The sequence below is a fragment of the Orbicella franksi genome, chromosome 2, assembly GCF_964199315.1.
Source record: "Orbicella franksi chromosome 2, jaOrbFran1.1, whole genome shotgun sequence".
NCBI lineage: Eukaryota > Metazoa > Cnidaria > Anthozoa > Scleractinia > Merulinidae > Orbicella > Orbicella franksi.
Window position 1 is genome coordinate 25,573,153 of NC_138146.1, and position 62,438 is coordinate 25,635,590.

The window sequence follows — 62,438 nt, forward strand, 5'->3', positions numbered from 1 at the left end:
TGCATTTCGCAAAAAACGAAGCTAAAACGGTGGGCCCCAAATAGTTATGTCACACCTTAATAATATTTTTACGCCTGTTTCCTAGACGCATTACCGAGCGGTTTGTATACGCAAATCCGTAGGTGTCGTTTTTTGCGAAATGCAGAATTGTATCTAGGTATATATACAGGTATACTTGATTGTATTGTTAAACTCCCTGAAGAAGTGTGCGCTAGTCACACGAAACGCGTAGGGGAAAATAAAAAAGTTTTACAACTCAAGTAGTTCGCAGACGTGCTGCTCACTGGTTTTACTTTAAAAAATTTAAAAACAATTTCCGTTGGAGTAAAAGTGACGATGACAAGAATTAATTTTCAAGCATTCGTTGGAACAAACGTACTGGACCATTTTAAAGTAAATACACTCTTAATGTTTTCGCAAAAGTGAGCCTTAGTTTTACATATTTTGCAATGCACTAGGGACACCTGTACACGGTATGAAAGAAAACGATGTATTAACAACATTTATTCCGAAAATTATAACTGGAGTAATTAAAGGATTTCACTTTTAGTTTATTAGTTTTAACCAGTTCTATCTATTATTGCTACTTTTAGCAGTTGACCCAAGATCCAAGAACTGCGCGTTACATTATTTGCTTTCTGTGAAATTTGGTGCGTGACGAAAGGAAAGATGAATACGACTCTAATCAAAAGCCATTATTTTCAACATCGACAAAAACATTTAACACGACTAAATTATCGATGTTTATTATTACCAAAGAAAAATTAACTTCATCTTGGCCATAGCTACGTTTCCCAATAAAACCCCCCAGAAAAATAATTGGGAAAAATTAACACTCGTGGAAATTTGGCGCCAAACAATTTGGCCGCGGCTTGTTAGGATTTATTTTCTCGACTGTTTGGTGATTCACTCACTTCACCCTGACACTTTCACTCCGCTATAAAATAAGCATGTGTAAAATTGAAGTTTGAGTTTCTCTGTATGCCTGTCGTCGGGCTTCATACGTTCATCGCCAGTTCAACTTTAACGAGGCTCGGTGAGGCGAAAATGGCGAAGCCCACGAAGATTTGATTGACGGCAGCGAAAAACGCAAAACGGTCGGTCGAGAATTGAATTTTTGAGTTCGCGTAAAGTGCGAAGTGCAGTCAAGTCGGGCTACTTCTTGTAACGGTTCACCTCGATACCAAATTTATTTACTCAGTCGTAGTCTGATATACTGAAAATAACAAGCTCGTGAATGAAAATGGTGCGTATCGTTCCTGCTACGCAATGCTAACACGATTTTAGTTTGCAATTACTGCCAGAGGTATTAAACAAAACTGTATTATAAAACTGAGTCAAACGTACGTCAGGATCTATGGTAAAGCGGATGACTGATGGCCCAAGGGGTTGGCAATCATTTCGGTGGATAAAGCGAAAACCGAATACAGATGCCAAGGTGATAGCATGCAGATCTTTTGTTCAAAACATCCGATCTCCTGTCAGCGCTCAGTGAAAAATAATGAAATAACAAATTGTCGTAGAAACTGAATTATTTTACCTTTCAATGTAGCATCTTCCCTCAGATTCTTGGAATTTCCATGAAAAAATAAAATAAAAACAGCAACACAGACACTGCTTGTTTCTGTCAATCTGAGTGCGGTAAAAAGCATTGTCAAAATGAAACTTGTGAAAAGACTTTTGCACTTCGGTACCACGGCTGCAGACAGAATTTCCTGTAAACAATAGGCTAAGTGCTAAACAACACAAGTTACCGATGAGTTGCGTTCATTGCTTAAAACGTTGTCACCTTGTGCTCTTCTGGCTCTTGTCAAAATGTACTCCTTAGTTCCTGTTTTCTCTACTTTCTTGGCTTCTCCTATGGTGTCTGATAATTGATAACAGCGCTCACGTCAAAGCAAACTTCCAAGTAAAAAAGGTACCTAGGGAGGCGGGGATTTAATAACGTTCACTAATTGTCATTAGATAAGCTACTTTTGACGCATAAATAACGTTTGCACAGCCCTGATTATATTGCTTTCAAAGTTCAAAATGCGAATCTACTTTAAACTACGTCCTACTTTACAGGTTAATTTCAAGAAAAAGAAAAAAAAAATAGATAGAGTAAAAACTTGGATTTAGTTTGGCTAAAACTGGTGATAAAACGTCGCGATTTTCTCTTCAACACAAAAAGTAACGAGGTCAATCAACATTGTCATGGTATACTTTGGTTTCGTGGCTGATCATGAGCTTCTAAACCTACTGTGCATGATTACATTCATCGCCTTTCTACCTTGAGTTTACTTTCTTATGCAAGATGGCAAAGACATTTAAACATGAATGGGCGTAATATTCATGGTGCTATTCGCTTTTCGTTACCATGGATGCCCTTGGAAGTCAGTCACTTAGACAGATATAAAGCAGCAATAAGTCCGACAATTTCTAACTCGATTGAAACATTGTCTTTTGATACAAACTAAAAGATCTGGATAAATCTATTACTCTAAATCCCGTAAACGTTCACAACTAGTTAGGTGTGCTTCCAAAATCTACAGTGAAAGAAAGTAAGCAAGATCTGAAGCCAGAATTACTTTATTTCACTTGAATTTCAAACATGCTGGATTCAAATATTTTGTACATTCAATTCTTGACTTGCAGTGCACGGAATAAGACGAATCTGGAGCGAGTCTTGAAGTCGCTTGTCTCCGTCATCAAACAACACGTGGTACACAGCTTTCTCATGGCAGTTATTGTTGACAGAAATCCTCTTGTGTGTCACCACACCAGGGTAATACCTGGTTCTTCCAGGCCAGAAACCAATTACACGTTGACCAGCGTGGACCTCACTGTAACATGCAGGGTGATCGAGTATTACTGCTGTCGGGTCAATCCTGTGTAAAGTGATGGTGTCTCCATCATCATAACTGATGAACACGGTCGTGGAGGTGGCACTTGTAACGAATCCGCGATAGTATAGACCGTTTTTCCAGCGGGCAAACACTCTGGCACCCACTGGAAGTGTAAAAATGGGATATTAGTTGATGCTGGTCGCTGCAAATGGCAAGCAAACTTTTTCAGGTCGCGTTTGACTGGCACTTAAAAAAGGCAAATTTTGGGAAAAAGATTTTGTAAAGGAAATGAAAATATTTATCGCTGAATTTGCTTTGGACGAGCTTAGAATGCTAAATGGCTAAACTGAATATTTATGGATGCAGTGTTAGCAGATACCCTTGTGTTATCGTAGGTATGAATGGTTCCTGTGAATCATGGACAAGGGTCTGTACTGACCTTCATGAGATGACCAGTGCTCAGGAAAAATCCTTAGCTGACTGACAGCGTAATAGTCCTCGTCGTTGTCATCAAAAGTGACTTTGAAACGGTTACCAGAATCTTTTTCAGACACGTAACCAATGAAATACGTGTTGCCTCCTTTCCATGTTGCTACCACGTGGTGTCCAATGTCTACGTCATGAGGCACCTTATCGGGAATTACCGCTGAAATGTCCGAGACTCTGTGAATAATCGTGTCATTGTCGTCAAACGAAATATTCACCAGGCCATTTCCAATTGATAACACTTTCCCAGGGTAATAAAGGTTGTTCGTCCAACGGGCAATAATCCGATCATCAACTGTAAAGTAAAGAACGATACCAACTATAACACAGCTAGCAAGTTAAAACGCCACTTTATAAGGAGTAGCTGACAGACCTCGACTAGTACCTCGCTTTTACCCAGCAAAGATCCAGCTCAAAGCAAGGAAGACAGAAAGATTTCGCCATTTGGATCAATATTTAGTACCCACAGTTTTACGCCAGCGTTGGAAAATTCACTTAAGCAGTTATGTCATTCGTCCTCATAGAAACTAGAAATCTCTCCATGAAACCTTAGATACGTTCGATGAACTCGAGCAGTGAGGTCGATTTGTTTGATCAGCATACCTTCGAAGTTCGCATAACCACAATTTGTCATATACTTCCTCCAAAGGAAATACCAAAGTCGCCAGCCTAAGAAGCATCCTGGTTTTATATACAGTCAACTTTACAAGACGGACACGTGGTTCTGGTCCCTGCCGCTTTTCCGTCATTTTACTGTGACTGAATTCCCTATAAGACGGACATCTCTCTAAGACGGACAACGGACACTTTGAAACCGTCAAAGAACATTCTAGAAGTGCTTTTCCCCGTGAAAAATTCTTCAGTACGGAAACGTATAAACTCAGTGTTACAGCAAATTACAATTTGAGGAGCCAAAATGCTTTTCCTAAGACAAAAAGATGACAAACATGTGTGCGCTATCAAATTTTCATTTAGTTATCTTTTCCCATTTATACGATTTGGTGATGACAATACAAATTATACTAAAAAAAGCTGCATGCATCAAGCAAATGCCTAAAATAAAAAATAAACCCACTTACCATTAAACGCATTCGAAAGTGCAGAAACGCTTAAAGCAAAGTAAAGGACCAACAGAACCTGCTTCATGGTTGTGAATGTTGCCTGTGTAAAGGAGCAAGGAGCCAGAGTGCGTCAGAGCATAATCCATACAGGAAACTGTAAAACTAAATAGTGGAATTGTGCCAAACATGTCATATGCGACCGACAAGTTAGGAGATTTCATTTCACATTAACGGATGCAAAACAAAAGAACCGTTAAGTAGATTGTGAAACATATCAGATGTAAATTGATCCACAACACTTCAACAGCGGGGCAAGGGTGACCTCAATTTTAGAAAGCGAAAAGTGGAAAGGAAAAATATAAACACCACAAGGCCAGTGTGAGCTAGCTCCCAAGTTCTTAATATTCCTTTTAGGAATGTGGGGTATTTTTCGCTAGTATTTTGGTACGCGCTAGCTTTTAGAATGCACAGGTCGTATTCGACGTATTCATATGCCAAATTTCTGTTACTCAAACCACAAGTTATATTATGTTACCTCTCTAAATAGCCTGTTAGTCATTTCCTGTACGGTAAAAAAGCATCCTTCGATGAATAAAGAACTCCTGTTTCACTTAGCTTGTTAGCATGTAGGAATCTTGGCACGGGAAATTGTGGTTAAGCCCCGGGCAGGGGGCGGGGGTGAAGGGGGCGCTGCCATATATGGGCTATATAGGTATGTGCCGCTGTGAAGGGTATGGTTTTCAAGCAGTTTACTCTAGGATAGGGTATATAAGTCAGAGCATTTGGGTCTAGAATAGGGTATCATTTTCCACAAAACTGACTGGTTGGTTGAAGATTTTATCTAGAGTAAGGAAACCAGGGATTGCCACTCAAAAATATAAAAAATTAAATCGGCAAGTTTAAATTTACGCAAATCAGCCTCAACAGTGTGATAGATGGGATGCTTTTGGGAGTTTACTCTAGTATAGGTTAGCAAAATTCAGCTGAGCTAGCTCTGGTATAGGCTAAGGGTTCCAGGGTCCCAGCGGCACATCCCCACCCAGAAATTCCCAAAGTACCCCCCCCCCCGGAAGGTTAAGCCCAATGCATGTTTATGCTTTGGTTCACAGGATACTGAGGATATGACATAGTGTTAGCGCATCAAGAAATTGCCAGTAGCAAGCTAGTTTAAGTCAGTTACACACAAGCCTTCGCACCAGCAGTTGTTCTGAAGCAAGCAATTTTCAAGTCAAGTCTTAGTTGACCTCAAGTCCTTGTTACTTTCACCCTTTTTTGCTTTACGTAGTAAATTTGTTTGTTATCAAATTGCATTTTGTCTGTAGTTTACATAACAACACCGAATCTAACCTGGTCACACCAGCTTACACCAATTTTCAACAGAGAGCGAAACAAAATATAACGGTAACAAACACAGTAATGAAAACCGGCTTCCTTTATAAAAACAGACTGCAAAAGAATTGGACATAAAAATCATAGCGCACGTTTAAGTCAATTTAGTGAACAGAAAACAAAGTGAACATAAAGTATACGTACATACAAAAAGTAAATCACTGCCTTCCTAATGCCTTCGTCGATTCTGGCCATTTTTGCTCCATACAGTGCAGCTTCTTCCTTTAGTCGGTGTTGCTCTTCTGGCCGTAGTGTGCAAACACAGACTCAAATCAAAACAGCTTCGCGAGAAATGGTCACTGAAGTCAAAGACCCACAGTACTGGCTTATTGATTGATTAGTTTAGTCACTAATTTTATTTTATGGTCTGTTTTCATAAGTCATTCGTCTTGAATTCTTAAAAGACTGACAAGTGAAATGTCAAAAAATGATTAATAACTAGGACTAATTTGCGATGCGGTCATGTTTTTAGTAGGACAGAGAAAAAATGTTTTTGCCTGGTTATCAGCAAGTAACTAGTACTCATTTGCAACACTCCACAGACATATAAGAAAGCACGAGGACTCTATCAAAAGGTGCCTTTGCCTTCTTAACACGGTATGTACTTAAAATTCCTTATTGTTCTTCATGCATTTGCCTTGCCTCTGTAATTGCTTTGGTTATCAGTTTCAAATTGTCCTTTGTCATTTCTCTAAGCACATCTAAGTCTTCCTTTATCTTCTTTACCAGGTTAGCGCATGCGAGCGTTTGTCTGTACCTTTCCCTATCTACCTTACGCAGGACGTCTTCGCCTTCTTTTTCAACATCTAAACCTGCCAGCTTTGTGAATTCTGTTTGAGTATCATTAAACAAATCTTCAAATTCCCTAAAATTGGCTAGGATATTATCTCTCAGTCTTCGAAATTGCACTGTTGAGTCTTTTAGATCACGGTTGATGACCGCCATCTTGCCATCGCTTGCTGCAGCGTATGACTGCTTGCTCTTAGCGTTACTCGATACGACGTCCATCTGACCAAGAATCTCCACCCCTTCACTGCCAGCTGAAGTCATCTAATAAAATAACGGGAAAATGGAACGCAACATTGTGAGTGTTTTTGTAACTGCTTCAAATGAGTCTCTTGTCTAGGTTTCGCAAGACTTTTTGCCTCTGTATGAACTGTTTTCTACAAAATAATGCGATAGGATGTCGAGTGCACATGATCACTTCAATAGCCAACCCTCCTAAGAAAGATAGAAACCCGGTAAATTGGACAAAATGGTTTCGTAAATTTAGATTAAGCTGAGAAAAGGTGGTCCCTAAAAGCTTCTTTTCAAAGAATAAACAACCAATGCAGAAAGCAAGCAAGGAACTCCTGACCCGGTTGGCTAGCATTCGAAAAACATTTCTAGTTGATTCTATTGTAGCTTCATTTTGAATTCTCCTGATTCTTTTTGGTGTGAACCAAGTGACCAACGCTGTCATTATTTTTGGTATCTTGTGTTAAAATGTAAAGTACATAAGAGGGTTTATTAGGCATCACAAACTCGCTTCAGCCTGGTTATCGACAAATCTCTACTGACAAGCAATTCCACGGACTCGTTATAAATACGCCTTGAGAAGTCTACTGTGAGAAGGGTCATTCGCGTATTTTTCAGCGAATACACATCACATTTTACCCTGAAATCCTTACCTTGGCTAACACTTGAACTCCGTGTTGACCCATCCCTACGTAAGGGTAAAGTTGTTTTGTTGTTTTGTCACACTCTATCAGCAACTCTTTATCTGTCACCTGGTCTCCATTCAAGCAAAATACAACTGGTACCTTGCCGTTAGATTCCATTTCGAACTTAAGAATGCAACCAATCAGATCACCTCGATTCACCACAGGAACTAAAGGAAGAGAACAGAGAGCAAGAAACTCTCAACAACGACAACAATGGACAAGTAACCAAATTATCATCTTTACTGGTGTTATATTTTTATGCCCCATTTATTGATCACTGATTTGTAGTATGCTATTTTAGATTTTCCACTAGATTGACCCATGGATACATAATAAATGGAACCAACTAAATGTGATATAACCGAATACCTATGGTTGGCTGGGCTCATTGACAATCTCAGATATTGATTGACACAATTTAGTGGACTACGTTTGATTGTTGGCGCAACGAAAATGCTAACGAGTGAAGCTGTATATAGGTACTTAACAGAAGATGGATGGATTCCTCTATTTCGCTACGTGGAAAATTTTACCGTACCTTCAATTAATCTGCGTGTTGTTAAGTCTTCATTTCCGCCATCGACAATATTTCCATCCGCGTGATAGGCCACGCTACCAGTATAGCATCCAGGTCTCAAATGAAAATCGTATCCCTTTCGCACCACGCCGACTTCGAGAAACCTGTTTCTACCAGTTTCTAGGACTAGAACCTAAGGTGGTAAGGAAGCCACAAGACACAAGCCAAGTTAAACGAGAGTACTCAGTGAGAAAATCAAACAAACACCGAACAAAACACACAAAAAGTATTTTCATTCCTACCTCAAAGTGTGGGAAGTCCTTGGAGAACGGAAAAACGTATCTGGCACCATGATGCAATAGTGATGCTGTTGATTGTGGAGAAGTCTCACAAACCTCACAACTTTTGACTCCCTCGTACAGGAGAAGGCAGTCCCTCACCTTTACACCCATGCTATGCCACGCCTGTAATGATGTAAACAAAAAAAAGTTACCAAACAGGAAAAACATGTTTCTAGTACAATGCAGTCTGCTTTGACATTAAGCAAAACCCGATGCTACCTTTTGGCCTGTCGCTAGAATATCTTGGCGAGCCAGGAATGCTCTCTGCGCAGTTTGATTGGCAATTCGACGATTACCCTCAGCTTCCAAAAACAACTGGTCCATCTTCCCTTCCTCTATAAAAAACAAACAAAAGAGAAAACTTTCTGTGGCTAGATATAATTCATTTCACACAACGCAGTTCATTTTATTTAGGTATATTTGAAAAGACGAGAGGACATTTGTAATTGTTTAAAGCAGATGTCGGTTTTGTCACGTTCTTCTGCTTATATTTCTTCTGTAAAATTTAATTGACACTATGTCTTTGGGCCACTACATTAAGGACCACATTAACAAAAAATGAAAAAAGAGCTGTCCAACACAGATAAAACTCCATCCACATCTAAAATATAATCGTCATTAACAGCAAAAACTAGGTGTTATCTCCTCGTTGTACCTACCTGTTTGAGGAAACGAAAAGCCATAAGCTGCAAAATAACTAGTTTGAAGCTTTTCAATAACTTCATCCAGCTCTTTAGTCTGGAAGAAATGAGAAAAGCGACAATAGTAGGTCTCTAACACGCATCCCTCTTCTTCGTCGATAAGAACTACGGTAAGAAATTACCCTAAAAGCACATTGGTAAAGACGACCTAGACCTAGAATTCTACGTTTCAAGAAATTGACACGATCAATTTACTTTCTGTAAAAAAAGAACAGAAAAGCATCAAGAAAAAAGACCCTTGCAGAATACGCAGATAAATGGTCAGAGCAGCTTATATTTTAAGAGATAGAAATGCTGTGATCATTTCAATCTATAAGATATACAAGTCAGAATCGCCGGGCACGCTAAAAACTTACGTGCCGTACAGCAGAAGTCGGGATGTCTGGATGTCCTTTGCAGCACCTTCTACATTTCTTCCACAACCACCAAACCCCCATAACAAGACTGGACACAAGGTTTAGTGGCACAGGTATTGGATCATACGAGCTGTACGTCTGGATTGTGATGGCTTTCTTGAACTTCCATTCCATTAAAGAATTGTCCTTAAAATAGCCAGCAAGTACTATAGTGTAAGCTCAAGACAGTTGACAAACTTCGATATTTTCACAGATCACTGTTTTTTCAAATAAATCTTACAAACTCAGTAAATGAAATACATTAAAAAATCTAAAATAAATCACATTTCATCTGACTGAATTGAACAAGAAAGAACCAAACAACAATACAACTGCTTTAAACCAAATTGGAAACCTGAATAACGTTCGACTCAGTGTCATGTCCAGGGACTTTGAGTTCCGTAATTTTTAAGAGCTGTATTCGAAGTCTGCCGCTATTGGTGACCTGAACTACCTTTAAGAGTACTTTCAGACACTAATTGGCCCTCTGTTATCTTGATATAGTTAACTGGAATCAATCATGTTAATCACTAGTTTAGACCTGCGAGCAGGCTATTTATAGGCACGCCACTAACACTGACGAAACGAATGCAACAAACAAACATAACATGGCTATAAATCTGAAGGAACACCAGCTGGTTATTTACAAAGCGTCATCAAGGAGTTGATCCCGGTGGAGGTCTTGTAAGCGCTACAAATCACTGTCCCATGCTAACTCCACAATAAGCATTGAAGCAAAGCAGGAACTGAAAGTTTCTTACTTCCACACGCTGGTAAGTGTTGGATAAAAGAGCTATCATCATGTTAACAAGAAGAATGACACCCACGACCAGGAAAATACCATACAACAAGTGAGCAAGCGTCACCGTCGCACTGTCAACTGATTCAAGCGTCTCCAGTTCCGCTATTCCAAGCAACGACCAGCAGAGGTGTTTTACCACGGTCCACCAGCTGAGAGGAGACACCAAAAGACAGAAGGTGAACTCACTTTTGTGACTATAATCAGTGTAAAAAAGTGGAGGTAAACGAGGATAGAAGAGCAATTATTGCCTGACTTACCAAGTTTTTAAAAAAAACAACAACAAAAAAACAACACATTCATTTAATCATAGCAACACTTACATGACTCAAACTTATATTATATGTCATTACTTACAATTTTCTTAGGTCTGAATTTATAAAGATGTTAAAGGCAAAAGTGTCTTTTTTTTTTAGCATTTTTCAAAAAAAAAAAATTCATTTTAAATACGAAAACTTCCAATTTCAGTCGGAGCCCTGTAAGACCCGACTTCACTCCACTGTGACCACCTCACACCTCTCCCTGACTTACCAGGTTGGTCCAGACGTACTGCACACCCTAAAAAAAAGGAAGTACTTGAATCAGTAAATCACAAATTCATGTTCTCTGTTATAGCTAGTCAATTTGCCAGGCAGTGATAAAATATATCGCTTTTGTTCTTAAGTCGCTTCTAACATTTTCAGGGCTCTTTCACCTACCCGCCTGTCAGTTGCTTTTACCTATACGGTTGCTTTCCAACTTTGCCTCAGCACCACGTGACAAGGAAAAGCTTCATATAATTGAACAGCTAAAACCTGTAAGAAGTCAGGTTCTAAACTTCTTACAAGTCTTAGCTGTTTTAACTTGAACTCAGGTCAAAACCCGACTTCTTACAATAGAAGTAAATGCTAATTGATGTTAAGCCGTAGAAATGTAAAATGTCAGTAGTCTACACAGTTAACACTTTGAGTGCCATTTACCAATTTTTAACCAATCTTTTGCATTCGCTTGCTATTACCTGCCAGTCTTGCTTCTGGTATGACGTTAAAGAAATGATCTCCTTTAACATACCTAACATAAAAAAATACACTTACGGGATACCATCATATTTTTCTGTGATAAACGACTTCTCCGACATGTACACTTTCGTGATTGCGAACGAGAAGGCGATGACAATCGCGACAAACTGCCAAAATATCGTTGCAATGTCTCTGATGATACTGAACAAGGCGATTTGAATGGTTCCAAGCCCTTTTACTGTCTCCATCAGCTGACCAAATACTCTGAAAGTGAGGATCATAGTATTGAGGCCATACAAGTAGCCAGCTATGACAAGGGATCGATTGTTTACCACGAATTTGGATGAAGACCACGTGACCATTCTCAGCAGAAACGTGCAGGTGTAGACGAACATAGTGATAAGGTCCAAACAGTTCCAGGTATCTCTGATGTGAGAAGGTGAGAAAGATTTAGTAGATGCAATATGTCAAGTCTAACTGCAGAGTTAACCGAAAAGACCCTACTACACATAGTTACAAACGATTATTCCGTTAGTGTTAATTAATTAAGGTAATTATTATCGGAAATACATTCAAAACTAAATCATGAGGAAAATTATGGTTTATAACCCCCTAAGCCCAGACATCTATTGGCTTTTCATCATTCTTTTTTCTGAAAACCAAATACAAACGGAGCTTATTTAACCTTGCTTGCTTCTTATTACAACTGGCTCTCATCGGGGGTGTTTTGTATTGGGCCAAATAATTAGGTCAGTGAATGGCTTTTAGAAAACGTATCACAATAATATAGAACATTTAGATGTAATCAACTTACTTTGTGTTAATTTGTTAGCAGCATTTGACTTAAACATAGGGCTATCGGAAACTGTTCTACCTCTCGCAGTTATTCAAAGTGAATACCATTTACCTGGTGAACTTCTTCAATTTCTTTAAAGCAATAATCGCTACGTTTTTACAAGGAGAAGCACACTTCTTTACACGCTTGACTTCAACTTTGTTATCCTTTTGCTTCTCACTTTGATGATGGAGTTCATCTAGCTCTGTGAGCAAGTCGTCAATCTCTTCCTGGTTGGCGTCTTTCAAGTCAAAGATTTTAATTTTATCTTTATTTCCTTGTCCCACTTGCACCTTTATTACGCAGAATTGCTTAATTTCCATCACCATTCGGCCCACGAAGAAGATCAGGATAGCCCACTCTTGTTCGCTGAATTCAACGCTTGTTGGACTGAGACAAATGGACAAATGGAGTCCAAGTAAGGCCAGATAACTCAACGTGTCACGGATAAATAGGAAGTAAGGTGTAGTGAAATATTCTCGATACGTCTCTGTGGAAATAAAATACGAACACACACAAAAAGGCGCGACTGAATTCTTATTACAACGCCCAAGGCCTTATGAGTCCTATGAAGCCAAGGACGGATGGATAACCATAAAGCACCATGAATCAGCGATAATTCCGCTACAAACGATATCTATTTGGTCAACCACCTTTTCAAACTAAGCTTAGTCGTTGACTGGCGCAGCGGAAAATCTTCTTTGGCATAGGATAGTGTTAGGTAGCTATGTTCACAAATGTCAAGATGCTGACAAAAGAAATCTGTCTGAAGTTCAAACGTGACAGACTTTATCTAGGTGTCTTTTATGTTATAAATGTACGCAATAAGTTTTTTAACATGGCAATTTTACTATAAATTGTGATCGAAACGACTCTCAAAGCCGTTTTAACTTTGGGTAAAAATAAGAAATAGAAACTTACCATAAAGGTCGATTTTACATCGTTCTGCGATGAAAAACAAAAATTCTTTAAGTTTGTCTAGCCACACGACCAGTATCGCAGGAATGCCTAACAACAGCTTGGTTTGCTACAAAATAACCCCATGTTTTCCAACTCGCGGCTCTTACTTGCTGCAGAGGACCCAGCTGACGCAAAGCAATAGAGAATAAAAGGACAAAAAAACGAGGAAAACAATGAAAACAATAGGTTTGTGAGGCGCAATCTATTGTGACGTGTTCTTTGTCTTCTACATCAAGAAGGAGCCCAACTCATTGCCAGTCTTGGGTGTCAAGGTTTGCCTCAAAGGCTAGCACTTATGGCCGAACAAGAATGAGTTCAAAGAAAGCGATATCTCCTCTAGCCATCTTCGCTCGTCAAGAATACATGCACAAGAAACCATGGTTTTGCTGCAGATTTGGCGTCATCAACGCATTCTCTTTCAAATGATATCTCAGTTCTTCGACATTATTCTCAGAAGCAATTTCCTGAAACATTCTCTACTTATGTACAAATGTATTGAAAAAAAAAAAAATCTAATGTAAAACAAACTCCAACCTGAATAAGCCTTGTTTATTTACTATGGAGAGTGTTATTGAGAGACCAAAGAAAAAGTAAGACAACTGGTTGTTCCTGTTTACCATTAACAACGTTTATTGATTGTTTTAAAGTAGTTTGAAATCTGGAGTTCAAAAATTACCTGTACTGTTACTCCACTTTGCCCTCCCAAGGTGGATAAGGTAAAGGACAATGAAAACAATTGGAAATAGCACCAAATCAAACAAACACCATAAGTCAAGAAACATCCATTTCCACCGTCCAATGCTGAGATAAGATGGCGTCCACATTTCACCAAGTTCACCATACCACTTGTCATTGTTAAGATTATCAATTACTGGATGGGTGAAAAACTGGAAAGTAACAATAAATAGAAAATGTTTAGTAACTGGAAGAATGCTGCGCGCGTTCGGCTTCCCGTCCAGGGTCACATGCATAAAATGTTTGATTTTTGCAGATTGTAGGTTGCAGAGTGCATCTACAGTACTGTAGATGCATCTCTGAGATGCATAAACAGATGCATCTACAGCACTACGAGTGAGCAAGACTGTTTTGGAGCCAAATATTAAGAAATTATATTTTAAAGAAAGCTTAGTTTTGGCAAGCCAAGGTTAATTAACAAGAGTGGAACTCTCAATTCTTGAATGAACGCCTCTTTCGTTTTCCTTGGAAACGTTTCTTTCTAGAATCTTTCTTCGGACGCTCACGTGTGTACATGTCTGTGTCGTTCTTGCGACCTTAGCTTATACTTCCCCTAGATAGATCCACGGTTAGCTGTCGCTAAAGATTATAATATTTTTTCTAGTTGGTTAATCTCGGCTTGAATTATCAAGTCAGCTGCGTTCGTTTAGGATTTACATCTGAATACTTTGTTTTGTGCCACCTGATTTACCTTTGGCTTGAGTCCCGGGCGTAACTAGAGTTAGCATAAAAGTGAGTTCATTGGAAAGTTGTATTAAGCAGAGGAAGTAAGCATAGTGGAAGACGTAGAAGTCCCGAAGAATAAAGATTAAGTCTCAGAGTCTCGATACCTCTCGTTGGTCAGTCGTTAGTCTCCTACAAAACTATTGTCATAAGATGCCAGTCGCAAGTCAATTCAATTCCCCTCCAGTCTTTCAAGCATGGGTTCCCCTTGGGCACACTTACCCATACGTGTCCAACGGGTGAAGAGGGACATTAAGAGTCAAGCGTATTGCCCCAGCAGACTACTTTTGGATTGTTATAACGAATCAATAGGTTCCACGCATAGCTCACTTTCTAAGGTAACAAAAAGACGATTTGTAATCACCGACCTTCTTTTGCCCAAGCTCAATAGCAGTTTCCATGACTTCATCAAAGCACTGCTTGAACTGTAAACGGCACTTTATGTCAGATTTTAAGGGGTTCATCAGACAGTTAGTGAATTCCTCCACAGAGGACGCTAATTTTTCCTCATCTTCAAAGTTTGGTAACCTCCTGTCCGCCAAAGAGCGAAGTTCGTAACTCACCTTGGTGTTAAAAACAATAACAAATGAAAAATCTTTAATTTTTGTAGAGAAACACTTACTTACCCAACTGAAGTGCTATTATTACCGTCGAGCTTCTAAAAATAAAGTTAACCTTTGTGTTACTCTTAAATAACTGACAGAACATACTGTCTTTTTTCGATTAGCTTCGATTAAAGCTCATGCGTTGGGGTTAAGGTAACACTTTTATTTATTTATTTATTTACTTATTGATCGATTCATTTATTTACAACACTTTCGAATCACAATTATCGCCTGCCTGACAATCAGCAAGATGAAATCTTTATTCACTAACACTTTCACCATCACTGCTTTTCAAATTCAGTAGGTAATAAAACAAAAAGGCACAGACACGGTTGGGATTAAGATAGTTTTGTGGAGTTGAAATGAAGCGTAAAGTTACCGCAGATTACATGCAGCATGATTGAACTAAAATCATCCCAGTAACTATACTAGCCTAATTGTATGAGCTTTGATAGGAGCTTTCAGAATTGTTTAGACTTGAGCTTCGTAGTTTATTGGTTGTTTGGATAGTCATCGAGTGAGTCTTGTGATTCAAATACCCGCAAGCCGCACATATAGTTTTTTCCTCCAAGTTATTTGCCTTCGCGCGTTAATAATTCTTTACCCTAGAACAACTGCTTGCATTGGTGGTCATGTTTGCGTTGTCTAATGTCTTTTTCCTGTTTAGGCGTTGATTCTCGAAGGGTGAACATTTTATTAGTAAGTCCTATTCATTTGCGGGAGTCGCATGAAAGTGTCTGGGTTAGTGTCCTGTAAAGATGTTGAATCCACCAAAGTCAGTCGTCCGATATAACCAAACATGCCTACTTCAAAGAGGGTATGCATTTGCTAGTCAATCCGAAAGATTATTGTGCAAGTCAGAAGACGTAATCCAGCAAATAAAACTAGATTCTTGTTTCCTCTCGTAACTTACATCGAGCGCTCAAAAAGTTATACAAAAGTCTTACCAATGATGTCTTGATTTTGGTATGAGATAATGCACTGGTTTTCAGTTCTGGATCAAAGAGGAGTTGTGAGAATATGATGGACTCACCAGCATTGACATCTGCATAGCGTTCTTCTCGCATTTTGTAAATGCCTTTGGTGTGATTTTCTCACTGATTTCAAGGAAGTTGCCTTTCCTTATGGTCTTTATCAGCGACTCCTCGAAAGCTGGGTAGACATCAGTCAAATGTAAGAGGTTATAAATGAATACTGATATATTTGATACATAAGGTTTTCAGAAGTTATTTCTACCATGGTTTGGAGGATAATTCCTATCTCAAGCCTCGCGTACACATTTAGGAACAAACATAGTGTTAAAAGAAGAAAAAAAGTAAGGTACATGTTGTTGAAGAGGTCTTATTAAGTAATTGGACCTTTTGAACCGAAATACCAACTTTGCCGGATTGGTAATAATGCATCACCAAGAAAAGAAAATTAGCAATGTTAAAAGCGCTGCTCTGCTACTACCTCTCTTTTTTGGCCTTTCACTTTCACTTTCGCTGCACGTTGTATCGCCGTCTTGTCCATTGCCGGCGAGACTCTCACATTCTACCTCAATGTCTGAAGCAGTCATCACTGAGTTTCAGGGACCTTCAATAGCCATCTAGAGAAATGTTCCAACGTATCACAACATTCGTCTCCAATTGCTGAACTGCGAGGTGGGACAAAATTTCCTTTCATCAGCTTTACCTGAAAGGAAAACGACGTATTCATAAGAACTTTAGAACTTTAGTAAGGAAGGAAGCAACAAGTACAAGAAGCATCTTTTGGTTGGGTGCCATGTAACTGCACGGAATCAGTAATGCCTTTCACGTCCTACGGTACTGCGCGTGCTCTGGTACATCTCGATAAGAGCGCTGCTTTCTTGACAATACAAATCACACCTTGATATAACGGTTATATATCGACCTGAAGAGGGCTAAGCCCAAAACGTCATCTACTTAAATATTTGACATTTCAGTTTCACCAAATATTTTTCAAATTTTTACTTCTAACTGGTTTTTTCCTCTAAAACGCAGTGAAGAGAATGGCGACGAATGAAAGAGGGAATACTTTAAGACCCTTTTGATAAAATGTATACATTACAATTAAGTTATTTGCAAATTTCACTATAATAAGAGAAACAATCCAATTAATTACGCCAGGCCTCAGTACCGCTTAAGTCTTCTTTACACTTATGATATAGGTGGTCACTTCTTGCAGATTTCTCGGCACACAAAATTGAAAAAAAAAAAAAAAAGATGGTCCCAGAACGTGGTAGTTCAACTGTCTAATATAGGAACGGCTTTCAACCCGCGCTGCCATACAGTGTTTTGTAATTGCTATTTTATTAAATCTCATGTTTTTCCCAAATTATTGCAATAACCATTTACTGCAAACGCACATGACGGTTGTAAAGGCCACTTACGTGACAAATATTGTGAAAATTAACGTGACCTAACCACTTTAAGCAGCTCATAACCTCTTCACGTGGTTATGACCGTGACTTTTGGTTACTTTACATGCAACTCATCACGATTCCGTTCATTCTAAAAAGTCATTAAGGAGTATGTCAACCCTTCAAATCACCACAGTCCCAGACAAACATAGCATTTTATGAAAGCATAGCTCAGTGTCTAAAGACAAGCAAAAACAATTAGAACTATATTAATTAATGTGTTCCAGTTGAGTCTCTTTAAGTTACAAGGTAAAAACTAAAGCAATTCAAATTGCTTATAATTATGTATGTCACGCAAGGCGAAGCTGCCAGCGTATGCAAGCTTATGCACAGCAAACAGTGTAAGATGATCGACCACGATGGGCATTCTTCCTACCACAATTTGGCAATCAAAGCCTATAAGTTAATCTGTACTGATTCCACTGAACAAATCTGATTCCAACTGAAAGACAGTGAAATTCTTCCGTGCTGGACAATATTCTTAGGTTACTCCTCGCTTAATTAAAAGCCTGACCGTTCTCGTAGAGAAATCATCCAACACAGTACTATGCTGTGCAGGGTAGTTGTCCTCGAAATCAGTTTTGAAGATGTCTTTTAAACTTCGCGGATAAGATGAATTTTTTGCACACGATTTATCAGAGAGCTGAACTTTATTTTAAAACATGTCAACCAACTTAACAGTTTTAAAAGAACGTGACTGGTACATGCGCAATACTAATTGTGTGTTGTGATGTAGTTTCAGGCGAGCGTGCATGTAATGCTGTTGTAAAATCTGGTAACGTTCTATGTACATTTGAATTTTAAGAAATAACATAAAACACGCTGGAAAAACTCGTTATGTTTCTTCACTCGTGAAATTTGCATTGTCTGTGTGCATTGCCCTCAAAAGTACATCTGCATTTGTGATATTCGACATGAGTTGTGAGTACAAAGTTTGAACACAATCAGCTTTTCTGATTATTTACCTGGGGAAAAATCCCTGCATGAGGAGATCGCTAACATTACCTCAGGTATAAAAAGCATAACAAAACCGAATACTTAAGGCTAAGTAAAATTAATGGCATAAAATTCGGAACCGAGGCAAACTTTTTAATGAAGGCGATGTTGACACAGCTCCCATGGGAGAGAATTGAAAATGCAAATGTGCCTTTCTATTTACGTAGCACTGGTTCGTGTAATAGCATTAGCATTACCTTGGAGGTAAAATTGTCCCTTGTACAAATGTGAACGTGATGCTGGCTCGCTCTAGAGCCTTCCAGTTAACAAGCACATCAAAATCAAGCACGTCAAGGAATATTTGCATGTTAATCTACGTTTTAACCCGTGACCCAAGCCATAGTTAGTGGAGGGGTCCCCTCCACTAACTATGCCCAAGCCAAGTCACGCCGAAAGTTAGCGAAACGACAGTGTAACGCAAGAAAACGTAACGGCTTGTTATCTCGTGATCTGAAATCCACGTTGCTTTAAAAGCAGTTAGTAGGAATCTAAACAGTTAGTAGGAATCTTATCAACGGATATGTCAAAGGCCTTCGATTCCATGCACCAGCTGTGTTGCTGAGTAAACTAGCATACGGTTTTGAAGAGAATTTCATCAATTTGTTGCGCTCCTATTTATGCAAATGACTACAACAGAGTGAAGCTGGCATCTCAAAAAAGGTTCTTGGAAATGAGTTCACCAAGGCTGCCCCCAGGGATTAGCGTTGGGACCGTTATTGTGAAATATTTTTCAAAAAGTCAACAGAATCTAAGCAAAGGCTGATGACCAGCAGCTTTTCTAAATTAGCGATAACGTTGTGACGATTAATGACAACCTAAATGCGAGCGCAACGATAGCCTCTTTATGGTACGAGTCGAACTTACTTAAGGGGAGCCTCTCCAAATACCATACCATGTTAATCAACAATAAACAGAGGGACAGGAGAGACGAGATTCGCGTAAATGTATAAGGAACTGACATTGAATCTCTGAACAGTATTAAGTTATTAGGTGCCACTATTGACAACAAGCTTAATTTCAGTGAGCACATAAATATCACGAGCAAGAAAGCGAACCAGAGGATAGGTGTATTAACGAGACTCAAGAACTTAGTGCCCACCGTTGCGAAACTACACCTTTTTAAGGCTGCGATTCTTCCGTACCTCACCTATTGCCATCTTACCTGGCATTTCCGCCGAGCAAGTGACAAGAGAAAACTCGAACGCACCCAGGAGAGGAGTTTGCGTGCAGTCTTCAGAGATAGTAAATCTACATATGAGCAACTACTGCAGAAAGCTAACTTAAAAACTCTTTATGAAAGAAGGCTACAGGACTTAGCTTGTATGGTGTTCAAAGTCAGGCATGATCTGTGCCCCCCGTCCCCTTCCTCCCGAGCGTCAAAAATTTGTTCTCATTGAAAAGTTCTACTTACAACCTTAGAGGCGCAGATTTCCACATTCCCAGATTTAATACTATCACCGATGGGAAAAACTCCCTCAGATATATCGGACCTATGCTGATCATGAGAGTAACTGGACAGCCATCGACTCCTGGCCCCAGTTGCAAACAAGCTAACTTCTCATTAGTGAAAAAAATCGACTCTCAACTAACTTAAAAAAACTTACCGTCCCTGCAATCTTTCAAAAGACAGATCTGCTTAACTAACTTTTCGTCCAAGATAAAACACGAGTGCGAGAACTCTGTCTTAAGTAGTACATGACCACCAAGCTTGTTTCGTGAATTATTGTAAATATATAAGGTAGTTAAATTTTAGTTTTTGTACATGGTCAAATTTTAGGTGTTTAAATTTTAATAGCTTATTTTTTTTATTTTAAGTGTCCCCTAATAGTAGAGGTTTTTTTTTTTACCCTCGGCTAGACTTCCTTGAAATAAAGTTTTTCATTCATTTCATTCATTCATTCAAGGGGAGGGGAGCGCTACCATCGAAGGGGTACCGCATGTTTTCTGGATACAGAACCAAATTAAAAAAATACTGGCTGTAGAAGTAAGAAGTAGAAATATAATTATGAAATCCAGGATCAGGAAACAAACTTTGGTTCAAATGAGGAGTCCATTATAAAGTTTTTCCCAAGAGGTTTCTTAGTTTGGTGAGCAAGTGTTGTTTTGGACCATTTTTGGCTCACTTGTAGACGAAGGCGGGCAAGCCAAACATGTAATGACACGCGTGATACGTTTTCAACGAGGAGATCCCCAGTTTTTTTTTGTATGACTTGTTTTATTGGCCCATTTTTTGCACAAAACTGACTCGACCAAGAAGTAAGAATAAACCAGTTCCTTTGTTTCCTTTATTTTCTTAAAAACAACATTTCTAAATAGTCGAAAACAACTTTCTCTACTGAAAGGTCTTACAAACGCTTCCTTTATTTTCTTGAATTAATCCACATTTCCAACATAGCTAAAATCAGTATTCTCTAGTCAAAGTTTCTATACTACATGTGTATTGATCTCAAAATTTTTATCAGGCTTCCGGGTTACAACAAAGGTGAAACACAAAACTTGCTCTAGTACACACCGGAATCTGAACACTACGGACAACTTAATTGATACATAAGGTAAGCTTATTTAGAGCATTCACTCTCATTCCACGTGTATCTGTCCTGATTTGGCAAAACTCTGCTGTGACGTTTTTGGTTTTTGTGTGAAGATTTGAAAGGGGGATTGGAAGGGGAAGGGTTGGGTTAAAGTGTGGCACTGTTCGTCGCTACCCTGTGGTTATTAGATTTAAGGCTGTTGTAAACTGAATTCTGACTGCCCTCATTGGAAGCGGTTAGCCAAGTTGCCATCCGAAACTTTTAGCTCTTTAAAACAACTTTTCCTGGAATTGAGAGCCTAAACAGGGCGCATCAGCACGAGCACGGCCACTCTCGTTGTCAGGGTTGGAGAAAGCCGGGAACTAAAGGGACGGGAGACCGGGAGCTCTTAGAATATGAAGCATTCTTATAGTTGTCTGTAGCTAAGGTTTGGCAAATCAGGTTGAACTTATATTTCAGTAATCGTCATCCAGAGTTTCATCGACAGTTGGCTTGGTTTATTCGTCTGTCCCAACAGTTGAAGGGTCCATGTCTGGGGTTGTCTTGATAGAACCCTCAGCGGCATTGACTGGGTTGGTTACCACAGCTGCAGTGGTAACTGCTTTGGAATCAAACAGATTGAAAAAACTTGTGATTTATGCACATAAAAGGTGCACAATTACAAATTGTTGCAATAATGAAGTCTCGGTCTCGATATTAAAGAAAAGAAAGAAGTATCTTGCATATTATAATTCGCTGTGTACATACCTGGGGTTGGCGGATGTGTGACTGGTGATGCACAAAGAGCTGAATAAAAAAAAAAAGGAAGCATAATTACAACGGTGTTGAAGGTAAAAATACAACAATGTCTTCTGTATATATCATTACTTCAATAAACCCCCGACAACCAGCAAAAGGACTACAAATAAACAACAAGGAATATAAGCAACAAAACACAAACAAAGAGTAAAACAAAATCATCTAATTATCACCTGCCGAAGATTTGCAGACTTGAGCTTGGTTTTTCGGCTCCACGCATGTTTCGCAGTTTTCATCACAGACATTGTAGCCAATATGGTCTTTGGACCACAATCTCAGGGCAAAATTTTCCTTGCATTTGGTGCAAGACCCACTGATTAAACAGTCCACGCACTTGCTCGATGCCTCACATTCTGTAAGGAATTCGAACAGAAAAACAAACTCATTCCACTGTCAACGAACTGTTTTGGCTTGGATTTTACTAGTAGTCAAAGTATAAGGACAAATATAGGTTCACCTGCACGGCAGCAGAAGACTAAAACACATTAAACCAGGTACAAGAAAATAATGAGAAGTGAACTGACTCGTTCTCATCTGACCCTAACTAGTGATCACCGCGGTATAAGTCGATCTGAACAGTTCATAAGCAATGAAAAAGATATGAACTGCGAATGATTGTAAGCTGAAGAAATCATTCTCGGAGTAGTGTTTGCAATTTAAGGAACGTTAAAAATGCTATGTTTGTGTTTATTTTTTCTGTTTCTTCTCATATCTCCATTCTAAGGTTAATAGTTAGGGTGAACTAACACGTTGTATCGATGCAGGCCTGCCTATAGACCTACCAATATCCCACGTGACTGAGAAACATTACAAAGAAACTAAGTTAACATTAGCCACATCACCCATACTTATTTGCAGCTCAAAGATAATCAACTTAAGAGTGGATGTCGTTGATCTCAATACCTCCTCTCTGATCACAGATGTGCGTCCCTAAGACTGGGTCCCAAACCACGCCATTTTTTTCTCCTCCCCAGCATTCACTAGCACGCACACATAAACGGCGCACGTAAATTTTTGTCAGTGCGTAGCCATCGTCGCACTTGTGACATTTATTGTTTCTACAGTCCTGACAATTGTTACAATCTGAAAGCAAAGCAATCATCAGTTTATATATAAAGAAGAAATTAAATCATTTGAATTGTGTTATTCTTACGCATACGCCCTAGCAGTAGAGGTTACTGAAAACTACTGATACACTGTGTGACTGACGCTGGAGCCTGTGGAAAGTTTCACTTATCAAACTGGCATCTGTAGTTTTGACGTAATAAACAAATCCTTTAAAGTAATACCTGCTGTTAAAAGTATCAATCGTGATGTTTATATATATATATATCCAGATTATGGCAGAAAGAGGTCTGGGTGTTGAAACTTGGAACTATACAATTGCATGCGCTACACAACTGAGAAATTTTGGAGCGAGCGGAGCGGATAAAGGCAATTTGTGAACTTGTGTTTCTCGGTCCTTGCAACAATGTAGCCAAGGGTTCACTGAAACAGCAATAATCTGATGCGACTCGCACCGTGATTTCGCACTCCTGCCACTTATCAATGGTTTAACTGAGCCACTTGCATTACTACTCACAAACAACGGAATTCGAGCGATGAGTAGAATTTTTCCCCTAGGCCAAGAACACCGGCTGGTTTACAAACAAATATTATTTATGAGGTTTCCTGTGCAGACGTTCCGTCGAACTATATGGGAGAAACTGGAAGGTGTTCACAAACCAGAAGAAACGGACATTTTAGAAACACAACAACCGTGAGAAGGTTCAAACATTGCCACTCACGCATTGTTGAACAATCACTCTAGTGACTTTAACAACGCCCACGGAATCAACAAGGGAAATTTTCGCGCGAGGAAACATTGGAATATTGGTATACTGCAATCACAAGTGAATCAGTAACTCGAAGCTATTACCCAGGCAATATTAATTCGGTTATGAACTCCACATTAGCATTTTATTTGGGCGCAGGTAATTTATTGTTTTTGTTTTTGTTTTTGTTGTAGTATTTTCTACTTCACAATTTTTACCGTACATATTTCTGCGTTCGCGCTTTTTACTCACATTTGTTAGAGATTACAGACTGACAATCGAAAGCTCCAGTAATTTCAAACTATTTTAACCAGAGAACGTTTTGTAAATTTTAATTGTGTCTTATCTTGGTTAGTTGTCCATTTTTAAACATTATATTGTACACCGAGTGGTCATACCCCTTAATCTTCAACAAAGGCACACAGTGGAATATCTGAGTGAGAGATGCTCTCGTCTGACCTTATTACTGATTAAGGAAAGTGAGGGAAAATAACAGAGCCACTTAACGGTACCTAATATTTTTATAGAGCAAAGTCAGTATAACTCAGCTGTTCATTTACCCTTCTGCCCTCGGTCTTTTCAGTTTTAATCAGTGGACATTCCGACATTTCAGTAGGAGTGCCACGGAGGGTCGCTATCTGAGACACACCTCGCGTTTGAACTGTTGCAATAATGAAGTCTCGGTCTCGATATTGAAACTAAATAAAGAAAGAAGCATCCTGCATTTTATAATGCGCTGTACACATACCTGGGTTCGGCGGATGCGTGGCTGGTGGTGCACAAAGAGCTGAATAAAACAGAAAAGAAAAAAAAGCAAGCATAATTAAAACGGTGTTGAGGCTAAAAATACAACAATGTCTTTTGTATACATCATTACATCAATATACCCCCGAAAACCAGCAAAAGGACTGCAGATAAGCAACAAACAACAAGGAATATACATGTAAGCACCCAAACACAAAAGAAGAGTTAAAAAATCATTTAATTATATATCACCTGCCGAAGACTTGCAGACTTGAGCTTGGCTTTTCGGTTCCACGCATTTTTCGCAGTTTTTGTCACAGACATTGTAGCCAATATGGCCTTTGGACCACAATCTCAGGGCAAAATTTTGCTTGCATTTGGTGCAAGACCCACTGACCAAACACTCGACGCACTTGCTCGATGCTCCACATTCTGTAAGGAATGCGAACAGAAAAAGAAATTCATTCCACTGTCAACAAACTGTTTTGGAATAGATTTTACTAGCAAGACACGTAGCACCATAAGAACAAACATAGGTTCACCTGCAAGGCAGCAAAAGACTGAAACACACTAAAATAGGTACAAGAGAATAACGAGAAGTGAACTGACTCGTTCTCATCTGAACCTAACTAGTGATCGCTGCGATACAAGTCGATCTGAACAGTTGTCTTCCATAAGTAATGAAAAACATATAAACCGCAAATGGTTGTATTAAAACTGAAGAAATCATTCTCGGAGTAGTTTTTGCAATTTAAGAAGCGTTAACAATGCCGTGTTTGTGTTTAATTTTTCTGGTTCTTCTCATATCTCCATTCTAAGGTTAATAGTTAGGGTGAACTTACGCGTTGTATTGATGCAGGTCTGCCTATAGACCTACCAATACCCCAGGTGACTGAGAAACATTACATAGAAACCAAGTTAACATCGGCCACTTCACCCATACTTATTTACAGCTCAAAGATAATCAACTTATGAGTGGATGTCGTTGATCTCAATACCTCCTCTCTGGTCACAGATGTGCGTCCCTAAGACTGGGTCCCAAACCACGCCAGTTTTTTCTCCTCCCCAGCATTCACTAGCACGCACACATAAACGGCGCACGTAAATTTTTGTCAGTGCGTAGCCTTCGTTGCACTTGTGACATTTATTGTTTCTACAGTCCCGACAATTGTCGCAATCTGAAAACAAAAGCAATCATCAGTTTATAGATAAAAAAGAAATCATTCGAATTTTGTTATTCTTACGCATACGCCCTAGCAATAAAGGTTACTGAACACTACTGTTACGCCGTTTGACCTACGTTGAAGCCTGTGGTAAGTTTCAGTTTTCAGACTGGCATCTGTAGTTTTGACGTAATAAACAAATAACTTTCAGCAGTACCTGCTGTTAAAAATATCATTTCTAATGTACATCCAGATTATATGGCAGAAAGAGGTCTGGGTGTTGAGAAAGGTCACCGAGTCTTGGAACTACAGAACTTCGAAATTTTGGAGCGAGCTGAACGGATAACGGGAATTCGTCGTTTCTTTTCAACAGGCTGTCGCGCTTGCGTTTTTCCCTGTAATAATTTAGCTAAGGGTTCACTGAACAGCCACAGTCTGATGCGACTCACTCCGTGATTTCGCAGTCCTGTCATGTATCAAATGTTTAACGGAGCCACTTACAAGGTTACTCAGAAACAATGACATTCCAGCCACGAGTAGACCTCTCAAAACCCTACGACAATAATTTTTTCCCCTACGCCAAGAACAGTTGCGGACAAACAAGTGTTGCTCATGAGGTGTCTCCGTCGAACTATAGAGAAACTGGAAGGTATTTTCAAACCAGAAAGAACGAACATATTAGAAACACAAAAAGTTATGGAAAAGGTTCAAACATTGCCACTCATGCATTACTGAACAATGCTGAACAACCACTCTATTGATTTTAACGACGCCCATGGAATCGACAAAGGAAATTTTCGCGTGAGGAAAACATTGGAATACTGGCAAACTGCAATCACAAGCGAATCAGTAACTCGAACCTATTACCCAGGTATTATTAATTGTGTTATGAACTCCACATTAGCATTTTATTTCCGTGCAAGTAATTTATTGTTCTTGTTGTTATTTTTTTCTACTTCACACGTTTTCACCGTACATATTTCCGCGTTCGCGCTTTTTACACACATTTGCCAAAGATTACAGTCTGACAATCGAAAGTTCTAGTAATTTCAAACTGTTTTAACCAGAGAACGTCTTGAAAATTTTAAGTGTGTGTTATCCCGGTTTCCTGTCCATTTTTAAACATTATATTGCTGACCGAGTTGTCATACCCCTCAATCTTGAACAGAGGCACTCGGTGGAATATTCGACTAAGAGTTCCTCTCGTCTGACCTTATTACTGATTAAGGAATGTGAGGGAAAATAACGGAGCCTCTTAACGGCACTTAATATTTCAATAGAGTAAAGCACAACTCGGCTGTTCATTTACTCTGCTGCGTTGGTCTTTACAGTTTTAATCAGTAGACATTTCGACCCCCGGGGGGGGAGGGGTACTGCCATATATGGGCTATATAAGTATGTGCCGCTGTCAAGGGTATGGTTTCAAAGCAGTTTACTCTAGGATAGGGTATATAAATCAGAGCGTTTGGGTCTAGAATAGGGTATCATTTTTCACAAAACTGACTAGTTGGTTGAAGAATTTATTTAGACTAAGGAAACCAGCAATTGCCACTCAAAGATATAAAAAAATCAAATCGGCAAGTTTAAATTTACGCAAATTAGTCTCAACAGTGTCGATAGATGGGGGGATTTTGGGAGTTTACTCTAGTATAGGGTAGCAAAATTCAGCTGAACTAGCTCTGGTATAGGCTAAGGGTTCCAGGGTCCCAGCGGCTCACCCCCACCCAGAAATTCCCAAAGTACTCCGGCCCCCCCCCCCCCGGGATTTCGACATTTTAGTTCGAGCCCCACGGGGGGCGCGATCTCGGACATACGTCGCGTTTGAATTTTGCCAGTGCAAGAGAAAGAAATTTTTGTGGTAGCCACAATGTCTTGTCTTATCTTGTCTTGTAAGGCAAATGCATTTCACAACGATTAAAATCGGACTTCATAAACATAATGATAGTCGGGTCAGGGATTTGTTCCGTAAAAATCACACAGCGCCATGATCAGTGCTTCAAGTGGTACACATCACTTACAAATCGCCACGATAAAACGTGCTTGAGAAAAACGGTTCAATTAAGATTACAAATCAAGAGACAAGAAAAAAAAAGAAACACTTATAGGAAATAGAGTTCTGTTCAAGGGTGTAGCGAACTACTTCTAGCTTTCAGGAAACTTTCGGAGATAACAGATTAAGCCTTTCAAATTGGTACGAAAATAGTCTGCCAACGTGACCTCACAAATTACACTAAACAAATTACAAACTGTCTCTACAGATAAGAGAAATGAGATAAAACTTACCGTTGAATGGATACGAAAGTGCAGGGACAAGAAAGACTAAACTGAGAAGAAACACAACGGTCTTCATAGCTGGGTCGTCGCCAATGAGAAAGCAGGACTTATTGCGTGCAAAGGAAACAAACACCAGTCAATTGATCTGAGCATAAGTCTGCGCGTGAAACCAGTTAAAAAGGATCAAATACCGGATGTTTCTTTAAAAAGATACGTTTGATTTTAGATCTAATTTCTTGTCACTGCGCCAAAGCCAAGATATCCTGGAGTATATTCTAGCCTCGTATATTGAGGGTGGCAAAGGTGGGGTACCAATCACGCATCACGCTGAATTTTTTTTTATTAAATTACGCATCACGGAGAATTTTTTTCCACAAATCACGCGACACGTAAAAAGAAGAAAGCAAATCGACAATTTTACTTTCTTGACCCTAAAAGTGTCGTTAAAAGAAGAACTTTGCCGTTTCAACCACAAAAATGCCTCGGCAAATATGTGACCTCTCACGCGAAAACGTTCCTTACGGCATCCGTTGGAACGGCTGAACGCACGGCAAGTGAACTAGCCCGCGAACAGGCTCCCAGCGAGGGCGGAAAAAATCCGGCGGGGGCGTAAAAAAAAATCCGGCGAGCAAAGCGAGCCGTTAAGCGCGAAATAGAAGAATTTCGCGAATTGTGCTCCCCCTGGTCACCATTCCGCTCTCGGCTCTCCACGCTCGCCCTAGACCACACCTGGCTAGTTGGCACTAAACTGGGAGCCTGTTCCCAGGCCACAAGTGAACAGATAACTGGAATAGCGATAGTCAATTTACTTGTTCCAAGCAAGAGAAAATGTTCTCTTGTTCCAAAATATCTTAACACCACTTGGTTCGACATGAGTTGATAACCACTGAATATGAGTAATGACTTTAGAGACGATTTAATGAAATGCAAACCGTGAAGGTAAATGTTAGAGACTCATGAAATGTGGGCTGTGTAGGTATATGTTGGAAATTAATAGGATGAAAGCTGTGTAGGTATATGTGGGAGATTAATGAGATGTATTGCTGTGTAGGCATATGTTCGGAATTCGGAATGAATACTATGAAAGACGTGTAGGTATATGTGGGGGATAAATGAGATGTAGGCTGTGTAGTACATGTAGGGGATTAATGAGATGTATTGCCGTGTGGGGATATGTTGGGAATTAATACGATGAAAGCTGTGTAGGTATATGTGGGGGATTAATGAGATGTATTGCTGTGTAGGTATATGTGGGGCATTAATGAGATGTAAGCTGTGCTGGTAAATGTGGGGGATTAATGAGATGTAGGCTGTGTAGGTATATGTGGGGAATTAATAAAATACAGACTGTGTAGGTATGTGGGGGATTAATGAAATATATTGCTGTGTAGGTATATGTGGGGGACTAATAAGATGTATGCTGTGTAGGTAAACGTGGGGGATTAATGAGATGTAATGCTGTGTAGGTATATGCCGGGAGATTAAGGAGTTGTGTAGGTTTATGTGGCGGATCAATAAAATGTAGACTGTGCAGGTATATGTGGGGGATTAGTGAGGTGTAGGCTGTGTAGGTATATGTGGGGGATTAATGAGATGTTGGCTGTGCAGGTATATGAAGGAGATTGATGAGATGTAGGCTGTGAAGGTAAATGAAGGGGATTAATGAGATGCAGGTAGTGTAGGTATATGTGGGGTATTAATGAGAAGTGGGCTGTGTAGGTATATGTAGGGGATTAATGAAATGCAGGCTGTGAGGGGATATTGGGGGATATTTAGGGGGATGTTTGAGCAGGAATACTTGATTATATATTCAGGAGGTATTGCTTTAAGAGATTAACAGAGATGTGTATATTGCGGTGGGATTAACTGGCCGCCCAACCATCCGGGTGGTGTCGCACTTATAAAGCGAAAGAACAAAAGGCTGGGCTGTGAGCCAATGAGAAAGCACTGGCGTCATAGTCAAACTGGACGAACGAGTTTCGGACACCGGCTGGATTTGATTATTCAAAATGGCGGATATACCTTACTTTAAGGTTATAATATGCTAATTTGCCATTCTTTATATGCACGCTTGTGTTCTGTAACGGCTTTGTAATTTATGCTGTACATACAGTTATACATTAAAATACACGTTCACCTTGTGTATCTTGAGTTACAGTAGCCAGATTAAGCCTTCATTGACAACGTTCGTTTAAGGTTCTCTCTACCATTTAATATTACAGGTTGCAGCGACAGGGTAGTTGAAATTCCACCGTCTACGAATGCCTACGAGCGAAAACAACTTCCGGTGCCTCGCCGCCTAAAGCATCACAATTTTCAATTCCATCAGATATCATTGTCTCCGCATCATTTAGATTTGAGGCCAATTAAGTAGCGAAACCCCCGAGAACTGAAAGCTATGGAAAGAGAAATAATGTACTAATTACTTGGTTTGGAGTGGGAAAGCCCCGAGTAACAACTCGTTATGTTCAAGGGCGTTATCGATGACATGGCCTTTAAGTGTTCAAAGCCTTGGGCTATACTGAAGAAGATGCAAGCGATTGCCTTGTAGTAATGGGGAAGATGAAAAGGTGTTGCATCGGCGAAGTAACGTAAACGAGACTTTTTCAGCAGGAGGGAAGAACTTCTTACCTAAACGCTTGACAACTTAATCGCTGAATTAAAAAAGAACCTTGACAAAGAGCTGCAATTTATGTGATTTTTTACGGTTTTTACATGATGCTGTCATCTGCGTTCGACTGGTCTTGGGATAAAACATGAGCAAAGCACAAAGCAGCCACTTAGGATGACAGACCCCAATCGTTAAACAAGTGTATCGACCTTCCAGCATTGGAGATGCAAATATAGGGATCTTAACAATGACGACGGCGACGCCGAGGGCAACACCTTGTAAAATTGAATTTGTCCAGGATGCCTATGGCTCTAAAACCTCGCTCAGGCTAAATATGTAAATGAAAATACGAAAAATTAGCAGTTCGACTCATCGTTCGCGTTCGCGGTCATTTTGCGTTGCTGTTTTGTAGAGAACGGCTATGAAATGTACAAAGGTTTACTGAACACACTTGCACAGCCTTTGTTTTGCTCATTAAACCTTTTGATTGGTGGTGCTCATTGACGTCGTGGTTTGCTCCAGACTCCGTCCACACTATGCCGGAGGAATTTAAAAACGCATGGAGCTTTATTTCTACGGTTAGGCCTACGGTCCAAAGTAATCCGTCACGAAAACGGAGCTTTTCGAAAACGCTCTTCAAACCGGAGGAATTTGAAAACGCCGGCTTTGAGTTTTCGTGTGGACGGAAAACATTTTAAAACGGACCTTTCCGAACACGATAGGATCAGGAGAACCACTTGATTCCCCTGGCCGAGATTTGCTTAAACAACAATATCAAACGACCGCTGATTGTTGCGTTTTTAAATTCCTCCGGTGTAGTAGACGACCGGGCCTAAGCTTCCAGGGCTCCTAATGAAGTCAATAATCAGACGGCGTTCTTCAATGAGTCTAAAGAGAAAAAATTCGGAGGTCCCGCCCAAAGGATAAATGCACCATATATAAACACCGTAAACAAAATAAATATTTAGGAGTGGAACTCTTAAGGACCTCGGTAAAGTTTAATGTTCCTTATATGTTACTAGCATTATCACGAGGGCTGACCCGCTGGCTAACCTACTTTTACTGTCGGATTTATCAGAAGGAACCTGAAACACATTTTAGAAAAACTCTTGTTATCGAATACCAGGGTATGCCACTCGTTTTTGTTAAACATTTTTATCATTCCCCTATAACACAATCAGGAGCCTGTTCACAGGCTAAGTTGGCAAAGATTTTGTGTACAAATTGAGAAGAAGTCTACGCCACCTTTGCCATGCTCCAATATACAGGCAATATTTTCGTCAAACAAAAACAGCGCTTGTCGAATGCTCGATGTCAATAATATTTCTGCGAGTGCGTGATATAAGGCTATAATGCCTGCACCCTGACTCCAAAATTGCCGTTAACACCATCCAGACAGACATCAAATACATTCGAAAACAGAAATGTCACACGATATTATTTAAGAATATTCAAAGAATATTTTCAGCTTAAAATCGGCAGAAAAATAAATTGGAGAGTTTGTTGATTCCTTGTCAAACACTTTCTCAGCAAACAGACCAAGCCCAAACAATAGCGTTTATTGTTATGGTATATAATTTGAAGAGGTGCAGCATAAACAATATTCTTATTAAAAATGAGGGTAGTGCTGACAGGGCTACCTTGTTAAATAAAGTTGACTTTACTTTACTTTACTTTAAGACTGTTCGAGGATGTACAAGTAACATAATCAAGTTGAATTCGGTAAAACGGGCCGGACTTAAAAAGGATATTCTCGGTATATTTTGTGTCAGACATCCTGGAATACCTCGAAAATATTTCCTTTAGGACAGTGCATACGACGTTTCGTCCGTTCAGGCATCGGATGTTAGAGGAATAGATTTATCGATTAATATTTCCCAAGAGTTTTGGAATAGTAACTATTCATTTTATGTTTCCCTACGCATACTGAAAAAACATGAAGGACCTCAAAGACAGACAAATTTTACCACACACTGCTATTTCTCTAGGACAGTGCATGCGACGTTTCGTCCGTTCAGGCATCGCCGGGATGTTCAAGAAATGGATTTATCGATTAATAATTCCCAAGAGTTCTGGAATAGTAGCCATTCAATTTATGTTTTCGTAGGCATACTGAAAAACATGAAGGACCACAAACACAGACAGATTTTACCACGCACTGCTATTTCTTTAGGACGAGTGCAGGCGACGCTCTATCCGTTCAGACATCGCATGATCAAGAAATGGATTTATGGATCAAAAAATTCCCAAGAGTACTTTCGAAGTACTTGAAGAGAAACCATTCAATTTCTGGTTTCGTAGCCATACTAACAAAATAATGGTCCCTAAAGAGATACACCTATTACCACAAGCACTGCTATTACTTTACCAGGGGTGCATGCGACGTTTTGTCCGTTTAGACATCGCATGATCATAAAATGGATTTCTGGATTAAAAACTTCCCAAGAGTACTAGAAGAGTACCCATTCATTCACTGCTATTCCTTCAGGAAAGTGTATGCGACGTTTCTCCCGTTCAGGCATCGGATGCTCAAGAAATGGATTTATCGATTAATTATTCCCAAGAGTTTTAGAATAACAGCCATTCAATTTATGTTGTCGTAGGCATACTGAAAAACATGAAGGACCCAAAAGACAGACAAATTTTACCAAACACTGCTATTTCTTTAGGACGAGTGCATGCGACGTTCTATCCGTTCAGACATCGCATGATCAAGAAATGGATTCATGGATTAAAAAATTCCGAAGAGTACTAGAAGAGTAGCCATTCAATTTCTGGTTTCGTAGGCATGCTAAGAAAATGATGGCCCCTAAAAATAGACACCTTTTACCACAAGCACTGCTATTCCTTTACGGGGGTGCATACGACGTTTCGTCCGTTCAGACATCGCATGATCAAAAAATGGATTTATCGATTAAAAGCTTCCCAAGAGTACTAGAAGAGTAGCCATTCAATTTGTTGTTTGGTAGCCATACTCGGAAACACGAAGGCCCCATAAAGAGGTACGACTTTGACCACAAACATTGTTATTTCTTTAGGACAGTGCATGCGACGTTTCGTCCGCTCAGGCATCAGATGTTTAAGAAATGGATTTATTGATTAATTATTCCCAAGAGCTTTAGAATGTCAGCCATTCAATTTATGTTGTCGTAGGCATAATGAAAAACATGAAGGACCCAAAAGAAGAGTTTTAGAATAGTAGCCATTCAATTTATGTTCTCGTAGGCATACTAAAAAACATGAAGGACCACAAACACAGACAAATTTTACCACGCACTGCTATTTCTTTAGGACGAGTGCAGGCGACGCTCTATCCGTTCAGACATCGCATGATCAAGAAATGGATTTATGGATTAACAAATTCTGAAGAGCACTAGAAGAGTAGCCATTCAATTTCCTGTTTCGTAGGCATACTAACAAAATGATGGCCCCTAGAGATATACACCTTTTACCACAAGCACTGCTATTCCTTTACGAGGGGTGCATGCGACGTTTTGTCCGTTAAGCCATCGCATGATCAAAAAATAAATTTATGGATAAAAAAAAAACCCAAGAGTACAAGAAGAGTAGCTATTCAATTTGCTGTTTCGAAGCCATACTCAGAAACATGAAGGACCCCTAAAGATGTACGACTTTGCCCACAAACACTGCTATTCCTTTAAGACAGTGCATGCGACGTTTCGTCCGTTCAGGCATCGGATGTTCAAGAAATGGTTTTATCGATTAATTATTCCCAAGAGTTTTAGAATAATAGCCATTCAATTTATGTTTTCGTAGGCACACTGAAAAACATGAAGGACCCAAAAGACAGACAAATTTTACCACACTGCTATTTTTTTAGGACGAGTGCAGGCGACGTTCTATCCGTTCAGACATCGGATGATCAAGAAATGGATTCATGGATTAAAAAATTCCGCAGAGTACTAGAAGAGTAGCCACTCAATTTTTCGTTTCGTAGGCATACTAACAAAATGATGGCCCCGAAAAATATACACCTTTTACCACAAGCACTGCTATTCCTTTACCAGGGGTGCATGCGACGTTTTGTCCGTTTAGACATCGCATGATCATAAAATGGATTTATGGATTAAAAACTTCCCAAGAGTACTAGAAGAGTACCCATTCAATTTGTTGTTTGGTAGCCATACTCAGAAACATGCAGGCGCCTAAAGATGTACGACTTTGACCACAAACACTGCCATTCCTTCAGGAAAGTGTATGCGACGTTTCTCCCGTTCAGGCATCGGATGCTCAAGAAATGGATTTATCGATTAATTATTCCCAAGAGTTTTAGAATAACAGCCATTCAATTTATGTTGTCGTAGGCATACTGAAAAACATGAAGGACCCAAAAGACAGACAAATTTTACCACACACTGCTATTTCTTTAGGACGAGTGCATGCGACGTTCTATCCGTTCAGACATCGGATGATCAAAAAATGGATTCATGGATTAAAAAATTCCGAAGAGCACTAGAAGAGTAGCCATTCAATTTCTGGTTTCGTAGGCATACTAAGAAAATGATGGCCCCTAAAAATGTACACCTTTTACCACACACAGTAAATTTCAGCGAGTTAAATTAACCCCCATTGTGGGGTTAATTTAACTCTTCAAGCTGGAGTTAATTTTTTGGGAGTTATTTTAACCCCAAAAAGGAGTTAAATTTTACTCCATGTAGGAGTTGAATTCCAGCCATCAGGAGGCCGGAGTTATTTTAACTCGCCAAGTAGAGTTAGTATAACTCAGTTTCGGAGTTCCTTGGAAGGAGTTACATTTACTCTGTGAGAAGAGTTAGTTTCACTCTATCTGAATGAGTTAGTTTCACTCTACCAGAGAGTGAATTTTATTCACTTTCAGTTGGAAGCCACTTTGGAGGAGTTACTTCAACTCTTATAGAAGAGTTAAAATAACTTACTTTGGGGAAGAGAGTTATTTTTTTTCTTACTGCATGGGAGGTATTTATTTATATTAATTAATCTACGTGATTAATGCATCAAAGCCACTGGATTCGTAGAGTGATCATGTCATCACTACAATGTGGTTTTTGGTCACTCATTTGTTGGACGATCTCCTTGCACTCTGACAGTAATTATGAGTTACTTAAACTATATCAAGAGGTAAATGTTACCATGTTCACTCTAGATTCCTACTGCACAATATAGAAATCACGAGCTCATAATCTAACTGCAATATAGAAAATAATGGAGAACCCATCACAATGCCAGATTTTCAATATTTGAACACTAATGGAAATGCTGCAATCTGATTGGCCGAGTGCTTCGACTCTTCAACTACCACATCATAGAAATCTTGAGCACATAATCTATGGTTAATTTTATCTAGCTCATTATTCAAGCTTATGACAAAATATTTCTAGACTATGGTGGAGAGAAAAGTATTATACATTATAAAGTGATAAAATAGACAGTATATTGTTTATCAACCAATCAATCTTTATTTATACTGTCAAGGGTAAAGCATGTAATAGTTATACAATTAATAAACTTGTGGCCCTCTAAAATACACAATAATTAAAAATCAATAACTAACCTATGTGAAATTATTTTAAACCAGTCAAAAATGCATGCGAGATCAGCTAAATTCATGTTACATTATGATATTGAAAATTAAAACTGTACAAGTTAAAAACTGGAAAAATGGTGAATTTCTTTAAACTGTACTAGACACATACAAATCAGTCAAGCCCTTTTTATAACCTTGGGCACATTATTTGTGGGCATAAAGATAAATTATTTGCTTGTAATTAGAGCTCTTTGTCAATCTCAGTGACATCACATACTTAATCCATGAAAGGGGTACATACAGTAATTGAACAGCAGCTGTAATATTTTCCCCCTTAAAGACCAAAAGCAAGATTAGAAAAAAAAGAAAACAACACTGTATTGATCACTTTTGTGCACCAAATGAAATGTTTATGTTGCTCATACGAATTAAATCTTTCGTTAATTGATTGTTCCAATGTCAAATCTTTGCACAATATATTTATTTCTTGTTACAACACCATACGGTTTGACTTGATTTAGAGGCAAGAAAGAGGCCAGGTCTGTGTGGTGAACTATCAGTTTCCTTCTAGGGTGTATGGTTTGCACCTCAAAACTTTGATAATGGCTGTCAAACTGAGTGGTTGTCAGTTTTGAGACAACAAAGCAAATATCACTGAAGTTTCCATCTACAATGCAAATTTTCAGTACTTGTCCAAAAACTGGATTGTCGTACTGATCTGTGTCAATTTGCAAAGTGCAGCCAGTTTTGTATTTAGTTCCAAGAATAGAAACCCATTTCAACCTGTAAAAACAAAACAGAAAAAGAAACAAGTCAATAGATATGACTGTCACAGTATGCCTAACGTGACAGGCCGTATTTGGGCAAGTACACTCTTTGCATTTTTGTAATATAATTATACTATTACACCATAATAACTCATGTTGTAATGGTATCTTGAAAGGTAACCTATTAGTGTTGCACACGGTCTTGGTATTGAAACAATAGGAAAACTAACCAATAGTCATTAACATCTATAACTAGATTTATTACAGTCATAACTTACTCAGTTATTGGTGTCTCATTAGTAACTTCTGGATTATCCCCAGAAAGGACATTGCAGTAGTCCACATCTCCTGCATAGCAGCAGTGACCTGAAATTTAAATGTTAAATTATCATGGAAAAATGATTTGCATATGCAGCTAAATTAGTCCATGTACAATTAACAATGCTTCTGATTCAACATATTCATCTTTAACATTTAAGCCATCTTGTTTATCTATTTACAAGTTATAAAGACTACTAATATTACCTGGTCCTGTTTCAATCCCTTTCTTGATAAAAGATGACAGATTGCCCTCTGAAGTTTGAAGACGGTAACATACACCCTCTTGGTGACGCTTTGCAAGAGAATAGGGCAAGTTTGTGAAATTTCCCAAGTGTGCTGCAAGCCGCTTGAATTCATGATGCTTAGCCTCGAAGCGCATGCACCAGCTTCGTATGAGAGGTCCAATGCTAAATCAAAAGTTGTACATCATCATCAATGTTCACTATGTAATGACACAACTGACCTGAGGTATCGAACCCACACTTGGTGAAAGCTAAGTGATATGTAATCATGTTGAAATAAAGGTTGTATTTAAAAACTGGAAGTACCTTAAAGCAATGTCAGCCCATCTGGAGCGATGGACAATAAGTTGACTACATCAAGCTGTAAGAGGTGTGTCACCCGCCAGTTGTGATAGCTAATACATTAAGCTGCATGATTATTTCTTTTGTTACATCAGACTGTATGAGGCGTGCCACCCGCCAGTTCTGATAGTTAATACATTAAGCTGCATAATCATTTCTTTTGTGTTACATCAGACTGTATGAGGTGTGCCACCTGCCAGTTCTGATACTTATTACATTAAGCTGCATGATTATTTCTTTTGTGTTACATCAAACTGTATGAGGTGTGCCACCCGCTAGTTCTGATAGTTATTACATTAAGCTGCATATTTATTTCTTTTGTGTTAATACATCAGACTGTATGAGGCGTGCCACCCGCCAGTTCTGATAGTTATTACATTAAGCTGCATAATCATTTCTTTTGTGTTACACCAGACTGTATGAGGCGTGCCACCCGCCAGTTCTGATAGTTATTACGTTAAGCTGCATAATCATTTCTTTTGTGTTACATCAGACTGTATGAGGCGTGCCACCCGCCAGTTCTGATAGTTATTACATTAAGCTGCATAATCATTTCTTTTGTGTTACATCAGACTGTATGAGGCGTGCCACCCGCCAGTTCTGATAGTCAAAATGTTAAGCTGCGTGATTATTTCTTTTGTGTTACATCAAACTGTATGAGGCGCGTGTCATACCCAGTTCTGATAGTCAATAAATTAAGCTGCCTGATAATTTAAATTTTCCAATTTTAACGACTTTCATACAAATAACCAAGGACTTGTTATCTTAAAGTTTCACTTTGGCTTGTTAAAGATCCAGCAAAGGTGAAGTTTACTTTGGAAAGCTTCAATAACAAACTTGAGGGCCAAAAATAGCAATAATTCATTAACAAGTTATCCTTCTAAACACTGATTTATTTAGTACCTCAATATTGTTCGTGGCATATGTATCATGTAATGCATCTTGGGTGTTATGGAACAGTCTGGATATAATTCTTTAAACTTCTCATGGTGATTTTGAATCAAAACTTGTAAATAAGCCACTTGATTACCACTCACTGTTGGTGCAAAAATTATGCGCATTATCTCAAGCAAATCACAGAAAAGACCCCAGTGTTCATCTTCATCAGGAATAAGACCACCAATCAGAAGAGGCAGATTTCTGGCCAGGCACCAAATTTGGTTTGCTTTTAATAAAGAGAAAAAATAGGTAGGTGAATAAATAAATAAAGTAACTGAATGAACAAGCTTTTACCAGGCAGCTACCATAATTAAAGGAAAACACCAACAAAAGTAATAAGATCATGCAAACATCATTTCAATTATTAACTGTCAGTTACAAACCTAAAGTATACGACTATAAATTTGTATTTATACTAATCATATTACCATGCTGTTTGATAGTGTGGTCATCTGACAGAAGGCGACTTCGCTGGATTGGTGCTGGCTTGTTTGAATCATTTTGATAGCCATAATCAAAAGAAGAGATGCGTTCATTGAGTTCATCAATTGTAATAAATTGCTTTTCAAATATCAATACTTTCAACGTTTCTTTGACACTGTAATGCAGAACACCTTCCAAGATATCATGCATTGCATCTGGAGGCAGCCCGCCAACCACATGATAATACCTTGATTTGTTCAGAACAGAATCAGAGTTGATACCATACGTCTTACTGTAATGTGGGTTGTTGACAAGTCGAATGCACTGTCTGTTATGGCTATCACGGGTTCTCAAAACAAAATCTCTTTCATGAAACTAAAAAAAAGAGAGAGAAAATGTTATTACACATCATAGATGCTGCCAATGGTTTGAACTTTCTGAAAAAGAAATTTTTATGTCACTTGTAACACTAAAATTGGTAGCATTTTGTCATCCTGAGTAGAATTCATCTGCAGTCTGAGTTACATGACTGCTCATGCATGTCATTTACTTCTGCTGATTTGAGGAGCAACCACATTTACAACTGAATGGTCAGTTCCACTTTTAACTTCGAAATTACAACCAAAACTAAGGTGGGTTAGTGCTTAAAGGGTATTACCCATACTTACATGAGTCTTAATCTGATTTTTGTCGCCCATGCACTCCCTACAAGGTCTATGCGCCTGCGATCCTTCCTTGAATCCTCCAATGAACTGGGAGCCAAGATTATCCCCGCAAAAAAAAGCAACTGATCCCCGAAGTGATCGAGGTTCCCCATTTATCAGAAACTGGTGACCTGCATCCTAAAATTATGAACAATTGTACAAATGTGCTTAAGGTTGGATCTACATAATCAATATGGATATAATAGTAAAAAGTATTATTAATGGGAAAGGTTGCAAAAAACTCAGAGTGGAATCAATGATCATCATGATACTGAAGTTTCTTATATTGAATCAAATCAACAGTGATCATTTTTGTTTATGCTGCAAAATGTTGCTCACTTGTTTTGATGATACCCATGGGATATAAAATAGTGATTTCAAGATCTAGTCTCTACAAAACACTCACTTGTTCTAGTTGAGCCAAATCTTGCATAAAAGCATTCAGTAGAGGTTCCACTCCATATTTTTTTAGGTGTTTGGTTGTAACTAGGCCAAGTAACTGAATGGCATTCTTGTGTGATCTATTTTCTGGTCATATGTTTCCAAGAGTGTAATAAAAGCCTCCTAAATAATGATATTAAGGAATACAATAATAATTACTTTGAGTGTTAACTTTCAAGTACAAGAATTGTTTTCTATTCAACAAACGAGTATTTTGATTGCATGAGGTAAGAAATGTTAGAATTGGAGAGCTCTAAAATTATACAATGTTCACTGTTGCTGTCAGTGAGTAAGCCATTGAGGCAAACAAATGTGGCAGTCATTCTAAATAAAGATGACTACCAAGATGACTACCAAGCTCTCTCCCTCACTTTCCACTTTAGTCCTCCCTCATTTCTTCTATTCCTCACCCTCCTTTTTTTGCTCATTACCAACCACTGAGAGCCTGGAACAGGCTACATTTAGGTAAACGATATACAATCTTGAGACTATTCTCTGTTAATGAGACAGCATGGGTTCAGTGACCAATGGCTATTATATAAACATACCAATCTTGTGCTTATTGGCCCTTGATCCAAGAGGATTGCATACTTCAAATTCATCAAAATATAGAATCAATTGCAAGGCTTTGGGATCCCGTGAGAAAAGTGGATGTTGTCTGAAAATGTCTCCATCACAGTAGTCACTAAGAAGACCATCATTTCTTATGTGTGGATTGTCAATCTAAAAAAAAAAACAAATGTGGAGTTCCAGAATTCGCCAAGGAAGGCTATCGGAAATTCTAAGGGGGAAGCGGTTTTAAAAGAATTTTTTTTAAGGAAAGTATGACGCTAAACTGGAATTTCCTGAGGGGTTTGGGGGTTCAAGCTAAAAAACCTTCTGTTGGGGGGTTATGGATATTTTCTGAAACAACACAATACACTACACTTATCAAACACATGTGGAATAACACAAATGTTGAATCAAAATACAAAATGTAGCACTGTGTAAGGTAGCATGTTTTATCAAGTTCAAAACAATTTAAGCACAAACCTCTTCTAAAATAGAGTCATCATTCAACAGCTGCTCCAGACTTTCGAGTAATGGAATGTAGTATGCATCATCTGTTTTTCTAATGTCCTTTAACTTGTTCCCTCTACGCACCTTCTTATGGTACTGTCCCATGACAATCTTTCTTGGCTCCTGTGTAAGTTTCCAATCAGAATGATGTCCAATAAAGGCATTTTCAGACAACAATTTCTCTTTATGATATCATCCTGATTATAGCACATTAAGTAATTTTATTTATAGTAATTTATAAGTGTCCTTGAAATGAACATGGTTGATTTGAAGTCTTCATAACTTCAAAATTAAAACTGGTCAAAAATAAAGTAAATACAGATGTTATCTATTTGAACAAGAAGCTAAATGTGAAGGAAAAAGCACTCGTTATTTGTTGACAAGATCATGCAAGCGCATGGAACCTACTCCAGCTGTCTTTAAAACATTTATCTACCCAGACTTCTTTAGCACTGCAGTGTCCTTAAGGAAGTTCCCTTTGTGCACCTGTGTTCATTGACCATTTATAAACAATTATTAGATTAGGTTTTTGTGATATCCGAGAATAATGAAGGTCAAGGTCAAGGCTACCAGCCGAAGCCAAAGGCCGAGGCTGATAACCCTTACCGAGACCTTGATTATTCTGGATATCACAAAAACCGAATCTAATAATTGTTTTATTACACATTGAACGAAACTAAAAAAACTCATGTTTGTGCTCCCATACTGACAGCAAGCAAAACAAAGTGAGCAAACTTGACATGATTACCTTTAGAAATCATGGACCATGGTCATGCACAACATGGTTACCTGTGACCTTCACATGATTACCTATGACCTTGACATGATTATTGTATAATCTGCAGTTACAACATCACAGGTGCTGATTTCGAAAATTCACTGTACGCTTTTGGCCAATCAGAAAAGAGATAGTGAGTTCAATGTATAATACTTGTTAAAATTATTCAATGCTCAAAATAAACAGCTATAATAGATGCTTTTTCTTGGGAGAAATGCCTCTTTACAAAGCTTGGGATATAACAAGATGAGAGAGAAAGTCTGTTGCAGCAAATAGACATCATCTTAGAAACATGTTAACCCCAGGGAAGGGACATCAAAATAGGCTAAAATGTCAAATTCCCCGGGGTATGTCCGGCACCCCTACATTGACTGGTGCATTATTATTATCTCTAGATTTTTATTATTTTACTTTATCTTTAGTGACAAGGTAACTTACCACAAGATTCAAGTGATCTTTAAAGTATTTGTTTTGCTCGTTTTCGTTTGTTAAGCCAGAAAAAGGATTCACTGCCAAGCTGTCTTCCTGGAAAAGTTCTGGCAGGCCGGGAACTGCGCTAAAATCTATTCCGGCTGTATCCAATCTGTTCATAAGCCCCGCTTTTAGTATCTCTATACTTGTTCTCACTATGCTGGTGGTATTTTCAATGAAAGAATCGATACCTGCCTGCGAAACTCTGTCTTTATCTTTCATTCTCAACAAATGTAGGGCGCCAGTACGACGGATTTCTTCCGATTCTCGCTGAAAGTCAAACGGCGGCAAAGGTGCAAAATCGTAGGTGCCATCGTCGTCTTCATTTATTTCACCATCCATATCACTTCCACTCGAGTTGTGATTGATCTCTTGTACGTTTCCTCCACTTTTTTCGGCCTTTAACAAATCTCCGTGCTTTCTAATGATATGGTTTCGGAAAGAAATGCATTTCCTGTAGGTCTTCGCGCAGCCATTAATTCCACAAAGAGCGTGGAAGTTCGGATCGCTGGAATGACAACGATACAAATGGTTAAGCAGAAAGGACAATGTAATGGCGATGAAATTCACGCAAAGATTGCAACGATACGCCATCGTATATCAGATCTATCTCAGCTAGGTCTAGGTTCGTTCACTTCGATTGACCTGGGCGCTTATTTATATTCTATGCGCCCTGGATTGACCTTCCAACTTTCCCGCGCGCGGGGAATAGATTACCATCACACTCCAAAGGTCATTCAAGTGGCTCATGTCACCCCTCCTCCCCTGGATAAAGCAGAGATTTCTGTCAAGACCACAAATTCAGGTAAAAAGCCATAAGAAAACACAAGATACCCAGTGGAATACTTTTAACGAACTCTTGAAACGAAACAATGCAAGGGTTGCTCTTTCACGGGCCTTGTGATTGCTTACTCTGTCTACCCTAGACAAAAATATTTCTACATGTGAGCAGACACGTGATATGAGATATGAAAGTTTGCGCGGGCAAGCTAGGTTGGTGCACTCTTTCGTTTTGCAACGGTTGTGTGAGTATCGATCGCTACACAGGCTTCATTTCGCTCTTCATTTACCTCAAAATTGAAGAAAAGACTATAAAAGGTTAGTAACTTATCACTTTCTTTGTTAAGTGTCGCTAATTGCGGTAATCTCCTTTTGAATCTTTCATTCCATATGACGATGTTCACTCGTGCATGTACGGCCCATGTTAATTTGTGGTAACTGTCCGCGTGTATTGAACCGATACTAAAGAACCGATAACAAAATACCTAACAATATACAAAAGCTAAACAAAGACTTGTAAAGAAAAGCAGTGTAATGGTCATTCCTCTCTGTACCGGTACATGAGGTCACGACCCATAATTAAATTGTGCTGACCTTTTTCACAATACAAATGCAAATATTTTGATACTTCTAAGCTCACTGTTTCAACGATTTTTGATTGCAGCATTTAACATGGACATAGAATTGGAGCGCTTTCTCTTACAAGGGCGAGTAAAGGAGGAAACAATTCAGAATCTGGTCAAAGACGAGGTAGGTTTGCCGCTGAAAACTCGCTGTTTCCATCGATTGACCCTTGATAGCCTTGTTGACCCTTTCATTACCGTATGGAATTAAAATCTGGTGAAATTACACGACAGAAATTCCTTCCACAGTAATTTTCGGGTTTTAATTTCATTTTTATCACTCTCTTGTACATACAGTAAGCTTACTTCTGAAGGGCTTTACCGGATAGTTGGCTTCTTTTTCAGGGCCAAAGAAAAACCAGGTTAAACATACAATTAGGGGATCATCACACTGGCGCTGTTTTATTCCTAGGGGATAAATTTTGATTGTAATAAACTCTCCTAAGATAAGAAGTGGGTTTGAATAGTAGGAAATTGCCTTTTACTGAAATTGTCTCTCTGTAGCTTATTACAGTAGAGGACTTGACTTCTGCCAGTGAGGAGCTTCTGAAGTCTTGCGGAATTAGTGGGGGTCAAGTGTTAAGAGTCAAGGCTGCATGTGCTAAGTTTGTAAAAGAGAGTAGCATGGAGGAGGTGAGGTTTACTGAGAATTAAGCCACTGTATATTGATACAAGTAATATTTGTCAAGATATACAACAACCACCAGTATTAGCTATTAAACTCTAGCTGAATTTAATTAACTTAGCTGTATGAAAATGTGTTAAGTGTCATGAATCAAAACAGTGATTTGCTGAGTTAAATGTGGCTTCTTTCTCTTTCATTGGATGGGGTGTCTTAAATTAATTTAACTTTTTACAGACCTTGTTTTAGAATATGGGCAAATTAAAATCTTACTTTCTCTTTGTATCAGCCTTCCCAGATTTCGGTGGTTTAAATTTTATATTTCTTTAGTGCCCCCATTTAGTGGTTCTTGAACTATTTCCACTTGACAATAATTAACAATTGAAGGGGTGAGTGCAAAACCATGCTAAGTGACGATTTGGGTGAAAAAAAAAATTTTCGCGAAAGGGCTTGAATTTTTGCATGCGGTCTTCAATGTAATAGAAAAACGTGGTCCTGTATTTTTGTCGCTGGTTTTTGCTTCGTTTATAAAGACGCCGCTAGGAAAACCGAGTGGTTTTTCTGCATACGCAATATCTCGAAAACGAAGCGAAGCTTAGCGGAAAAACTACGGGACATTGTTAAACATACCTACACAAAACTGTATGGGAAATTTGGAGCGTTTTCGACAAAGTTCACTTTTGATTAAAATACCTAGCGCCCTTTTCCCGCCGAGGTCTTCAAATAAACGAAGCCGGGCCTTTGTTATGATAAACAGAGCCGACCCTTTGTTATAATAGCCAAGCCAAGCCTTTGTTATAAGTCGAAGTCTCGCCTCGGTTTATTATAACAAAGGATCGGCCCGCCGCGACCGCAAGGACTTTGATTTTACTTAAAAACCAGCAAAATGTCAATTTCACGCAACTTATATAAGGTCAAATTTATTGATTTCAGGTCAAAAGTGGTTAAAACGTTGACTCATGTTAACGCGCGACGGCAAGGATGTTGATTTCTCTTAGAGAGCAGCAAAATGTCAATTTCACGCAACGTAAAAGCTCAAAAATGTCGATTTCAGGTCAAAAAAGGTTTAAATGTTGATTTCATGTTAACCCGTGACGGAAAGGTTGTTGATTTCACTTAGAAAACAGCAAAATGTTGATTTCACGCAACGTATAAGCTCAAAAATGTTGATTTCAGGTCTAAATAGGTAAAAATGCTGATTTCACATTAACGTGTGACGGCAAGGATGTTGATTTCACTTAGAAAACAGCAAAATGTTAATTTCACGCAGCGTATAAGCTCAAAAATGTTGATTTCAGCTCTAAATAGGTCAAAATGCTGATTTCACGGTAGCGCTTGACGGCAAGGATGTTGATTTCACTTAGAAAACAGCAAAATGTTGATTTAACGCAGCGTATAAGCTCAAAAATGTCGATTTCAGCTCTAAATAGGTCAAAATGCTGATTTCACGTTAACGCGTGACGGCAAGGATGTTGATTTCACTTAGAAAACAGCAAAATGTTAATTTCACGCAACGTATAAGCTCAAAAATGTTGATTTCAGGTTTCAATAGGTCAAATATGGCGGCCGGAAAATAGTGTTAACATCAGGAACTTACTTTGGTTATCTGGGACAATGACTATCTGCACTGAACAAATAAACATCAAATAAGCACTTTTCCAAATACAGCAACGTCTTAAATGGCTAAAAATCACGAGATAATACATATTTTTCGACAAACGCGATCGTAGCTTTATGTCACGCACCGCCTAACAGTTTAACAAATTAACCCTTCTGCGCAACGTACGGGTCTCCATACATCTGCATGTCCGCTGATCCCAGAAGTTCAAAACACTACAAATCATGCCGATATGAAATAAAATCAAAGCAACCTGGATCACAGATCTATGTTACAATCGATCGCTACTTGTTGGCCATTATTATCTTTAAATGAAAAAAGCCGAAACAATCTAGTTACCAGTTCGAGAAACGCGAGCAGAACGTGATCGCAATGCATGCCGGGAAGGCTCTTTACACCTCGTGCGCGGGAAAGCATGGCGGTCGATACAAGACAAATTTTATCACTCAAAAACCAGTTCTCGCTTTCCAAACTTTGACACTAGCAACGCTTGGCAAATGGGCCACAACTCACGAGAGGGTATTTTTCTTGGGCAAGAACTGCTCTTGGACTTTGCTGCCTGGCTCGATCTGACTTCGAACGCCGATAACACGATTACGGTATATCAGCTACCTTCGAAGTTTCAGAACACATTTTGATTCTTTAAAACGTGCTGATGACTTACGGGTTTATCGAGGCTTTATGATGCCTCTCAACCACCAGGCAGGCACACAAGGTACTTTAACACAATGCTTAAGATATTAGTTGACAGAGCTCTAATGCGGCACATCTCTTTTTAGTTCGATGGTATTTCGTTTGCCGCTCGATCGATTCACGTGTTGTGCTCACGTCACAATAGCCGATGTAAACAATCTGTTCCCAGATTTCCGCTCTATATATGCTGTGAGATTTGATTTTGACTTCATACACTATAAACAGTCTGCCTGTTTGCTGTTCAACAAATAAACTCCTAAAGACATGGCTAGGAAAAGCCAAGTATTTTTGCATACGTTATAACTCGAAAACGAAGCAAAACCCAGCGACAAAAATACAGGGCCGCGTTTTTCTATTACATTGAAGACCACATGCAAAAATTCAAGCCCTTTCGCGAAAATTTTTTTTTTCACCCAAATCGTCACTTAGCATGGTTTTGCACTCACCCCTTCAATTATTCACCAAAGTGGAGGTAAATATCCACCACTTTCACCAACTCTGAGGTGAATGATTGTTTTAGTATATACCACACAAGCTGAATAACTAGCAGACCAAAGAGTAACTTTACTTGTTTGAGAGTAACTTTATTTGAAACGGGGAGCCACTTTGTTTTTCTTCAGCTGCTCAGAGGTGAATAGTACTGGTTAATCACCTCCAAGCTAGCCAATCAGCGCAAGCGAAAAGCACTATTCACTTGTGTGGTATATACTAACAACAGTTATTAATATACATTTTATTGATTCATTTCTTTATGTATTAATCAGATAAACTCACATCCAAGTTCAAGTGATCTTTCAATTACTTCATCCATTGAGTTAGCATCTTCTTCAGCCAACGCATCAATATCTTCAGCAAAGTCCTCATCGTCATCTTCAACAGAGTCATCAGCATCTTCAACTAAGTCATCACCATCTTCAGCAAAGTCATCTCCACCTTCTTTAGCAAAGTCCCTGTCATCTTCTCCTGCCTCAACACTGTCATCTTCTTCATCTTCGAAATTATGTGCCTTTAGTCCCTGTCAACCTTTAAACTCAAAGTGTGGTTCATCTTGGCTGGTGAATTTTCAGGTTCCATCTACTGTGAGTTTGTTTGTAAAATGTTATGCAATAAGTTAATGACTGAGAGGTCTTCCAAAGCCTCTTCTAACATATTTAGAGCAGTAGACAACACCTAAACAAGGTTATTATTTGGATGAACATTTTCCCAAAATCTAGTATTACTTACAGACTTTTGCTTCCTTTACTCAGTACAACCAGTTTCATTCCCAGAATTTAAAAAGAATATATTAATATCTTACAGGTAAATGCTGCATAGGCAAATTGTACTTAACCTGTATGGTTCCATGGATTTCAGTAAAAAAATTAGACTGATTGCAATGTTATCTTTTCCCCTCAGTTTTCACCTGCTGTAAACAAGGCACTTGAAGAAAAAAAGTTGACGGGCAACAAGAGGAATGAGTTGACGAGAGATGTGTGTTCCAGTCTAAGGGTACACACAATGTACCCTACAAAGGCAGAGAGGGAGCATGTTGCCTTCCTTCTCATAAAAAAGTTTCCTTTTTTGAGAGATGCCATTGGCAGTGGAATTGTAAGTTGAGTGAACAACGTTTATAGTCATTATAGTGTATTTCGATAAAAGTTCCAAGGAAGCATGTTTTTTTTCTTCCTGTTGCAGCTTAGGAAAAGTTGTTTAGGAAAAAAAGGTATAAGAACATAAATTTTGCAGCGACAGTGAGTGGCAAATATTTATTGAAAAGAGACTGTTTCCTTGTAATTTGCATCACAGTATCAAAGCTTGAATGTGAGCACTTGAATGACCATGTTTATTCATTTATGTTGTTTATGTCCTCAAGACCTCACTAACAAGCTGAATTTCAATATATCAAAAGTTGCCCATTCTATCTGTAAATTTACTTAGTGGGAATCCACTACACAGCAAGTGTCACTGTAGCTGATATGTCTTATTGTGTTCTTGTATGGTAATTCAACTGCTTATCAAAACTTCAGGGTTCCTGGGAAACAGCATTTAAGAACCGATTCAAAAACCTGAGGAAAACTGGACAAAAGGGAGTGGAAACATCCACAGCAAGGAACCATAATAATGACATGGGAGAAAAAAAGAACCACAGCCGAAAAAAAGGCGCATAGAAGAAATATTTGAAATGCCAGAAGGCGAAACAGCAGAGACTTGCCAGGAGCATGTTAAAGCCGTGAAGAAAGAAATGGCCCGATCATCTAACCGAAATTTGGCAATGGTGAAGGAACTCATGGAGTTGACACATAGCCACAGAAGGCAGTGGTTCCTCAAAGAAACGGTACCCATAAGTAGCTTCATTGAAGAATACCCAGCACTTAAAACACCATTTGGGGTGAGTGTATCTGAGAGGAGGAGGTAGTAAGTAACCATAAAAACTCGGATATCATTGAAATATCTTATGGAAATGGAATTTATACTGTTTCCTTTAAGATACAGTGAAACTGGAAGTTAAAGGCTTTATACCATTCATCTTTTTTGTTATCATTATGTTCTTACAATCCTTAACAAAAGTTGTATGATATTCAGTGATCCATGTTTTTCATCTGTTGAACCCCTAAATTTGTTGTGTATTGTGGAAAAGTAATGCACCTAAGGACTATAAGAGTTTTCAACATGGAATGAGGGTAAGGTAGCGACCTAGACTGTCATATTATTTGAGATTGTACATTGTTGGTTTTATTGCAATTTGTTACACCTTGTGATACGATATACAGTGGAAACCTGTCAATCCAGTCACCAATGGGCCACAAGAATCTGGCCGTATTAAAATGGTGGCTGGGTAAAAGGATTTTTTCTAAATAAACAAATGACTGAGCTTTTGTCTGGGCCAGAATAAAGTGGCTGTAATAATGAAGTGACAGTATTAACAGTTCCATTGTAACTGCACATAAACTAGGTAGATTTTACTTAATTCTTAGGCTTCGCTTCAATCAGTTAAAGACATAAATGTAAGCATTTCTTTTAATTTCAGATAAAGGCAGAGTTTGCAAGAATTTTGGGCAGGAAAAACCCTGTAAGGGAAATGACTGAAACTTTTCAGCAGGTCTGGGTGGAGAAAATCCTGGCATTTGCCGAACCTCAACAAATTGCAAAAGATGTGGTGCCAGCTATGAAAGATGCTCTCACAGAAAACCCATCAAAAAAAAAAGGTAATTTCTATTGTAAAATTATGCATAATTTGTCTTCTTGTTGGTTCCCTTCATAATACATACATTACATACATTATTGACTAGAGGTGTTTTTTTTTTTACCTAATGTGACTTATCATGCACTTTTGAAATCAGTGTGTGCTTCCAGAAAATATCTATACACACCACACAGAAGGTATTGCAAATTTTGCAGTAGTGGGGGTCGTAAAGGCTAAACTTCTATGGGGAAGTGTGAAGTGGAATTGCACTCTCTGTGGGAGAAGGTCGAGGAGCTGAAACTGAACAAAAACTTCAGTGGTTAAGGTTTTGAGTATTTTCTGTAACATTACAGTTTGTTGTCATCATTATCTTTGTCATGGTTGTTAAAATATTATTATAATTTCCATCAAATATCTTTGCTCATGCTCAAGTGGTTTAAATGTGTCACATGACTGAATATTTCCCAGCTCAGACTGGAGAATATTTCAGTGATATTCCCTAAATATTTTATAATAAACACAATCACCTCCATTTAGCATAAAAATATGCTTGGATATTTTCCCATGGACATCTGCCCCAAGAAGCTCATAGTTTTTTTTCAGCTACACTCTTGGAAAACTACGAGCTTCCCCAAAAAGGTAATGACTGCACATAAAAAATATATGTCAAAGCATAATTCCAGGCCAAATAGAGACTATTAAACAATTAGACCCATAGCCTCTGAGGGCAAAGGGTCTGATTGTTTTAGTATCACCCAACTAGTTGGACAGAAAAAGCAGAAATAAAGTTAACAAAGCAAGTTGAAGAAAGATTTATTTGGGAATAATACAAAAGAATTTCACTACTCGATGACTATTGCTAATAGTCCTCTAGTAGCATAGCCAATCAAAATGCAGGATTTGCATTAGTCCACTAGTTGGGTGATATTAATGTTAATTATATATCAGCTTTAAACAGAAGGAATATCTTTGACTGATAGTTGTATTTTGATTTCAAGGAATTGAAGAGGCTGCTGCTGTTTTGTTGTTGCCACGTCTTTTGAGGGAAAAGGGAGGAAGCACAGAAGACTTCATTAAGATCTGCATGGTATGGCTAATTCCATGCATAATTGAAATATAAAATAATGTAACATACAAGGCCCAGTTATACAAAGTATTGTCACTTCTAATTCTGGTCTGGAATGAAGACACATCACACCTTTATTAATCTCTCGTGTTTGTTTATTGGGCCACTGTTGTTTACCGTTCCTTCCACCCCAGAATGAAATATTCCAGTGAGAGCCACCTCTCTACAGTAGCAACTGTTTTTGGTCCCAGTGAATGGTCCATACATTAACTCTTACTTTGACCTCTCCACAATGGTCACCTCTCCAGAATGGCAATGGCCATCAAAACTTGTCTCCAGGCAGCCAAAAACACTTCTTGACAATGGCAATTACAAAATAATATACAAAATAATAATCCATTTACATGTATCATTTGAGTTTTAAATGTTACATTACAACCTGGAATGAAGGTAGATATGTAATTTATAATAATTAGTTCAATACCTAAATGTTAGTAATTTATTGGTATAACTTGATCTGTTTTTCCTGTAGGTTGAGCTTATAAAAGCTTTATGTATTTGAATATCAAGGATGACCTGGGATGCTTCATTTACAATAATTTCTTTTTTGTTTTCCATGTAGGAGGAAGAATCTCTTGACAATGTGATCAAGCAGACAAAATTCCCCAGAATCATTGGTTCTGGGGAATTTTGGGATTTGGACATGCTAAGCATAGCAGTTGAGGGGGAGGTCGTTCTGGACTTGGGGTCCACCTCCATGGCCGCCACATTAAGCCTTCTTGTGGCATGTTATTATGTGTTTAACATAATGTATCCTACTAAGTGCTCTAATGCCTTTTTTTTCTGTGAAGCTGCTTTGCTTGATATACACCAAACTGCCAAAAAGCGAGTAGCAGTAAATAAATTTATTTCAGCTCTGAAAATGTAGGAAGCTTTGTGAGAGGCTGCATTATAAAATACTATGAATTAGTTTATAATTGTTTATACAATATTTATTTAATTATTTTCTAAAAATTATACAGAAACCCTGTAATAATTAGTGATTTTGGACAAAGTAATACATAACACGAATATAGATTTCATAGAATTATACTATAATTGATAGGCTATTTATGCAATAGATATATTATAAAATTTCTTTCCTGTCAAGATAGTTAAATTCAGAATTGGTCAGGGCTTTGATAGTGTAGCTTGTTCTTCATGTATTGTACCATGTACCAAGCAAGCAAGTACCCACACAGGTAGATACATGCACGGGTACTTTGTATTTCATTTTTTCAATCTCTTTTGGAGTGTTTTGCTAATAAACCACTTTCAGCAGCTAGATTTCATTAAGTTATATTTCAATTGAGACTATTTATGCAACAGATGTATTTTATTTTTTTTTTATTCTCTTTCCTGCAGAAAGATTTTATAAGGGTTTCAGATAGTTGTTATTATTTATGTTTCATTACTACCATGAATGATAGTGATATTGTGATAATAAAAATTGTAATGGTGATACTCCAAGGTAATTTTTGAGTGTTTGGTTAATAAACCACTATCAGAAGCAAATATATGAGTGTGTGTCGTATACTGGAGTAATTTAAGTTGCAATTCATAGTTCTGTTGCATTATATTGCTGTAGTATTGTTTTAAAGCTAACGTACTTCTCTTTCACAAAGGCTCTGGGGAATAAACCGCCGAGCCTTGTGCAGAGGTCTGTTGTTTTAGGCTGAATTTTTATATGTCAAACCTGGTCTATTAACTCCCTCCTGAAAGAGTTAAATGTATCCTCAAAAAGGAGTTCTTTTTAACTCCTTTTTTAGAGTTAAAGTAACTCCAATCAAGGAGTTAAATCATGAGGAGTTAAAATGACCTCAAAAAAGGAGTTATCCTGTACCTAAACTTTTAATTCCATTTTTGGAGTGAAAATAACTCCATAAAGAGTTAGAATAACTCCGTTTTAAGAGTTAATATAAACCCGACCTCAGAGTTGTTTTAACCCCAAATTTGGAGTTAAATTAAGGAGTTAAAACAACCCCAAAAAAGGAGTTATCCTGTACCTAAAATTTTAACTCCAATTTTAGAGTTAAAATAACTCTCTGAAATTTACTGTGTGGATTAAAAACTTCCCAAGAGTACTAGAAGAGTAGCCATTCAATTTGTTGTTTGGTAGCCATACTCAGAAACATGAAGGCGCCTAAAGATGTAGAACTTTGACCACAAACACTGCTATTCCTTCAGGAAAGTGTATGCGACGTTTCTCCCGTTCAGGCATCGGATGTTCAAGAAATGGATGTATCGATTAATTATTCCCAAGAGTTTTAGAATAATAGCCATTCAATTTATGTTGTCGTAGGCATACTGAAAAACATGAAGGACCCAAAAGACAGACAAATTTTACCACACAGTGCCATTTCTTTAGGACGAGTGCAAGCGACGTTCTATCCGTTCAGACATCGGATGATCAAAAAATGGATTCATGGATTAAAAAATTCCGAAGAGCACTAGAAGAGTAGCCATTCAATTTCTGGTTTCGTAGGCATACTAAGAAAATGATGGCCCCTAAAAATGTACACCTTTTAGCACAAGCACTGCTATTCCTTTACGAGGGGTGCATGCGACGTTTCGTCCGTTTAGACATCGCACGATCAAAAAATGCATTTATGGATTAAAAACGTCCCAAGAGTACTAGAAGAGTAGCCATTCAATTTGTTGTTTGGTAGCCATACTCAGAAACATGAAGACCCCATAAAGAAGTACGACTTTGACCACAAACATTGTTATTTCTTTAGGACAGTGCATGCGACGTTTCGTCCACTCAGGCAGCGGATGTTTAAGAATGGATTTATCGATTAATTATTCCCAAGAGTTTTAGAATAATAGTCATTCAATTTATGTTGTCGTAGGCATAATGAAAAACATGAAGGACCCAAAAGACAGACAAATTTTACCACACACTCCTATTTCTTTAGGACGAGTGCACGCGACGCTCTATCCGTTCAGACATCGCATGATCAAGAAATGGATTTATGGATTAAAAAATTGCGAAGAGTTCTAGAAGAGTAGCCATTCAATTTCTGGTTTCGTAGCCATACTAACAAAATGATGGTCCCTAAAGAGATACACCTTTTACCACAAGCACTGCTATTGCTTTTCGAAGGGTGCATGCGACGTTTTGTCCGTTTAGACATCGCATGATCATAAAATGGATTTATGGATTAAAAACTTCCCAAGAGTACTAGAAGAGTACCCATTCAATTTGTTGTTTGGTAGCCATACTCAGAAACATGAAGGCGCGTAAAGATGTAGGACTTTGACCACAAACACTGCTATTCCTTCAGGAAAGTGTATGCGACGTTTCTCCCGTTCAGGCATCGCATGCTCAAGAAATGGATTTATCGATTAATAATTCCCAAGCGTTTTAGAATAGTAGCCATTCAATTTATGTTTTCGTAGGCATACTGAAACACATGAAGGACTCAAAAGAGAGACAAATTTTACCACACACTGCTATTTCTTTAGGACGAGTGCATGCGACGTTCTATCCGTGCAGGCATCGCACGATGAAGAAATGGATTTATGGAGTAGAAAACGTGAAGGACCCAAAAGACAGACAAATTTTACCACACACTGCTATTTCTTTAGGACGAGTGCAAGCGACGTTCTATCCGTTCAGACATCGGATGATCAAAAAATGGATTCATAGATTAAAAAATTCCGAAGAGCACTAGAAGAGTAGCCATTCAATTTCTGGTTTCGTAGGCATACTAAGAAAATGATGGCCCCTAAAAATGTACACCTTTTACCACAAGCACTGCCATTCCGTTACGAGGGGTGCATGCGACGTTTCGTCCATTTAGACATCGCACGATCAAAAAATGCATTTATGGATTAAAAACGTCCCAAGAGTACTAGAAGAGTAGCCATTCAATTTGTTGTTTGGTAGCCATACTCAGAAACATGAAGGCCCCATAAAGAAGTACAACTTTGACCACAAACATTGTTATTTCTTTAGGACAGTGCATGCGACGTTTCGTCCACTCAGGTAGCGGATGTTTAAGAAATGGATTTATCGATTAATTATTCCCAAGAGTTTTAGAATAATAGCCATTCAATTTATGTTGTCGTAGGCATACTGAAAAACATGAAGGACCCAAAAGACAGACAAATTTTACCACACACTGCTATTTCTTTAGGACGAGTGCATGCGACGCTCTATCCGTTCAGACATCGCATGATCAAGAAATGGATTTATGGATTAAAAAATTGCGAAGAGTTCTAGAAGAGTAGCCATTCAATTTCTGGTTTCGTAGCCATACTAACAAAATGATGGTCCCTAAAGAGATACACCTTTTACCACAAGCACTGCTATTGCTTTACGAAGGGTGAATGCGACGTTTTGTCCGTTTAGACATCGCATGATCATAAAATGGATTTATGGATTAAAAACTTCCCAAGAGTACTAGAAGAGTACCCATTCAATTTGTTGTTTGGTAGCCATACTCAGAAACATGAAGACGCCTAAAGATGTAGGACTTTGACCACAAACACTGCTATTCCTTCAGGAAAGTGTATGCGACGTTTCTCCCGTTCAGGCATCGGATGTTCAAGAAATGGATTTATCGATTAATTATTCCCAAGAGTTTTAGAATAATAGCCATTCAATGTATATTTTCGTAGAGATACTGAAAAACATGAAGGACCCAAAAGACAAACAAATTTTACCACACACTGCTATTTCTTTAGGACGAGTGCAGGCGACGTTCTCTCCGTTCAGACATCGCATGATCAAGAAATGGATTCATGGATTAAAAACTTCCGCAGAGTACTAGAAGAGTAGCCATTCAATTTTTCGTTTCGTAGGCATACTAACAAAATGATGGCCCCGAAAAATATACACCTTTTACCACAAGCACTGCTATTCCTTTACGAGGGGTGGATGCGACGTTTTGTCCGTTTAGACATCGCATGATCATCAAATGGATTTATGGATTAAAAACTTCCCAAGAGTACTAGAAGAGTAGCCGTTCAATTTGTTGTTTAGTAGCCATACTCAGAAACATGAAGGCGCCTAAATATGTACGACTTTGACCACAAACACTGCTATTCCTTCAGGAAAGTGTATGCGACGTTTCTCCCGTTCAGGCATCGGATGCTCAAGAAATGGATTTATCGATTAATTATTCCCAAGAGTTTTAGAATAATAGCCATTCAATTTATGTTGTCGAAGGCATACTGAAAAACATGAAGGACCCAAAAGACAGACAAATATTACCAGACACTGCTATTTCTTTAGGACGAGTGCACGCGACGTGCTATCCGTTCAGACATCGGATGATCAAGAAATGGATTCATGGATTAAAAACTTCCGCAGAGTACTAGAAGAGTAGCCATTCAATTTTTCGTTTCGTAGGCATACTAACAAAATGATGGCCCCGAAAAATATACACCTTTTACCACAAGGACTGCTATTCCTTTACAAAGGGTGCATGAGACGTTTTGTCCGTTTAGACATCGCTTGAACATAAAATGGATTTATGGATTAAAAACTTCCCAAGAGTACTAGAAGAGTAGCCATTCAATTTGTTGCTTGGTAGCCATACTCAAAAACATGAAGGCCCCATAAAGAAGTACGACTTTGACCACAAACATTGTTATTTCTTCAGGACAGTGTATGCGACGTTTCTCCCGTTCAGGCATCGGATGCTCAAGAAATGGATTTATCGATTAATTATTCCCAAGAGTTTTAGAATAATAGCCATTCAATTTATGTTTTCGTAAGCATAATGAAAAACATGAAGGACCCAAAAGACAGAGAAATTTTACCACACAGTGCCATTTCTTTAGGACGAGTGTACGCGACGTTCTATCCGGTCACGCATCGCATGATCAAGAAATGCATTCATGGATTAAAAAATTCCGCAGAGTACTAGAGGAGTAGCCATTCAATTTCTGGTTTCGTAGGCTTGCTAAGAAAATGATGGTTCCTAAAAATGTACACCTTTTACCACAAGCACTGCTATTCCTTTACGAGGGGTGCATGCGACGTTTCGTCCGTTCAGACATCGGATGATCAAAAAATGGATTCGAGGATTAAAAACTTCCAAGAGTACTAGAAGAGTAGCCATTCAATTTGTTGTTTGGTAGCCATACTCGGAAACATGAAGGCCCCATAAAGATGTACGACTTTGACCAGAAACATTGTTATTTCTTTAAGACAGTGCATGCGACGTTTCGTCCGCTCAGGCATCAGATGTTTAAGAAATGGATTTATTGATTAATTATTCCCAAGAGCTTTACAATGTTAGCCATTCAATTTATGTTGTCGTAGGCATAATGAAAAACACGAAGGACCCAAAAGACAGACAAATTTTACCACAGACTGCTATTTCTTTAGGACGAGTGTTTACGACGTTCTAACCCTTCAGACATCGCATGATCAAGAAATGGATTCATGGATTAAAAAATTCCGCAGAGTACTAGAAGAGTAGCCATTCGATTTCTGGTTTCGTAGGCATACTAAGAAAATGATGGCCTCTAAAGATATACACCTTTTACCACAAACACTGCGATTCCTTTACGAGGGGTGCATGCCACGTTTTGTCCGTTCAGAGATCGCATGATGAAAAGATGAATTTATGAATCAAAAACTTCCCAAGAGTACTAGAAGAGTAGCCATTCAATTTGTTGTTTGGTAGCCATACTCGGAAACATGAAGGCGCCTAAACATGTACGACTTTGACCACAAAGACTGCTATTCCTTCAGGAAAATGCGTGCGACGTTTCGTCCGTTCAAGCATCGGCTGTTCAAGAAATGGATTTATCGATTAATTATTCCCAAGGGTTTCAGAATAATAGCCATTCAATTTATGTTTTCGTAGGCATACTGAAAAACATGAAGGACCCAAAAGACAGACAAATTTTACCACACACTGCCATTTCTTTAGGACGAGTGCAAGCGACGTTCTATCCGTTCAGACATCGCATGATCAAGAAATGGTTTCATGGATTAAAAATTCCAAAGAGTACTAGAAGAGTAGCCATTCAATTTCTGCTTTCGTAGGCATACTAAGAAAATGATGGCCCCTAAAAATGTACACCTTTTACCACAAGCACTGCTATTCCTTTACGAGGGGTGCATGCGACGTTTCGTCCGTTAAGACATCGCATGATCAAAAAATGGATTTATGGATTAAAAACTTCCCAAGAGTACTAGAAGAGTAGCCATTCAATTTGTTGTTTGGTAGCCATACTCGGAAACTTGAAGGCCCCATAAAGATGTACGATTTTGACCAGAAACATTGTTGTTTCTTTAGGACAGTGCATGCGACGTTTCGTCCGCTCAGTCTTTGGATGTTCAAGAAATGGATTTATCGATTAATTATTCCCAAGAGTTTTAGAATAATAGCCATTCAATTTATGTTGTCGTAGGCATACTGAAAAACATGAAGGACCCAAAAGACAGACAAATTTTACCACACACTGCTATTTCTTTAGGACGAGTGCATGCGACGTTCTATCCGTTCAGACATCGCATGATCAAGAAATGGATTCATGGATTAAAAAATTCCGCAGAGTACTAGAAGAGTAGCCATTCAATTTCTGGTTTCGTAGGCATACGAAGAAAATGATGGCACCTAAAAATATACACCTTTTAGCACAAGCACTGCTATTCTTTTACGAGGGGTGCATGCGACGTTTCGTCCGTTCAGACATCGCATGATCAAAAAAGGGATTTATGGATTAAAAACTTCCCAAGAGTACTAGAAGAGTAGCCATTCAATTTGTTGTTTGGTAGCCATACTCGGAAACATGAAGGCGCCTAAAGATGTACGACTTTCACCACAAACACTGCTATTCCTTCAGGAAAGTGCATGCGATGTTTCGTCCGTTCAGGTATCGGATGTTCAAGAAATGGATTTATCGATTAATTATTCTCAAGAGTTTTAGAATAATAGCCATTCAATTTATGTTGTCGTAGGTATACTGAAAAACATGAAGGACCCAAAAGACAGACAAATTTTACCACACACTGCTATTTCTTTAGGACGAGTGCATGCGACGTTCTATCCGTTCAGACATCGCATGATCAAGAAATGGATTCATAGATTAAAAAATTCCGCAGAGTACTAGAAGAGTAGCCATTCAATTTCTGGTTTCGTAGGCATACGAAGAAAATGATGGCACCTAAAAATATACACCTTTTAGCACAAGCACTGCTATTCTTTTACGAGGGGTGCATGCGACGTTTCGTCCGTTCAGACATCGCATGATCAAAAAAGGGATTTATGGATTAAAAACTTCCCAAGAGTACTAGAAGAGTAGCCATTCAATTTGTTGTTTGGTAGCCATACTCGGAAACATGAAGGCGCCTAAAGATGTACGACTTTCACCACAAACACTGCTATTCCTTCAGGAAAGTGCATGCGATGTTTCGTCCGTTCAGGTATCGGATGTTCAAGAAATGGATTTATCGATTAATTATTCTCAAGAGTTTTAGAATAATAGCCATTCAATTTATGTTGTCGTAGGTATACTGAAAAACATGAAGGACCCAAAAGACAGACAAATTTTACCACACACTGCTATTTCTTTAGGACGAGTGCATGCGACGTTCTATCCGTTCAGACATCGCATGATCAAGAAATGGATTCATAGATTAAAAAATTCCGCAGAGTACTAGAAGAGTAGCCATTCAATTTCTGGTTTCGTAGGCATACGAAGAAAATGATGGCACCTAAAAATATACACCTTTTAGCACAAGCACTGCTATTCTTTTACGAGGGGTGCATGCGACGTTTCGTCCGTTCAGACATCGCATGATCAAAAAAGGGATTTATGGATTAAAAACTTCCCAAGAGTACTAGAAGAGTAGCCATTCAATTTGTTGTTTGGTAGCCATACTCGGAAACATGAAGGCGCCTAAAGATGTACGACTTTCACCACAAACACTGCTATTCCTTCAGGAAAGTGCATGCGATGTTTCGTCCGTTCAGGTATCGGATGTTCAAGAAATGGATTTATCGATTAATTATTCTCAAGAGTTTTAGAATAATAGCCATTCAATTTATGTTGTCGTAGGTATACTGAAAAACATGAAGGACCCAAAAGACAGACAAATTTTACCGCACACTGCTACGTCTTTAGGACGAGTGCACGCGACGTTCTATTCGTTCAGAGACATCGCATGATCAAGAAATGGATTCATGGATTAAAAAATTCCAAAGAGTACTAGAAGAGTAGCCATTCAATTTCTGGTTTCGTAGGCATACTAAGAAAATGATGGCCCCTAAAAGTGTACATCTTTTACCACAAGCACTGCTATTCCTTTACGAGGGGTGGATGAGACGTTTCGTCCTTTTAGACATCGCATGATCAAAAAATGCATTTATGGATGAAAAGCTTCCCAAGAGTACTAGAAGAGTAGGCATTCAATTTGTTGTTTGGTAGCCACTCTCGGAAACATGAAGGCCCCATAAAGATGTACGACTTTGACCAGAAACATTGTTATTTCTTTAGGACAGTGCATGCGACGTTTCGTCCGCTCAGGCATCGGATGTTCAAGAAATGGATTTATCGATTAATTATTCCCAAGAGTTTTAATTTATGTTGTCGTAGGCATAGTGAAAAACATGAAGGACCCAAAAGACAGACAAATTTTACCACACACTGCTATTTCTTTAGGACGAGTGCATGCAACGTTCTATCCGTGCAGACGTCGCACGATGAAGAAATGGATTTATGGAGTAATAATTTGAGTTCGTAGAATAGCAGCCACTCTATTTATGGTTTTATAGGGATACTCGCAAACATGAAGGCCCCAAAAGATATACACCTTTTACTCAAAGCACTGCTATTTCTTTAGGAAGAGGGCTTGCGACGTTTTTGCCGTTCAGACTGCGTGATAAACAAATGGATTTTTGGATTAATAATTCCTGAGGTGTCAAGAATAGTAAGCCATTCACTTTATGGTTTCGCAGGCATACTCATAAACATAAAGGCCCCAAAAGATATACACATTGTACCACAAACACTGCCATGTTTTTAAAACGAGTGCATGCGACGTTCTATCCGTTCAGACATCGCACGATGAAGAAATGGATTTATGGATAAAAAAATTCCGAAGAGTTCTAGAAGAGAAGCCATTCAATTTCTGGTTTTGTAGGCATAGTAAGAAAATGATGGCCCCTAAAGATATACACCTTTTACCACAAACGCTGCTATTCCTTTACGAGGGGTGCATGCGACGTTTTGTCCGTTGAGACATCGCATGATCAAGAAATGGATTTATGGATTATAAAATTCCGAAGAGTTCTACAAGAGTAGCCATTCAATTTCTTGTGGTTCCATGTCCACATCACAATGTGATTGTGCACAATTATTGCAGTTTCGGCTCTTAAATAACTTTAAGTTGTGCTTTTCCTGGCTATGTTGATGTTGAAATAAGATTTCTTTCTCCCCACTTACTTGTAGTTTCAATCTGTAGTTGGGATCCTTCCATAAGCGTTTTAAGAATAACACGTTAGGATAGGTGATGGTCAGCCACCCCTAAAAAGACTTGATATCAACACCACTGCGAGACTTCTGCCAAGACCCACACTCGGATAATTTGGATAGGTACAAATTCCATCTTGGGGACAAGCAATTCAAAAAAAAATTGACTCCAATCGTCATATGAGAAATGCCACGCAAAATGCACCTTCACCCACAGGTGCTTCCTTTTGGAAAACGTTTGATGATAGTGAAATGGGGCTGCTAGGACAAACCGAATTCGGTTATACTATCACTTTTTCTCTAATATATAGCCAACAGTCACCTTTAAATATAGTTCTGTCCCAGAATTCTGTCCCAGAATAATTTGTCACATGTTTCACTTTTACTTCATTCAATGTCCCAGAATATTCTAGAACATTATCAATGACGTCAATAAGTTTTTTCTGAGGTATTCACAAATCTATAATGAAACAGACTCTGTAAAAGTCCGTAAGACACTTGGTTCATGCCTGATATGTGAAAAAATATCATACAGAGGAAAACAATTGAACCAGTCCAGAGCAAGAACTTCCATGTATCGTGTACCAACTGGGAGACGTGTCATCCTGATGTTATCCCACATTCAAAAGTAAAAGTAAAAAAAATGCAAGGCCAAGAAAGAGGGTGTACCAACAACAACAACAAAGATAGTCATCAAGAAAGTCAGACACGAACCACCATCCCAAGGTAACGACAAATGCATGTTCAAGTTTGCCAGTAAACTTAGTCTCTTCTTCATGGCAGGTTTGCAAAAAAGATTAAATGATGCGGAATGTGCCCATACAATAAAGTGTCAAAATTGTGGAACCGCGCAAAGATCTGCCGAGCATCCATAAGGCTGTGCGCTACTGACAACAAACAGGAAGTGTGGCTTCAAGGCTAAACTGATCAGCTAACAGCATTGTTCGGGGATTC

General features: G+C 38.7%; 4 protein-coding genes and 1 pseudogene across 7 annotated transcripts; 1 reads left to right on the forward strand and 4 right to left on the reverse strand.

Annotated features, from left to right (window-relative positions):
- Positions 1 to 619: 619 nt before the first annotated feature.
- Positions 620 to 5,991, reverse strand: LOC145478913 (uncharacterized). The gene is made up of 4 exons (XM_081457105.1): positions 5,909 to 5,991; positions 4,394 to 4,475; positions 3,268 to 3,609; positions 620 to 2,991 (listed from the first exon to the last, which is right to left on the reverse strand). Exons 1-4 carry the CDS (start codon positions 5,957 to 5,959, stop codon positions 2,603 to 2,605), a joined length of 864 nt encoding a protein of 287 aa, XP_081313231.1. The 5' UTR covers positions 5,960 to 5,991; the 3' UTR covers positions 620 to 2,602.
- Positions 5,992 to 6,379: 388 nt separating this feature from the next.
- On the reverse strand, positions 6,380 to 18,833 carry LOC145478912 (uncharacterized). Of its 2 annotated transcripts, none has more exons than XM_081457102.1 (17): positions 18,692 to 18,833; positions 16,529 to 16,750; positions 16,110 to 16,228; positions 14,840 to 15,034; positions 13,690 to 13,900; positions 12,975 to 12,998; positions 12,126 to 12,543; positions 11,294 to 11,644; positions 10,752 to 10,778; positions 10,183 to 10,372; positions 9,383 to 9,568; positions 8,985 to 9,063; positions 8,545 to 8,660; positions 8,287 to 8,448; positions 8,006 to 8,177; positions 7,435 to 7,634; positions 6,380 to 6,814 (listed from the first exon to the last, which is right to left on the reverse strand). In XM_081457102.1, exons 2-17 carry the CDS (start codon positions 16,632 to 16,634, stop codon positions 6,380 to 6,382), a joined length of 2,991 nt encoding a protein of 996 aa, XP_081313228.1. In that variant the 5' UTR covers positions 16,635 to 16,750; positions 18,692 to 18,833. The 2 variants fall into 2 exon arrangements, with proteins under 2 accessions (XP_081313228.1, XP_081313229.1); XM_081457103.1 differs by having other exon boundaries at positions 6,741 to 6,814; positions 7,421 to 7,634.
- Positions 18,834 to 20,384: 1,551 nt separating this feature from the next.
- LOC145478949 (uncharacterized) lies at positions 20,385 to 28,051 on the reverse strand. Of its 2 annotated transcripts, none has more exons than XM_081457163.1 (8): positions 27,828 to 28,051; positions 25,380 to 25,559; positions 24,634 to 24,813; positions 24,386 to 24,424; positions 22,727 to 22,906; positions 21,997 to 22,176; positions 21,773 to 21,811; positions 20,385 to 21,623 (listed from the first exon to the last, which is right to left on the reverse strand). In XM_081457163.1, the coding sequence occupies exons 1-8, from the start codon at positions 27,892 to 27,894 to the stop codon at positions 21,523 to 21,525; spliced, it is 966 nt and encodes a 321-aa protein (XP_081313289.1). In that variant the 5' UTR covers positions 27,895 to 28,051; the 3' UTR covers positions 20,385 to 21,522. The 2 variants fall into 2 exon arrangements, with proteins under 2 accessions (XP_081313289.1, XP_081313288.1); XM_081457162.1 differs by having other exon boundaries at positions 20,385 to 21,626; positions 27,828 to 28,048.
- A 7,511-nt stretch (positions 28,052 to 35,562) lies between these two features.
- LOC145478914 (uncharacterized) lies at positions 35,563 to 41,368 on the reverse strand. Its single transcript, XM_081457106.1, has 5 exons — positions 40,681 to 41,368; positions 39,656 to 39,829; positions 38,993 to 39,362; positions 36,999 to 38,790; positions 35,563 to 36,736 (listed from the first exon to the last, which is right to left on the reverse strand). The coding sequence occupies exons 1-4, from the start codon at positions 40,732 to 40,734 to the stop codon at positions 38,522 to 38,524; spliced, it is 867 nt and encodes a 288-aa protein (XP_081313232.1). The 5' UTR covers positions 40,735 to 41,368; the 3' UTR covers positions 35,563 to 36,736; positions 36,999 to 38,521.
- A 2,522-nt stretch (positions 41,369 to 43,890) lies between these two features.
- Positions 43,891 to 50,855, forward strand: LOC145478958 (uncharacterized; annotated as a pseudogene). Its single transcript, XR_014048348.1, has 6 exons — positions 43,891 to 43,970; positions 44,348 to 44,476; positions 47,541 to 47,855; positions 48,172 to 48,363; positions 48,783 to 49,144; positions 49,784 to 50,855. The product of XR_014048348.1 is annotated as an uncharacterized LOC145478958 (transcript).
- The last annotated feature ends 11,583 nt before the right edge of the window (positions 50,856 to 62,438 follow it).

What these genes read in the sequence shown, in the direction of transcription:
- LOC145478914 (XM_081457106.1), bottom strand. Translation starts at nt 40,734, where the DNA reads ATGAATTTGAAGTATGCAATCCTCTTGGATCAAGGGCCAATAAGCACA. An exon ending in GGCCAATAAGCACAAGATTG is followed by an intron (nt 39,830 to 40,680) that starts GTATGTTTATAT and finishes TCATAATTTTAG; the next exon opens with GATGCAGGTCACCAGTTTCT. An exon ending in CCACACTATCAAACAGCATG is followed by an intron (nt 38,791 to 38,992) that starts GTAATATGATTA and finishes CTTTATTAAAAG; the next exon opens with CAAACCAAATTTGGTGCCTG.
- LOC145478949 (XM_081457162.1), bottom strand. Translation starts at nt 27,894, where the DNA reads ATGAAGACCGTTGTGTTTCTTCTCAGTTTAGTCTTTCTTGTCCCTGCA. An exon ending in ACTTTCGTATCCATTCAACG is followed by an intron (nt 25,560 to 27,827) that starts GTAAGTTTTATC and finishes TTTTGTTTTCAG; the next exon opens with ATTGCGACAATTGTCGGGAC. An exon ending in CACACATCCGCCAACCCCAG is followed by an intron (nt 21,627 to 21,772) that starts GTATGTACACAG and finishes TTGATTCCAAAG; the next exon opens with CAGTTACCACTGCAGCTGTG.
- LOC145478913 (XM_081457105.1), bottom strand. Translation starts at nt 5,959, where the DNA reads ATGGCCAGAATCGACGAAGGCATTAGGAAGGCAGTGATTTACTTTTTG. An exon ending in ACTTTCGAATGCGTTTAATG is followed by an intron (nt 3,610 to 4,393) that starts GTAAGTGGGTTT and finishes TTTACTTTACAG; the next exon opens with TTGATGATCGGATTATTGCC. An exon ending in GCACTGGTCATCTCATGAAG is followed by an intron (nt 2,992 to 3,267) that starts GTCAGTACAGAC and finishes TTACACTTCCAG; the next exon opens with TGGGTGCCAGAGTGTTTGCC.
- LOC145478912 (XM_081457102.1), bottom strand. Translation starts at nt 16,634, where the DNA reads ATGACTGCTTCAGACATTGAGGTAGAATGTGAGAGTCTCGCCGGCAAT. An exon ending in CTATGCAGATGTCAATGCTG is followed by an intron (nt 15,035 to 16,109) that starts GTGAGTCCATCA and finishes TTTAACACCAAG; the next exon opens with GTGAGTTACGAACTTCGCTC. An exon ending in AAATTGAAGAAGTTCACCAG is followed by an intron (nt 11,645 to 12,125) that starts GTAAATGGTATT and finishes TTCTCACATCAG; the next exon opens with AGATACCTGGAACTGTTTGG.